The sequence below is a fragment of the Scyliorhinus canicula genome, chromosome 10, assembly GCF_902713615.1.
Source record: "Scyliorhinus canicula chromosome 10, sScyCan1.1, whole genome shotgun sequence".
NCBI lineage: Eukaryota > Metazoa > Chordata > Chondrichthyes > Carcharhiniformes > Scyliorhinidae > Scyliorhinus > Scyliorhinus canicula.
The window spans coordinates 138,820,300-138,892,388 of NC_052155.1; the positions used below are offsets into that span (position 1 = coordinate 138,820,300).

The 72,089-nt window shown below is 49.4% G+C and overlaps 1 protein-coding gene across 1 annotated transcript; it reads right to left on the reverse strand.

Annotated features, from left to right (window-relative positions):
• Window positions 1–7,329: 7,329 nt before the first annotated feature.
• Window positions 7,330–55,927, reverse strand: LOC119972954 (tumor necrosis factor receptor superfamily member 11B-like). Its single transcript, XM_038810484.1, has 3 exons — window positions 55,793–55,927; window positions 15,519–15,734; window positions 7,330–7,635 (listed from the first exon to the last, which is right to left on the reverse strand). Exons 1-3 carry the CDS (start codon window positions 55,830–55,832, stop codon window positions 7,340–7,342), a joined length of 552 nt encoding a protein of 183 aa, XP_038666412.1. The 5' UTR covers window positions 55,833–55,927; the 3' UTR covers window positions 7,330–7,339.
• Between the last annotated feature and the right edge of the window lie 16,162 nt (window positions 55,928–72,089).

Genomic DNA, 72,089 nt, shown 5'->3' on the forward strand with positions numbered 1-72,089 from the left:
GGGGGGACCCTTTCGGTCAACGGTGACCATAGGCGATTCCTGATTCCTTTTTCTTTTCTTGTTTTTTTCTCCTTTGCTTGTCCCATCGTGGGAGGGTTTGTTTCATTTGATGCTTTTTTGTCAGGGGGGTCGTTGTTTGGGGTGGTGGGAGGATGGGATTGTTGTTGTTGATAAGGGGATTGACTTTGTATTTGTGACCATTTACTGCTTGTTGGTGGGGTGTAAATTTTGAAGAAAATGTGAAAATGGGGAATAAAAATATTTTACAAAAAATAATAATAATCTTTATTTTTTTCACAAGTACTGCAATGAAGTTACTGTCCAGTTAGACTGAAGGAGAATCCAGACTGTCCAATTCTACTAACGAGCACAGCTTTCAGGACTTGTGGGAGGAAACCGGAGCACCCGGAGGAAACCCATGCAGACACAGTGAGAATGTGCAGACTCCGCACAGACAGTTACCCAAGCCAGGAATCGAACTTGGGACCCTGGACTTATGAAGTAATAGAGTTTTTTTTTTTTTTTTTTAATTTAGATTAGCCAATTATTTTTTCCAATTAAGGGGCAATTTTGCGTGGCCAATCCACCTACTCTGCACATTTTTGGGTTGTGGGGGCAAAACCCACGCAGACACGGGGAGAACGTGCAAACTCCACACGGACAGTGACCCAGAGCCGGGATCGAACCTGGGACCTCAGCGCCGTGAGGCGGTTGTGCTAACCACTAGGCCACCGTGCTGCCCGATGAAGTAATAGAGTTAACCACTGTGCTGCTGTGCCACCCTATATTTGAATCAATACAGTGAGTGTTGACAAGCTACTTGTAGGAAGAACCATTGGAGAGGCAGATCCTGATCTGGCATTCAAACACTCCTCACTGCAGTTGACAGCGGGAATCCTACCCAATTACTTTAATCTGCCTAACCCAGTAAGATGGTGATCAAAGTGGAGAAGCCTCCCTGTTGTCCCAGTTGATATCGGTTAACTCAGCACAGACCAGGCATTAAATTCAGAACTTTCCTAAGCTACATTATTCAGAGTAATACCATCCTGGTCATTCTAAATCATTTGAGCAACTGTGGTCCCATATTTTGCCAAACTTCCTTTTTGCGCCATAAATGACATCCATAACAATGAGAATACTTTCCCTTTCAAACATTTCAACAGTTATTGCCACAGTATGGAGAATCTGTCTTTCACTCAGAATGGCAGAATTTTACAGGCCCCCGACGGTTCCAGGTTGGCCTTCCTGCCACCCTCACCCCAATTGAGGACCATAAGTGTCCAATAAGTGGATCCTCGACTTTCTGACCCACAGACCACCATCAGTAAAAATAAACAACACCTCCTCCAGCAGAGGGCAGCAGAGCGGAGCTACTGATTGGCTGTTCTGGGTAGATTTGCATACGTGCAGTGCGGTCAGCCTAATTTAAAGGTGTACCAGTGAAAGAGACCCGAGGAGTTCGAGTGCAAGCAAGCATCCAGCAGAGGGCAGCAGAACGGAGCTACTGATTGGCTGTTCCGGGGCGATTTGCATACGTGCAGTGCGGTCAGCCTAATTTGAAGGTGGTTTGTGATGGGGCTATTGTCAAGTTATTTGATACTATATTTGTAATCAGTTAAGGTAAAGGGTAAAAATGGCAGGACATCCCAGACCCATGTTATGCTCCTCGTGCGCAATGTGGGAGTCCAGGGACGCGGCCGATGCCCCTGACTTCTTCATGTGCGGGAAGTGTGTCCAGCTGCAGCTCCTATTAGACAGCATGATGGCTCTTGAGCGTGGATGGACTCACTTTGGAGCATCCGCGATGCTGAGGAGGTCGTGGATAGCACGTTCAGTGAGTTGGTCACATCGCAGATTAGGATTGGTGACGGAGACAGGGAATGGGTGACCAAAAGGCAGAGAAAGAGCAGGAAGGCAGTGCAGGTGTCCCCTGCGGTCATCTCCCTCCAAAACAGGTATACCGTTTTGGATACTGTTGGGGAGATAACTCACCAGGGGAAGGCAGTAGTAGCCAGGCTCATGGCAACGTGGCTAGCTCTGCTGCACAGAAGGGCGGGAAAAAGACTGGCAGGGCTATAGTCATAGGGGATTCAATTGTAAGGGGAGTAGACAGGCGTTTCTGTGGTCGAAAACGAGACTCCCGAATGGTATGTTGCCTCCCGGGTGCTCGGGTCAGGGATGTCTCCGGTCGCTGCAGGACATACTAAAGGGGGAGGGTGAACAGCCAGTTGTCGTGGTGCATATAGGCACCAACAATATAGGTAAAAAAAGGGATGAAGTCCTACAATCAGAATTTAGGGAGTTAGGAGATAAGTTAAAAAGTAGGACCTCAAAGGTAGTAATCTCAGGATTGCTACCAGTGCTACGGGACAGTCAGAGTAGAAATTCAAGAATAGTCAGAATGAATACGTGGCTTGAGAGATGGTGCAGGAGGGAGGGGGGTTGAGTTTTTTGGGACATTGGAACCGGTTCTGGGGGTGGTGGGACCAATACAAACCGGATGGTCTACACCTGGGCAGGACTGGAACCAATGTCCTAGGGGGTGCTTTTGCTAACACTGTTGGGTAGTTTTTAAACCAATGTGACTAAGGGGAAGAGTAGACAGGGAAGAGATGATGAACACAAAGGTGGTCTGAGGTGCATTTGTTTTAATGCAAGATGTGTAGCAGGTAAGGCAGATGAACTTAGGGCTTGGATCAGTACCTGGGAATATGATGCTATTGGTATTGCTGAGACTTGGTTGAGGGAAGGGCAGGATTGGCAACTGAATATTCCAGGGTATAGGTGCTTCAGGAGGGATAGAGAGGGAGGTAGAAGGGGTGGAGGAGTTGCATTACTCGTCAGAGGTGATATCACAGCTGTTATTAAGGAGGGCATGATGGAGGATTCGAGCACTGAGGCAATATGGGTGGAGCTGAGAAATAAGAAGGGTGCAGTAACATTGTTGGGACTTTACTACAGGTCTCCTAAAAGTGAGCACGAAGTAGAGGTACAAATATGCAGACAGATTATAGAAAAATGTAGGAGCAATAGGGTGGTTGTGATGGGAGATTTTAACTTCCCCAACATTAAATGGGATTCGTGTAGTGTTGGAGGTGTAGATGGAGCAGAGTTTGTAAGGAGCATCCAGGAGAGTTTTTTAGAGCAGTATGTAAATAGTCCAACTCGGGAAGGGGCCATACTGGACCTGGTATTGGGGAATGATCCCGGCCAGGTGGTTGAAGTTTCAGTCAGTGATTACTTTGGGAATAGCGATCACAATTCCGTAAGTTTTAGAATACTCATGGACAAGGACAAGAGGGGCCAAAAGGAAGAGTGCTAAATTGGGGCAAGGCAGAGTATAACAAAATTCGGCAGGAGCCAGGGAATGTGGATTGGAAGCAGCGATACATCCACATTTGAAATGTGGGAGTCTTTTAAGGAAAGGTTGATTAGAGTGCAGGACAGACATGTTCCTGTGAAAATGAAAGATAGAAAATGGCAAGATTAGGGAACCATGGATGACGGGTGAATTTGTGAGACTAGCTAAGATGAAAAAGGAAGCATACATAGGATCGAGGCAATTCAAAATTGATGAAGCTTTGGAGGAATATCGGGAAAGTAGGACGAATCTCAAACGCGCAATAAAGTGGGCTAAAAGGAGTCATGAAATATCTTTGGCTAACAGGGTTAAGGAAAATCCCAAAGCATTTTATTCGTATGTAAGGAGCAAGAGGGTAACTAGAGAAAGGATTGGCCCAGTTAAAGAAAAAAGAGGGAATTTATGCATGGACTCAGAGGAAATGGGTGAGATTCTTAATGAGTACTTTGCATCGGTATTCGCAAAGGAGAGGGACAAGACGGATGTTGAGGCTAGGGATGGATGTTTAAATACTCTCGGTCAAGTTGTCATATGGAAGGGGGAAGTTTTGGGTATTCTAAAAGACATTCAGGTGGACAAGTCCCGAGGACCGGATGGGATCTATCCCAGGTTACTGAGGGAAGCGAGGGTCGAAATAGCTGGGGCCTTAACAGATATCTTTGCAGCATCCTTGAGCACGGGTGAGGTCCCGGAGGACTGGAGAATTGCTAATGTTGTCCCTTTGTTTAAGAAGGGTAGGAGGGATAATCCAGGGAATTATAGACCTGTGAGTTTGACGTCAGTGGTAGGCAAACTGTTGGAGAAGATACTGAGGGATAGGATCTATTCACATCTGGAAGAAAATAGACTTATCAGTGATAGGCAGCATGGTTTTGTGCAGGGAAGGTCATGTCTTACAAACCTAATAGAATTCTTTGAGGAAGTGACAAAGTTAATTGATGAGGGAAGGGCTGTAGATGTCATATACATGGACTTTAGTAAGGTGTTTGATAAGGTTTCCCATGGCAGGTTGATGGAAAAAGTGAAGTCGTATGGGGTTCAGGGTGTACTAGCTAGATGGATAAAGAACTGGCTGGGTAACAGGAGACAGAGAGCAGTGGTGGAAGGGAGTGTCTCATAATGGAGAAAGGTGACTAGTGATGTTCCACAGGGATCCGTGCTCGGACCACTGTTGTTTGCGATCTACATAAATGACCTGGAGGAAGGTATAGGTGGTCTGATTAGCAAGTTTGCAGGTGATACTAAGATTGGTGGAGTTGCAGATAGCGAGGAGGACTGTCAGAGAATACAACAAAATATTGATAGATTGGAGAGTTGGGCAGAGAAATGGCAGATGGAGTTCAATCCAGGAAAATGCGAGGTGATGCATTTTGGAAGATCAATTTCAAGAGCGGACTATATGGTCAATGGAAGGGTCTTGGGGAAAATTGATGTGCAGAGAGATCTGGGAGTTCAGGTCCATTGTACCCTGAAGTTGGCAACGCAGGTTGATAGAGTGGTCAAGAAGACATACAGCATGCTTGCCTTCATCGGACGGGGTATTGAGTACAAGAGTTGGCAGGTCATGTTACAGTTGTATAGGACTTTGGTTAGGCCACATTTGGAATACTGCATGCAGTTCTGGTCGCCACATTACCAGAAGGATGTGGATGCCTTGGAGAGGATGCAGAGGAGGTTCACCAGGATGTTGCCTGGTATGGAGGGTGCTAGCTATGAAGAAAGGTTGAGTAGATTAGGATTGTTTTCGTTGGAAAGACGGAGGTTGAGGGGGGACCTGATTGAGGTCTACAAAATTATGAGAGGTATGGACAGGGTGGATAGCAACAAGCTTTTCCCAAGATTGGGGGTGTCAATTACAAGGGGTCACGATTTCAAGGTGAGAGGGGGAAAGTTTAAAGGAGATGTGCGTGGAAAGTTTTTTACGCAGAGGGTGGTGGGTGCCTGGAACGCTTTCCGGAGGTGGTAGAGGCGGGCACGATAGCATCATTTAAGAAGCATCTAGACAGGTATATGAATGGGCGGGAACAGAGGGAAATAGACCTTGGAAAATAGGAGACAGGTTTAGATAAAGGATCTGGATCGGCGCAGGCTGGGAGGGCCGAAGGGCCTGTTCCTGTGCTGTAATTTTCTTTGTTCTTTGTTCCTCCACAGTAGTCTTCAATACCGGGCCCCCGCAAGGCTGCGTACTTAGCCCCCAATTATACTCCCTGTACACACATGACTGCGTGGCAAAATTTGGTTCCAACTCCATTTACAAGTTTGCTGACGGTACGAACATAGTGGGCCAGATTTCAAATAACAACGAGTCAGAATATAGGAGAGAGATAGATAACCTATTGGAGTGGTGTACACACCCCTGTCAGCATCAACGGGGCCGAGATGGAGATGGTTAACAGTTTCAAATTCCTAGGGGTACACATCTCCAAAAATCTGTCCCGGTCCACCCACTGTGGGGCTGTGTTTCCTGTCAACTAGCATACAGGGCTATGGACCAAGTGCTGGTAAAACGGGATTGGACTGGATAGATGCTTGATAGCCAGCACAAGCAAGATGGGCCACAGGGCTTTTCTGCATTGTAAAGCTCTCTGACTCTTCAGGTGGTGTGGGGGGGGTTTGGGAGTTTTGGGGGTGGGGGGTTGTGAGGGGTGTCGCCGGGGGGGGGGGAGGGGGGGGGGGGAGTTGTGGAGAGATATCCCGCCCTTTGTGTTCCACATTGCTAATGGATTTCAGACACTAAAGTCAGTAAATTTAGTTGCCACTTTAGATGTACCTTTTTTTTGTAAATTGCAACTCATTTCCAGGAAAGCACATGAAGTGAGGATTAATTGCCTAACTATCAAGTTTAGCTAGTTCAATGTCCACTTCCCGAGATCTGATGCTGTAGTGATAGAAACTGTTTAAATTGGTGGTGAGTCATCAAGATCAGCAACATTCACCAACACAATGTGAAGATGTATCACCCAGGTCAGCAGATTACATTGCCAATGCATCTTTGAAACTGCATTGAAAATGAAAATGAAATGAAAATCGCTTATTGTCACGAGTAGGCTTCAATGAAGTTACTGTGAAAAGCCCCTAGTCGCTACATTCTGGCGCCTGTCCGGGGAGGCTGGTAGGGGAATCAAACTGTGCTGCTGGCCTGCTTGGTCTGCTTTAAAAGCCAGCGATTTAGCCTTGTGAGCTAAACCAGCCCCTAGCTAAACTAGCCCATTGTGAACACATCAGCAAAATTAATTTGACGGGAATGCAAGAGTCCCGACCCAGCACTTTCCTTTCCAACTATATTTCGGAGTGTTCCCGCATGTGGTTGGCAGCTGATTTTATTCGATGATTAATTTTGACGAGCATATTCAAATGCCTTAAAAGGTTTTTTTTGCCCCTGCCTATGAACTGTTATAAATCAATAGCAAATGGAAGATGATCAAATTTGTGTGCAGAAGGTCAAGCAAAGGTTCAGAGACATGTTGGATTAGGTCTCTGACACCAGTGTTCAGGCAATCAGAATTCCATTTTAATCCTGACTCATTAGGGGCAGCAGGGTAGCATGGTGGTTAACATAAATGCTTCACAGCTCCAGGGTCCCAGGTTCGATTCCCGGCTGGTTCACTGTCTGTGTGGAGTCTGCACGTCCTCCCCCTGTGTGCGTGGGTTTCCTCCGGGTGCTCCGGTTTCCTCCCACAGTCCAAAGATGTGCGGTTTAGGTGGATTGGCCATGCTAAATTGCCCGTAGTGTCCTAATAAAAGTAAGGTTAGGGGGGGGGGGGGGGTTGTTGGGTTACGGGTATAGGGTGGATACGTGGGTTTGAGTAGGGTGATCATGGCTCGGCACAACATTGAGGGCCGAAGGGCCTGTTCTGTGCTGTACTGTTCTATGTTCTATGTTCTATTACACCAAGTGTGCTTCTGATGATGGTTTCAATGCTGCATTGTGTCACAACCTCAGCAAACAATCATGCCAGATTTGATGCTGGTCTGTCACGCTCTATTTATTCGAAGCCGGCGCAAGAGCTTTTTGTAAACATTCCGAATGTTGGCTTCTTTCAGGCCGTGCATTAGGCCTTTCACAGTATCCACGTGAACGTTTACAATTTTCCATTGTTTCAGAAGATGGAAGGTTTGAACATGATCCGCACTCGTCCCCTCAGCCCTTTCCAAATGTCGGGTGTTCATTTTCTTCCCAGGTAAACTCTCCATTAGTATTCTCAGCTGCTCAGAAGTTAGTTTCTGACGAGCAATAAATTTAAAGACGGCCTGATCACAGAGTGCAATTTCTAAGGAGAATAAGAAAGCATATTGAGGATGACTTTATCAATCAGTTCCATATTTGAGATTTTGACCCAACAAAGTTGGGTTCACAACTTTACCATTCCAGCTATGCAACTTCAGCTGACATCAGATTAAAAAGGAATTAAGAAATTAATTCTGAGTTCTTGTTAAAATAACAGTGCTCCAACAATGATATTGTCAGGCCACAAAATGTCCATTTCAGTTAGGCTCCCGAGAAAGGCTGGTGGCATCGATCAAAGTGAAAATTGACAAGGATTGGAATGAAGTGACCATGATTATTAGTAAATTAACTTGTTGAGTTTACTCCCTTCTGTGCATCCACAACAAGGCAGAGAAATTAGCTTTGACTCTATGGAGGAACCCAATTGAATGTTCAAGAATTAAGTGCAACATGTTAAAAACTGGGCTAATGATATTTTCAGTCTTCCTAGACTATTATTCTTTATAATAAAACAAACTTGTGTGTCCTGCTTGGAGTCTCACCTTAGCAGAAATGTAACTTTCCAATCTTTCTGTTAGAAAATCAATATTTGTGCTCAACTGCTCACACAACTTGCATATCCTGTAAGTATTTTGCATCATAATGGACGAGCAAATTTATTCGCTAAAATCAAATGTTGTTGGCTGCGCCACATATTTATGTTGGATGAGTAAGTTTTAAATTAAATGTATGAGTGCGATCGAACCAAATTCTGTCGAAGTGTGGTAGCGAGCGGGAATCGTCAGGTATTTCCCGATGGCCGACTCAGCAAGGCTGTCACCGGTATCTAACGTTAATTAGGCCAGTTAACGGTGCCCCACGGGCTTTATGCTGCAAATGACGGTCCCGCCAGCTGATTTGCCTGGACCGTGCCTGGCAACTCCCCGCTAACGAGAGGGAGCAGCACTTAAACCTATCCCTCAGCGCAAATTCCAGGCAGCCATGCCACCGCACAGACCATCGCCACGATTCAGGGATGCCAGTCTGGCCAAGTACATGGATGCGATGAAGTCCACGAGGGATATGCTTTTCACCCGAGGGCTTCTGAGAGTCAACCACAGGGCAGCCAGTGCTGCCTGGGAGGCAGTGGCAGTGGCCGTCAGCTCGGGGATTGTGACCAGGAGAACAGCCACCATAGAACATAGAACATAGAACGATACAGCGCAGTACAGGCCCTTCGGCCCACGATGTTGCACCGACATGGGAAGTCAAAAACTAAAGGCCATCTAACCTACACTATGCCATTATCATCCATATGCTTATCCAATAAACTTTTAAATGCCCTCAATGTTGGCGAGTTCACTACTGTTGCACGTAGGGCATTCCACGGCCTCACCACTCTTTGCGTAAAAAACCTACCTCTGACGTCTTTCCTATATCTATTACCCCTTGTTGCACGTTTTACTTGAGTGTATTACGCGTTTATTGGAGTGTATTAACACGCCTCCGTTTAAAGGCCGTGTGCTTAACACTGCTACAGCTCTGTGTGTGTATTTTCAGCTCGGAGTCGCCAGGTGCCGTATATAGACACCTCACAAGTATTTCAAGGTCAGGTTCAGAGTAATAAAACTATACACCGATTAGTAAGTTCAAACGATTAATATTTATTATACAAATATAATAAATACGCATGCATACGCTAAAGACTAATACTTATTACTACTATTAAACGACTAAATACTTATCTAAGTAGGAACCAGCAAGGTCAGGGGACAAGGCCTTTGTTCCTTTCTGGGCTGCACCTTCTGTTCACTAATAGTCGAATACTGTATAAGTAATGCCGGGTTCACGTAGCGAGCGTCGTTTTGGCACTTACTGAACGATGGCTGGTGCTCAACGGCTGGTGATGGGAGACAGGATCAACGGCTGGAGTCGGAGTCAGGATACAACAGCAGATCTGGGCCGGAGTCAAAACAGCAGTCCAAGCCGGAGCAACAACAGACAGCGAGGCCAGAGCAAAACAGCAACGGAGCCGGAGCACAACAGACAGAACCATGTGCGGGGTCTATCTTTATAGGGCCCCCAATGTCCGTGCCTTTTCGGGGCGGGCCTTTACCTGCCATGTATCGATTGGGTTATTTCCCAATCGATGTCTTACAAATCCCCCAATCTGAGGGTCTCTTCTCGATGGGTGGGGCGGTCTCTAGGGTCTTTTGTGATGGATACTTCTGGTGCCGTTTCGTCTGGGCGTCCACTCAAAGTATCCATTCAAACCCAAATGTTGCTATTGTGTGTGCCCAGATCTGGATTGCCTCATTACTATGCAAAGCGTTTTGCTATTTACACCTTTGGTTGAGATCTTCCACCTGGCCATAAACTAGTTTCGTTACGTGCAGAATGCTAATTAGCCTTTGCAGACTGCTTGTCCTGGCTAAAACTGTTTTCTCCCTACAGTCTTAGCAGTTCTCCATTTTGTTAGCCCAGTGTCCATCTTAGGTGGCTACACCCTCAATTTAAGGCTATGTCCCCTCGTGCTAGCCACCTCCATCCGCAGGAGAAGGCTCTCACTGTCCACCCTATCTAACCCTCTGATCATTTTGTATGCCTCTATTAAGTCACCTCTTAACCTTCTTCTCTCTAACGAAAACAACCTCAAGTCCATCAGCCTTTCCTCATAAGATTTTCCCTCCATACCAGGCAACATCCTGGTAAATCTCCTCTGCACCCGTTCCAAAGCTACCACGTCCTTCCAATAATGAGGCGACCAGAACTGTACGCAATACTCCAAATGCGGCCGTACAAGAGTTTTGTACAGCTGCAACAATGACCTCATGGCTCCGGAACTCAATCCCTCTACCAATAAAGGCCAACACACCATAGGCCTTCTTCACAACCCTATCAACCTGGGTGGCAACTTTCAGGGATCTATGTACATGGACACCGAGATCCCTCTGCTCATCCACACTGCTAAGAATTTTACCATTAGCCAAATATTCCGCATTCCTGTTATTCTTTCCAAAGTGAATCGCCTCACACTTCTCTACATTAAACTCCATTTGCCACCTCTCAGCCCAGCTCTGCAGCTTATCTATGTCCCTCTGTAACCTGCAACATCCTTCCGCACTGTCTACAACTCCACCGACTTTAGTGTCGTCTGCAAATTTACTCACCCAACCTTCTGTGCCCTCCTCTAGGTCATTTATAAAAGTGACAAACAGCAATGGCCCCAGAACAGATCATTGTGGTACGCCACTCATAACTGAACTCCATTCTGAACATTCGCCATCAAACACCACCCTCTGTCTTCTTTCAACTAGCCAATTTCTGATCCACATCTCTAAATCACCCTAAATCCCCAGCCTCCGTATTTTCTGCAATAGCTGACCGTGGGGAACCTTATCAAACGCTTTACTGAAATCCACATACACCACATCAACTGCTCTACCCTCGTCTACCTGTTCAGTCACCTTCTCAAAGAACTCGATAAGGTTTGTGAGGCATGACCTACCCTTCACAAAACCATGCTGACTATCCCTAATCATATTATTCCTATCTAGATGATTATAAATCGTATCTCTTATAATCCTCTCCAAGACTTTACCCACAACAGACGTGAGACTCACCGGCCTATAGTTACCGGGGTTATCTCTACTCCCCTTCTTGAACAAAGGGACCAGATTTGCTACCCTCCAGTCCTCTGGCACTATTCCTGTAGCCAATGATGACATAAAAATCAAAGCCAAAGGCTGAGCAATCACTTCCCTGGCTTCCCAGAGAATCCTAGGATAAATCCAATCAGGCCCCGGGGACTTATCTATTTTCACCTTGTCCAGAATTGCCAACACTTCTTCCCTACGCACCTCAATGCCATCTATTCTAATAGCCTGGGTCTCAGCATTCTCCTCCACAACATTATCTTTTTCCTGAGTGAATACTGACGAAAAGTATTCATTTAGTATCTCGCTTATCTCCTCAGCCTCCACACACAACTTCCCACCACTGTCCTTGACTGGCCCTACTCTTACCCTAGTCATTCTTTTATTCCTGACATACCTATAGAAAGCTTTTGGGTTTTCCTTGATCCTACCTGCCAAAGACTTCTCATGTCCCCTCCTTGCTCGTCTTAGCTCTCTCTTAGATCCTTCCTCACTTCCTTGTAACTATCAAGCGCCCCAACTGAAACTTCACGCCTCATCTTCACATAGGCTTCCTTCTTCCTCTTAACAAGAGATTCCACTTCTTTGGTAAACCACGGTTCCCTCGCTCGACCCCTTCCTCCCTGCCTGACTGGTATGTACTTATCAAGAACATGCAATAGCTGTTCCTTGAACAAGCTCCACATATCCAGTGTGCTCAACCCTTGCAGCCTACTTCTCCAACCTACACATTCTAAGTCATGTCTAATGGCATCATAATTGCCCTTCCCCCAGCTATAACTCTTGCCCTGCGGGGTATACGTATCCCTTTCCATCACTAACGTAAAGGTCACCGAATTGTGGTCACTGTTTCCAAAGTGCTCACCTACCTCCAGATCTAACACCTGGCCTGGTTCATTACCCAAAACCAAATCCAATGTGGCCTCGCCTCTTGTTGGCCTGTCAACATATTATATCAGGAAACCCTCCTGCACACATTGTACAAAGAACGACCCATCTAATGTACTCGAACTATATCTTTTCCAGTCAATATTTGGAAAGTTAAAGTCTCCCATAACAACTAACCTGTTACTTTCGCTCTTTTCCAGAATCATCTTCGCCATCCTTTCCTCTACATCCCTAGAACTATTAGGTGGCCTATAGAAAACTCCCAACAGGGTGACCTCTCCTTTCCTGTTTCTAACCTCAGCCCATACTACCTCGGAAGAAGAGTCCCCATCTAGCATCCTTTCCGCCACCGTAATACTGTCCTTGACTAGCAACGCCACACCTCCCCCTCTTTTGCCCCCTTCTCTGAGCTTACTAAAACACCTAAACCCCGGAACCTGCAACACCAATTGCGGCAAGAAGCTCAATGACCTCCACCTGGCCGCATGGGTGAGATGACATCTGCCCCCTGACATCGGCCCCACCTGCCATCCCCCTCACCCCCTCCAGGTGACTCTGCGCCTTGCAACGCCCCCCCCCCCCCCCCCCCCCCCCAGTGACTCTGTGCCTGGCACTACCCCACCAGCACAATCGGTGGGGAAAGGGCCCGGATGGGCAGCGGGTTGCCAGATCTCCAGATCCTCACCCCCTACTAGGAATGAGCCCTGGACGTCACGGGGGTGGCCAAGAACAGATCAGTCACTGACATCAAGCTTAGCCTATGCCGCAGGGGTTTTCATCAGCCCTTGGAAAGAGCATCCCACTGAAGCCCATACCTCCACCCTATCCCAGTAACCCCACCTAAACCTTTTGGACACTAAGGATAATTTAGCATTGCCAATCCACCTAACCTCCATATCTTTGGATTGGAACGGAATCATAGAATCACTACTGTGCAGAAGGAGGCCATTCGATCCATTGAGTCTGCACCGACCCTCTACAAGAACACCCTACCTAGGCCTGCAACCCACCCTATCCCGCAACCCAATCTAACCTTTGATCATTAGGGGGTAATTTATCATGGTCAATCCACCTAACCTGCACATCTTTGGACTGTTGGAAGAAACCAGAGCAGGGAGGGATGGCGATGGGGGTGAGGGGAAAGGGAGAGGACATGAGGAGGGGAGTATGGTTGTGAGGGAGTGGTGGGTAGAATGGGGAGAGAAGGTACAATGATGGACAAAGCCACGTCCTATGAGAAGTGGGCAAGGGTGATGTCCTCCCTGGTCCTCTGGCATTGCCAGACCCTTGCCACCTCCACCTGTCCTCCATCCTCCGGCTGGTATCACAGGTACTCCCCGGGAACCTCCTCTAGCCCTTCTTGCTTCAGCTCCTCCTCATCCTCTTCCTCAGCGTGGCCATGTGGTCTTCTTCCTCCACATCCAGCATGTTGCCCCACTGTTATGCCAGGTTGCAGAGGGCACAGCAGACCACCACAAAGTGGGTGACCTTCCAGGAGTGTACTGCAGGGCACCATCAGAGCAGTCAAGGCATCGGAACTGCATTTTCAGCAGTCCGATGCACTGATCAATGACAGACTGTGTGGCCACATGGGCCGTGTTATACTGGGTCTCCACATCAGTCACCAGCCTCCGTACTGGCGTAATTAGCCAGGATCTAAGCACTTATCCCCAAGAGCCAACCGGCCATCCTGGAGTGACCTTTGAAGATCGCTGGGGATCTCTAACTGCCCCAGAATGTAGCTGTCGTGCTCATTCCCTGGGAGTGTGTACACACGGGCATGACCTTCAGGCGGTGGTCATACATAAGCTGGATGTTCAGGAAGTGGAACCCCTTCATGTTGATGAAGGTCACTCCCGGACTGTCCAGTGTGCGCTAGGTGACATGCATGCCATCTATTATCCCCAGAGCAGGGGGATCCGGCAATGGCGGAGAATCCTGCTGCCCGGCATCTTGTTGTGCTTGGTCCAGGTCAAAGTTCATACAGTTTTCTTGCTGGGCAACCAGGGCATCCCTGACTTCACGGATGCACTTGTAGGCTGTTGGTTGGGATATTTCACACAAATCTCCGCAAATGAACCCAAATCATAAAAGTTCAGGGCTGCGGTGACCTTGATAGCCATTGGGAGCGGATATCCTCCTCCTCCACATGGTGTCAAGTCCGCAAAGACATGGCACAGGTGCTGCACCATTGTCTTGTTAAGGCGGAGCCTCCTGCGGCACATGCTGTCTGACATCAGTTCGAAAGATCCTTGACACCTGTTCACCCTGGACCAGCACAACCCCTCCCTCTGGATCCTTCCCTGGCCTGATGGGCATCCGCTGCAAATATTACCTGGACCGGACTCTGGTTCCCTCCCCAGTTCACAAACACACCCTTTGGTTGCGGACATGTTTCCAGTGCTGTGGTCCAGTTCTTGGGTATTAGAATGTTGGCTGCCTCCTCTGGTGTTGCTGCCTCCAGAATTCTGGCAAGGTGACTGGGCCTCACAGTCTCATTGGGATGCTCGGCAGTAACAACCGCCTGCTTTATGGCTCGTCAACCCACGGGAATTCACTTGGGAGCTGTGAAGTGCTCACATTACAAGAATTGTCAATTCCCTATTAGCAATAGCCTTCAGTTGAGTGACCTGCAGCCGCCAGAGTCAGTGGGAGTTAAAGGGACCTTCACCATATTACCATGGACGGTGCACTGTCACAACAGGGGTGGCCAGTGGGACAGTTTGCCAACAGCTGGAGCTTCCTCCATTATGGGTATACTCAATTAGGGAGGTGGCACGGGGGACGTGCAGGCGCTGGACCCCCCCCCCCCCCCCCCCCCCCCCGATCAGCCCAGGTGTGAACCCCCGGGGTGTTCCCCCCCGACTACCTGATTGCCTGGATGCCTGCTCAGCTCCTCAGATCCCCACAGCAGCCATTCTGCTGGCTTCACGTTATTAAATAGGTGTACTGAATGGTTTCTCCGTGACCACTCACTGGGGAGTTGGTTAGATCATGTGTGGCAGTTCGGTAGGCCATCCTTCGGGTTGATGGTATGGAGATTAGATTTAATTGGTGATTATTGGTTTCTCGCCATGCGTGATCCGAGCATCGCCAACGAAAGAAGGCAGGTTAGATGGGAAACCGATCAGCAGCCGGTGTGCTTCCTGATTTCCGCCTCTCCCTCTATTTAACTGGCCCGCTTGTTTCTGCGGCTGGTGCGACGAGGCCGGTAGATCGCACCCGATATTTTAACTTGTTACTCAGCATTTTCAATTGCAGTTAAGTGCGATACCAACTCTTTCATAAGCTTCTTCTGAATTAAATGAAGCTTTTAAAAAAGTTGTCAATGTTTCAAATCATTAAACGATCCAGAAGTTGAAATTTTGTTAAGTGCTATTTTATATAGGAGACAAATATTTACCTTTCTTTATTGGTGGGTCCGAACACTCTAAGCTTAATGCATCTCTGTTGTGACATGGCTTGCACACGTTATCTTGAAATGCATCTCCTTGGAGAACCTGCTTCAAGCCAAGTACAGTGCAATTTGTATGCCTTTGACAGGGCTGGGTGGCAGAACTATTCATTGAGAAGAAACCCTTTGGACACTTCATGCACTCTGTGTTGAAATATGAAGTTCCTGAAGAAAAAAGAGAAAGTTAGAAACATATAGAGAAATATCACAATTTCTTCAATCACTGCCATAAATCTCAGTGTTTAATACAGCACTATAAGTCCAAAGATGTGCGGGTTAGGTGGATTGGCCATGCTAAATTGCCCGTAGTGTCCTAATAAAAGTAAGGTTAAGGGGGGGTTGTTGGGTTACGGGTTATAGGGTGGATACGTGGGTTTGAGTAGGGTGATCATGGCTCGGCACAACATTGAGGGCCGAAGGGCCTGTTCTGTGCTGTACTGTTCTATGTTCTATGTTCTATGTTCTAAATAACCTGTAGCATCAATTAATCCTGGTAATGTTCCCTATAACTTCATAAATCTAATAAGCTATTCTGTGTAAATTTGTTCTGCCTAAGTGGTTAGAATGTGGAACTTGCAACCACAAGGAGTGGCTGACGCGATTAACAAGTTACCCAGGAGCTAGATAACTCCATGAGAGAGTAAGGAATGGAAAGATATACTGACACAGTGGGATGAAATAGGATGTAGGGAAGCTCAGATGGATCAAATTTAGTAAAAGGCAAAGCAAATAAATCTTAATTTCAATGCAACGGAGGTTAACAAAGGAAATAATATTTTTTGCTTGGAATAAATCAATTGCTGATAGAATTAATAATTGAAAAAGCAATGATGAGGTCAGTAGATATTCCATTTGTCAAAATGAATTTCTGGCAGCATTGGGCTCAATCTGCCATCCTCGACCGGGAACACAGCACGGCCCATAGATGTTGGGTGAAGCCTCCCGTGGGCTTCCTGGCAACCAGTACACATCGTGAGATCTTCCCAGATCTCGCGTGGCGTCGAGTTCAGGATCACGCCCACAATGGACGTGACCAAACCACACTCGCTTAATTAAGTTTTAAACCTACTTAGGTGAGCTCACCCGGGATCCATCGGCCTCCCCAGGAAGGCCCCAGCTGGGTGTTCAGTACTGGTCCACACAAAAATGGACAAGGCAGAATGGCACCGGGGTCAGGGAGTGGGGGGGGGGGGGGGGGGGGGGGGGTGTAGGCTCTTTGGGCCATCGGTCAGGGACAGTGCAAGGTAGATGCCTGACCCTTCCCCTGGAACGTGGGCACCTTGGTACTGTCAGGTTGGCACCTTAGCAATGCCACAGTGCCTGGCTGGAAATGCAAGTGTGCCAGGGTGGCACTGTCAAGGACCTGGAGCTGAAGGGGCCATGTCCATGAAAGACGGATGAGAGGGGTATGAAGGGTGGGGTGTGCAGTGCAGGTAAGAAGGGCCTCTGGGATGTTGGGGGGGGTTGAAGGGTGGGGGGCCTGGAAGGGGTGGGCTTATAAGGGAGTGTGGGGGGGCCTGAAGAGGGGAAGCCCCAGGGACCCCACAGTGTGGTGTCATCACCTGGGTGATGTTGAATAATGCCCATAATTGTGAAGGGTGACACTGTCCATGGTTGGGGTAAGTGGGGGACCCACAAGCTCACTTAGAGATCGGAGCACCCTTCCAAAATAGCGGCCCAATCTCTGAGGAGCCGGCCTGGCCGGCTAGTTCAGGTCCCCAGTGATGAAAATAATTCCAAGTGTGGGCTAAACAGGTGAGAAACTCCCCGGGGTCCCAAAAGTGACTTAAGCATGGTTAGATAGCGGTGTGGAACTTCCCAACAGAGCCGGCGGGAAAATCCCAACAAAACCCACCACAAATGACAGATAGAAACATTTGCTTCGATCGCGCCCATTATCTGTTTTCATTAATCATAGAATTTACAGTGCAAAAGGAGGCCATTCAGCCCATCGAGTCTGCACCTGCTCTTGGAAAGAGCACCCTATCCAAGCCCACACCTCCACCCTATCCCCACAACCCAGCAACCCCACCCAACACTAAGGGCAATTTTGGACACTAAGGGCAATTTATCATGGCCAATCCACTTAACCTGCACATCTTTGGACTATGGGAGGAAACCGGAGCACCCGGAGGAAACCCACGCACACACGGGGAGAATGTGCAGACTCCGCACAGAGAGTGACCCAAGCCGGGAATCGAACCTGGGACCCTGGAGCTGTGAAGCAATTGTGCTTAGCTAGCCTATTACATGTTGTAACACATTATAACATTTCCCACCTTCTGCATGTGCCGGTGTTTCTTTCTCTCTTTTGTTTACTCTTTTTGTTTTGATTCTTTTTAATTTTCCCCATATCGTGGTCTTCAAATCGCACAGATTTGAAATAGTTACAGGAATACTAAAACAGTGACAGACAATGGTAATGGATTTCATAGGTTGAGGTGAGGAATGAAAATAATTTTAAAAAGAAGCAGTTTTGATATTGTTCCCAGCGAATGACTGCTTCACCGATCTCTAGCATCAGGCCACATCATTCACAAAGCTTCTTTTTAGAAGCACAATACCCAGTTATATTTAGACATTGAATCCATCCAGAAAGCTGACCTTAATTCTCTTTCTCCAGTAATTGTCATGTATGTGGAGCCCCTTTTATTCAATTTTTAAGAAATGTATGTTATTCAAACACTTTCATCTCATAGCAATCCGTGATCTGGTCTTCATAAATTAAGTCAATATGGCTCTTATTGGCCTGTATGTTTCTCGTGAAAGCATTTATTTTGGCTTGGTTCAGCCATTCTATGTTAAAATCCCGACAAACGAGCATCTCTCCGTTAACACTTCTCCTCGTTTTCCAACGACATACTGATTGAATTTTAAAAAATTTGTTAATGGGATGTGGGCATCACAGGCTGGGCCAGTATTTATTGCCCATCTCACTTTGGAGCATCGGTGATGCTGAGGAGGTCGTGGATAGCACGTTCAGTGAGTTGGTCACACCGCAGATTCGGATTGGTGACGGAGACAGGGAATGGGTGACCAAAAGGCAGAGAAAGAGCAGGAAGGCAGTGCAGGTGTCCCCTGCGGTCATCTCCCTCCAAAACAGGTATACCGTTTTGGATACTGTTGGGGGAGATGACTCACCAGGGGAAGGCAGTAGTAGCCAGGCTCATGGCACCGTGGCTAGCTCTGCTGCACAGAAGGGCGGGAAAAAGACTGGCAGGGCTATAGTCATAGGGGATTCAATTGTAAGGGGAATAGACAGGCGTTCCTGTGGTCGAAAACGAGACTCCCGAATGGTATGTTGCCTCCCGGGTGCTCGGGTCAGGGATGTCTCCGATCGGCTGCAGGACATACTGAAGGGGGAGGGTGAACAGCCAGTTGTCGTGGTGCATATAGGCACCAACGATATAGGTAAATAAAGGGATGAGGTCCTACAATCAGAATTTAGGGAGTTAGGAGATAAGTTAAAATGTAGGACCTCAAAGGTAGTAATCTCAGGATTGCTACCAGTGCCACGGGACAGTCAGAGTAGAAATTCAAGAATAGTCAGAATGAATACGTGGCTTGAGAGATGGTGCAGGAGGGAGGGGTTCAGATTTTTGGGACAATGGAACCGGTTCTGGGGGCGGTGGGACCATTACAAACCGGATGGTCTACACCTGGGCAGGACTGGAACCAATGTCCTAGGGGGTGCTTTTGCTAACACTGTTGGGGAGGTTTTAAACTAATGTGGCAGGGGTGTGGGAACCAGATTAGGAAGTTAGAGGTCAGTAAAGAAGCAGCAACAAAAGCCAGTAAGGTACGAGACAATAAACTCAATGTGACTAAGGGGAAGAGTAGACAGGGAAGAGATGATGAACGCAAAGGTGGTCTGAGGTGCATTTGTTTTAATGCGACAAATGTAGCAGGTAAGGCACATGAACTTAGGGCTTGGATCAGTACCTGAGAATATGATGCTATTGGTATTACTGAGACTTGGTTGAGGGAAGGGCAGGATTGGCAACTGAATATCCCAGGGTATAGATGCTTCAGGAGGGATAGAGAGGGAGGTAGAAGGGGTGGAGGAGTTGCATTACTCATCAGAGATGATATCACAGCTGTGATTAAGGAGGGCATGATGGAGGATTCGAGCACTGAGGCAATATGGATGGAGCTGAGAAATAGGAAGGGTGCAGTAACATTGTTGGGACTTTACTACAGGCCTCCCAAAAGCGAGCATGAAGTAGAGGTACAAATATGCAGACAGATTATAGAAAAATGTAGGAACAATAGGGTGGTTGTGATGGGAGATTTTAACTTCCCCAACATTGAATGGGATTCGTGTAGTGTTGGAGGCATAGATGGAGTAGAGTTTGTAAGGAGCATCCAGGAGAGTTTTTTAGAGCAGTATGTAAATAGTCCAACTCGGGAAGGGGCCATACTGGACCTGGTATTGGGGAATGATCCCGGCCAGGTGGTTGAAGTTTCAGTCGGTGATTACTTTGGGAATAGCGATCACAATTCCGTAAGTTTTAGAATACTCATGGACAAGGACAAGAGGGGTCCGAAAGGAAGAGTACTAAATTGGGGAAAGGCAGAGTATAACAAAATTCGGCAGGAGCTAGGGAATGTGGATTGGGAGCAGCTGTTTAAGGGTAAATCCACATTTGAAATGTGGAAGTCTTTTAAGGAAAGGTTGATTAGAGTGCAGGACAGACATGTTCCTGTGAAAATGAAAGATAGAAATGGCAAGATTAGGGAACCATGGATGACGGGTGAAATTGTGAGACTAGCTAAGATGAAAAAGGAAGCATACATAGGATTGAGGCAATTCAAAACTGATGAAGCTTTGGAGGAATATCGGGAAAGAAAGAATCTCAAACGCGCAATAAAGAGGGCTAAAAGGGGTCATGAAATATCTTTGGCTAACAGGGTTAAGGAAAATCCCAAAGCATTTTATTCGTATGTAAGGAGCAAGAGGGTAACTGGAGAAAGGATTTGCCCACTTAAAGACAAAAGAGGGAATTTATGTGTGGACTCAGAGGAAATGGGTGAGATTCTTAATGAGTAATTCTTTGGTTAGGCCACATTTGGAATACTGCGTGCAGTTCTGGTCGCCACATTACCAGAAGGATGTGGATGCCTTGGAGAGGGTGCAGAGGAGGTTCACCAGGATGTTGCCTGGTATGGAGGGTGCTAGCTATGAAGAAAGGTTGAGTAGATTAGGATTGTTTTCGTTGGAAAGATGGAGGTTGAGGGGGGACCTGATTGAGGTCTACAAAATTATGAGAGGTAGGGATAGGGTGGATAGCAACAAGCTTTTCCCAAGAGTGGGGGTGTCAGTTACAAGGGGTGATGATTTCAAGGTGAGAGGGGGAAAGTTTAAGGGAGATAGAACAGTACAGCACAGAACAGGCCCTTCGGCCCTCAATGTTGTGCCGAGCAATGATCACCCTACTCAAACCCACGTATCCACCCTATACCCGTAACCCAACAACCCCCCCCTTAACCTTACTTTTTAGGACACCACGGGCAATTTAGCATGGCCAATCCACCTAGCCCGCACATCTTTGGACTGTGGGAGGAAACCGGAGCACCCGGAGGAAACCCACACACACACGGGGAGGCCGTGCAGACTCCGCACAGACAGTGACCCAGCCGGGAATCGAACCTGGGACCCTGGAGCTGTGAAGCATTTATGTGGTGGAAAGTTTTTTACGCAGAGGGTGGTGGGTGCCTGGAACGCTTTACCAGCGGAGGTGGTAGAGGCGGGCACGATAGCATCATTTAAGAAGCATCTAAACAGGTATATGAATGGGTGGGAAGAGAGGGAAGTAGACCTTGGAAAATAGGAGACAGGTTTAGATAAAGGATCTGGATTGGCGCAGGTTGGGAGGGCCGAAGGGCCTGTTCCTGTGCTGTAATTTTCTTTGTTCTATCTCTAATTGCCCTTGAAAAATGAAAATCGCTTTATTGTCACAAGTAGACTTCAATGAAGTTACTGTGAAAAGCCCCTAGTCGCCACATTCCAGCACCTGTCCAGGGAGGCTGGTACAGGAATCGAACCGTGCTGCTGGCCTGCTTGGTCTGCTTTCAAAGCCAGTGATTTAGCTGAGTGAGCTAAACTAGCTCCTGTCTAAACCAGCCCCTGTTAAGGGGCACTTAAGAGCACTTAAGGGGCACTTAAGAGGGCACTTAAGAGTCAACCACATTGTTGTGGATCTGGAGTCACATGTAGGCCAGGCCAGGTAAGGACGGCAGTTTTCCTTCCCCAAAGGACATTCGTGAACCAGATGGGTTTTATGACAATCGACAATGGTTTCATGGTCAAGATTTTTATTGAATTCAAATTTCACCATCAGCAGTGGTGGGATTTAACCTGGGTCCCCAGAGCATGACTCTGGGTTGCAGGTTTACTATGCCATCGCCTCCCCTTAAATGTTAAGTTTAATGTTCTGTCAAGGGGCCTTTTTTTTTTTGCCCTGTACCTGTGCTGTTTGTTTTCAAGGTAACAGCTATTTGCTCATTCCATGATTTATTTTGTAATTTTTAGCAGTTTTCTATGAGGAGATCTTCAGATCAACCCATTAACTTCCTCTTTATAACAGGTAAATTTGTTTTTTACTTTGTCAGCTTGTTTTCCTTTCAGTTTTCAGTTCTGGCGAAGGGTTCTACCTGCGACGGCTGCCGTTTCTCTTTACAGTTACTGACTGACCTAATGTGCATTTCTAACATTTTCTGGTGTTTCAGATTTACAACATTGCTAATTCTTCTTTTTTTAATGTTGTCTGAATTAGCCCATCTGTTACAACAGCCAGACTGACAGGAAATGTTCATTGTTTCGATCACATTAAAACAGTGATTGACATTAAGTGACACAAATTACTAAGAAATGGAAAACCCTAAACAAGTTTGATGCCAACTTGGCATCAATAGTGGGAAAACTGATGGAGGTCATAGTACAGGATGAGATAAATATACACTTAGACAAAAATAAGTAAAATCAAGAGCAGGTCATGTCTGACAAATTTTATTCTGTTCTTTGACGAGGTGACACAGGTGCCATAGATGTTGTATATTTGGACTATCAGAAAGCGTTTGATACATTGCTCCATGGCAGGTTGGTTAGAAAATTTAAAATGCTTGGCAATGATGGGTTCTTGGCAGCATGGATTAGAGGTTTGCTGAGATAGGAACCAGAGGGTAGATATAGATGGGAATTTCTCAGGCTGGAGACCAGTTGAAAGAGGTGTTCCATTGGGCTCAGTGTTGGGTCCCTTGATTTTTCTTATTTATATAAATGATTTAGAAGTGGGTGTTAAGAGCAAAATCTCTAAACTTGCAGATTCTACTAAGATAGAGAGAGAGAGAGAGAGAGAGAGAGAAATACAACACAGAACAGGCCCTTCGGCCCACAATGTTGTGCTGAACTTTTATCCTAGGTTAATCATAGAATTTTGGACACTAAGGGCAATTTGTCATGGCCAATCCACCCAACCTGCACATCTTTGGAGAATAATTGTGAAGATGATGCTGAGCAACGTCAGAGGGACATTGACAAGTTGGCCAAAGGGACAGAAACCTGGAAGATGAATTTCAATGCAGCGAAATGTGAGGTAACGCATTTTGGTAGAAGGAACATGGGGAGACAATATCGGCTCAATGGTACAAATTTGAGGGGAGTACAAGAGCAGAGGGACCTTGAGGTTCAAGTGCATAATTCTCTGAAGGTGGCCAGGCAAGTTGAAACAGTTGTTAAGAAGGCTTCGAGGATCTTGGGTTACAAAAAGAGACATAGTGTATAAGAATATGGAACTGATAATCTATAAATCATTTGTCAGACCACATTTGGAGTACTGTGTTCAGTTCTGGGCACCTGATTTAAGGAAGGACGTTAAAACCCTCGTGAGAGTGCAGAGGAGATGTACTAGATTGATGCCAGGAATAATAAAAATAAGCTTTTATTGTCCCAAGTATGAAGTTACTGTGAAAAGCTCCTAGTCGCCACATTCCGGTGCCTGTTCGGGTAAGCTGGTATGGAAATTGAACCCGCGCTGCTGCCTTGTTCTGCATCATAAACCAATTATTTAGTCCACTGAGCTAAACTGAGGGGTGGGATTCTCCGAGCCGGCGCACGGCCGGAAAATAGGTGTCTATGCCGAAACGGCCCACAATGCCGTTCCGACGCTGTTTTTAGAATCTCCACTCCCCTGAAAATTGCGCCGCCAACGACGCGGCGTCCCGAAGGGGCCAAAGTCCCGATGGCATGGTCAGAGGTCCGAGGATGCCAGGGCGTGGGGGCACCCGGGCTGGCGAAACAGTATTCAGTTAAGATTTTGCCCTTAGACGCGGCATTGGAAAATTATTTTTAATGTATGTTTTGCTTGAAGGGTGGGAGGAGGGACATAGATGTGGCGGTAAGGGGCAGCATAGAGGCGATGGCAGGGCGCAGCATAGAGGTGATGGTAGGGGGCAGCATAGAGGTGGCAGTAGGGGGCAGCACAGAGGTGGCAGTAGGGGGCAGCACAGAGGTGATGGTAGGGGGCAGCATAGAGGCGGTGGTAGGGGGCAGCACAGAGGTGACAGTAGGGGGCAGCATAGAGGTGGCAGTAAGGGGCAGCACAGAGGTGACAGTAGGGGGCAGCATAGGGGTGATGGTAGGGGGCAGCATAGAGGTGGCAGTAAGGGGCAGCATAGAGGTGATGGTAGGGGGCAGCATAGAGGTGATGGTAGGGGGCAGCATAGAGGCGGTGGTAGGCGGCAGCATAGAGGCGATGGTAGGGGACAGCATGGAGGTGACAGTAGGGGCAGCATAGAGGCGGTGGTAGGGGGCAGCATAGAGGCGGTGGTGGGGGGCAGCATAGAGGTGATGGTAGGGGCAGCATAGAGGCGGTGGTGGGGGCAGCATAGAGGCGGTGGTGGGGGCAGCATAGAGGTGACAGTAGGGGGCAGCATGGAGGTGATGGTAGGGGGCAGCATAGAGGTGGCAATAGGGGGCAGCATAGAGGCGGTGGTAGGGGGCAGCATAGAGGTGATGGTAGGGGGCAGCATAGAGGCGGTGGTGGGGGCAGCATAGAGGTGACAGTAGGGGGCAGCATAGAGGTGATGGTAGGGGGCAGCATAGAGGAAACAGTAGGGGGCATCATAGAGGCGGTGGTGGGGCAGCATAGTGGTGGTAGGGGGCAGCGTGGTGGTAGGGGGCAGCATAGAGGCGGTGGTGGGGGCAGCATGGAGGTGACAGTAGGGGGCAGCATAGAGGCGGTGGTGGGGGCAGCATAGAGGTGATGGTAGGGGGCAGCATAGAGGCGGTGGTGGGGGCAGCATGAAGGTGACAGTAGGGGGCAGCATAGAGGCGATGGTAGGGGGCAGCATGGAGGTGACAGTAGGGGGCAGCATGGAGGTGACAGTAGGGGGCAGCATAGAGGTGATGGTGGGGGCAGCATGGAGGTGACAGTAGGGGGTAGCATGGAGGCGATGGTAGGTGGCAGCATGGAGGTGATGGTAGGGGGCAGCATAGAGGTGACAGTAGGAGGCATCATAGAGGCGGTGGTGGGGGCAGCATGGAGGTGATGGTAGGGGGCAGCATAGAGGTGACAGTAGGAGGCATCATAGAGGCGGTGGTGGGGGCAGCATAGAGGTGGTGGTAGGGGGCAGCATAGAGGCGGTGGTGGGGGCAGCATAGAGATGGCAGTAGGGGGCAGCATAGAGGCGGTGGTGGGGGCAGCATAGAGGTGGTGGTAGGGGCAGCATAGAGGCGATGGTGGGGGCAGCATGGAGGTGACAGTAGGGGGCAGCATAGAGGCGATGGTAGGGGGCAGCATGGAGGTGACAGTAGGGGGTAGCATGGAGGTGATGGTAGGGGGCAGCATAGAGGTGATGGTAGGGGGCAGCATGGAAGTAGGGGAGAGGAGATTATAACTATAAAGGACAGCTCACCAAATCATTCTTGATCAAATTTTATCTTTGATGGCAGTCAGGGAGATCTGTGTGACTCAAATAATTATTTTTTTGATTTTCCAATTAAGGGGCAACATAGCATGGCCAATCCACCTAATAATAATAACTTTTTATTGTCACAAGTCTGAAGTTACTGTGAAAAGCCCCTAGTTGCACATTCCAGCGACTGTTCAGTTAAGCTGGTATGGGAATTGAAACCACGCTGCTGGCCTTGTTCTGCATTACAAACCAGCTATCTAGCCCACAGAGCTAAACCAGCCCTTACCCTGCACTTCCTTGGGCTGTGGGGGTCAGACCCATGCAGACACTGAGAGAACGCAAATTCCACATGGACAGTGTCCCGGGGCCGGGATCGATCCCAGGTTCTTGGCACCATGAGGCACAGTGCTAACCATGCCTCCCTGGGCGGCACGGTAGCACAGTGATTAGCACAGTTGCTTCACAGCGCTAGGGTCCCAGGTTCGATTCCTGGCTTGGGTCACTATCTGTGTGGAGTCTGCACATTCTTCCCGTGACTGTGTGGGTTTCCTCCGGGTGCTCTGGTTTCCTTCCACAGTCCAAAGATGTGCAGATTAGGTGGATTAGCCATGATAAATTGCCCTTAGTTTGGGTGGGTTTGCTGGGTTATTGGATAGGGTGGAGGTGTATGCTTTTCAAGAGCCGGTGCAGACTTGATGGACCGAATGGCCTCCTTCCTGGTATGGAGGGTGCTAGCTATGAAGAAAGGTTGAATAGATTAGGATTGTGTCCGTTGGAAAGACGGAGGTTGAGGTCTACAAAATTATGAGAGGTATGGACAGGGTGGATAGCAACAAGCTTTTTCCAAGAGTGGGGGTGTCAGTTACAAGGGGTCACGATTTCAAGGTGAGAGGGGGAAAGTTTAAGGGAGATGTGCGTGGAAAGTTTTTTACGCAGAGGGTGGTGGGTGCCTGGAATGCTTTGCCAGCGGAGGTGGTAGAGGCGGGCACGATAGCATCATTTAAGATGCATCTGGACAGATATATGAACGGGTGGGGAACAGAGGGAAGTAGATCCTTGGAAAATAGGCGACAGGTTTAGATAAAAGATTTGGATCGGCGCAGGCTGGGAGGGCCGAAGGGCCTGTTCCTGTGCTGTAATTTTCTTTGTTCTTTGTTCTTGTTCTGAAAAGTGTGAGGTGTTACACTTTGGAAGGTGCAATTTGACAAGGAAATATTCAATGAATGAAATGAAAATTGCTTATTGTCACAAGTAGGCTTCAATGAAGTTACTGTGAAAGGCCCCTAGTCGCCACATTCCGGTGCCTGTTCAGGGAGACTGGTATGGGAATGGGACCACATGGGGAAGTCCTGAGGAATAAAGAGTCCTTGGTGTGTTTGTAAATAGATCGCTGAAGGCAGAAGAGCAGGTTAATAGGCTGGTGAAGAAGGCATATGGTATACTTGCCTTTATCAATCGTGGCATAGATTACAAAATCAAGGAAGCCATATTGGAGTTATACAGAGCATTGGTGAGGCCACAGCTGGGGTACTGTGTGCAGTTCTGGTCGCCACATTATAGCAATGTTGTGAATGCACTAGGACGGGTGCAGAGGCGTTTCACCAGGATGTTGCCTGGGATGGAACAATTTAGTTATGAAGAGAGGTTGGATAGGCCTGGGGTGTTTTTGCTGGAGCAGCGGAGACTGAGGGGTGACCTGATCGAAGTGTACAAGAATATGAGGGGCATGGACAGGGTGGATAGAAACATAGAATCATAGAATTTACAGTGCAGGAAGAGGCAATTTGGCCCATCGGCAACAGTTGTTCCCCTTAGTTGAAGAGTGGGTTACGAGGGGATGCAAGTTCAAGGTGAGAAGTGGAAGGTACAGGGGGGATTTGAAGAGAAGCCTTTTTGCCAGAGGGTGATGACGATGTAAAATGCACTGCCTGGGAGGGTGGTAGAGGCGGGTTGCCTCACATCCTTTAAAAAGTGCCTGGATGAGTACTTGGCAGGTCTTAACATTCAGGGCTATGTGCCAGTGCTGGCAAATGGGATTAGTATTGGCAGATCAAGTGCCTTTCACGCGGCGTGCAGACTTGATGGACCGAAGGGCCTTTTCTGCACTTATTTTTCTGTGATTCTGAGATTGCCCTCCAGCCCCTCCTTGTCCGGTGCCTCCTTGTCCTGCTCCTCCGTGGAGATGGCCACATATTCCTCCTCCTCCACATCCAGCACATCGCCCCGCTGCTGTGCCAGGTTGTGGAGGACACAGCAGTTCACCACAAAGTGGGCGACCCTCTGAAGGGTGGGCTGCAGTGCACCAGCAGAGCGGTCGAGGCGTCGGAACTGCATTTTCAGCAGTCCGATGCAGTGACAGACCAGGTGGCCGCATGGGCCTCATTGTATCAGGTCTCTGCATTGGTCACCAGCCTCCGTACTGGTGTCATTAGCCAGGACCTCAGTGAGTGCCCCATATCCCCCAAAAGCCAACCGGTCATCCCATGGTGGTCCTTGAAGAGGCCGGGGATGCCTGACTGTCCCAGGGTGTAGCTGTCGTGGACATTTCCTGAGAAGTGCCCACACACGTGCATGGTCTTCATGTGGTGGTCACACACAAATTGGATATTCAGGGATTTGAACCCCTTCCTGTTGACGTAGGGCATTCCCAACACGATATGCGTGCAATCTATCAACCCCTGGACTACGGCATCCCATCGGTGGCGGCGAATCCTGCTGACCTCAGCATTCAGGCACAGTGTCCAGGCATCACAGTCTGATTGGGATGCTAGGCAATGACTCCTACATGCTACATGGCCTGCCATCCATGGGAATCCAATTGAGTTGTGTGAAGTGCTCCCTGAACTGTAATTGCCAATTCCCCATTGGCAATAGCCTTCAGCTGCACGGCCAGAGGCCTCCCCAGTCAGTGGGAGATTTTGGTGGTCAGTGGAGCAGACAGGCAGGAGCTACAGGTTCACACGGTCAAGGAGTTGGCATGACTGACCAGCATGCAGTTCTCGTTTTTGGTCTTTCCCAGTATTTAATGCCTAAATCACGCTCTTGCTCAAGGCAATGCGGCCACTGAATCACGCCCTTAAACTTTCTGTGAACTACTTGGTGTGGACTCCTTTGTGGCTTTATAAAACTCCTCTCCTCTCATTTCTTCTGGGATGCTTGATTATAGGTGCTTGTGGGTCATTGACAGTGACTATTCTTTTATTTTAAATTTACAGTACTCAATTCTTTTTTTCCAATTAAGGGGCAATTTAGCGTGTCCAATCCACCTACCCTGCACATCTTTTTGGGTTGTGGGGGTAAAACCCATGCAGACACGGGGAGAATATGCAAACTTCACATGGACAGTGACCCAGGGTCGGTATCAAAGCTAAATCCTTGGCGTTGTGAGGCAGTAGTGCTAACCACTGCGCCATTGTGCCACCCTGACCTTTGTCATAATATACATCTATGTATATGATGGAGTGCAGACAGGCAATGATTGACACACAGGATGACCAGTGAGCATACAGAACACAGCAGCCAATCACCAGACAGGACACGGCCACTATAAAGCCAGAGGGCACCAGTTTTCCCGCTCTCTCGGGATCCAGCCTCTGAGACAGTCAGAGCTCGTGAGCAGCAGCTAGAACAAGGACCATGTGGTAGTCAGTTAGTCTGGTCAGGTTAGCCTCAGGTCTCCAGTCAAGTCAGTATAGTGTCAACCCACAGTTAAGCATGTATTATAGTTAGTTCGTCAATAAAATTGTGTTGCATCTTTTCAAGTGTTGGAAGCCTGTCTCTCTCCACACTGCTTCAAACGCAGTCCACATAGACTCAGCTTACTCAGCACATCATGGTACCAGTGAGTCATGCTGAGTCATCCGGTAACATGGACAGCTTCCGCCCTCCCCCGCAGCTCCGCATCGCCGGCAATCTCGGTGCAAACTGGAAGATATTCAAACAGAGGTTCCAGCTATATCTTGAAGCCACCGACCTTGAGGCCGCATCGGATACCAGGAAGATCGCGCTCTTCCTTTCTACAGCCGGGGACCACGCTATCCACATCTACAACTCCCTCACATTCACTGAAGGCGAGGACAAGATGAAGTTTCAAACAGTCCTGCTGAAGTTCGACAGCCACTGTGTCACGAGGTCAGTGAGAGCTTTGAACGGTATGTTTTTCCAGCAGAGGCTGCAGGGTAAGGATGAACCATTTCAGTCATTTTTAACCCATCTCCGCATCCTCGCGTAGTCATGTAACTATGACTCGACAACTGATTCCGTGATCCGGGATCAGATTGTTTTCGGGGTGCACTCCGATTCCCTTCGCCAGCAGCTCTTAAAAGTTAAGCAGCTCACCCTTACCATCGCTATCGAAACCTGCGTCCTCCATGAGCACGCTAACAACCGGTACTCCCACATCAAGGCTGCAGAAACGGCAAGGCTGAACCCCCACGAGGCAGAACGGGTGCAGGCCATCAAACAAATGCAGGGCCTGAGTCTGGATGAGAGTGGCCATTTTGCACGCTTTTTCCGGGCTCCAGCGCATGCGCGCCACAACTGAGGGGATGACGAGACCGACGACCAGCCTGTGCAAGTGCGCACGTCGTTCAACCGCACTGCTCATGCTCAGTGGCACACGGAATGTGCTGACGTCGGCGTCATGACGTGTTCCAATTGTGGCTCCGCTCATTTAAAGTGGCAATGTCCGGCTAAATCTCGACGCTGTCTCCAGTGTGGTAAGCTTGGCCACTACGCAGCCCTTTGCAGATCTGCTCCACTGCCCAGCATCCAGTGATCCCAGCCACAGCGCAGGAGCGTCCGGTCAGTACAGCAACCCTTGACAGACTGACGGGGTGTCAGTCTACCAGATCCCAATGCTGAGGGCCTCAAATCCCCTTTCTGGGTGGGCATCACTAAGCATGCGCTGCCTCTCTCAACGATGGTGGAACAACTCCCAATCCTGAGCATTGATCTGGACAACGAGTGGTGTGCTACCCTTACGGTTAATAAGGCTCGCATATGTTTCAAGCTGGACACAGGTGCTTCAACAAATCTTATTTCAAAGTCTGACCTCGACAGCATCCGCGTCAAACCAAGCATTCTTCCACCGGCCTGCCAGCTCCTTGACTACAATGGCAATGCCATTGCTGCCAGTGGCTCATGCCAGCTTGCTGTGTCCAATTGGTCATTAACAGCAACGCTGCGATTTGAAATCGTAGGAACCAAGAGAGCTTCCCTGCTCAGTGCTCGGGTCTGCAAACCCCTGAACCTAGTACAGCGGGTTCACACCATGTCGTGCGCACAGGCACCAGCCTCGCCAGATGATAGCTTCCGGGCTCAACTCGATGACATCATAGCACAAAACCATAGCGTGTTCGTAGGTATGGGCACACTCCCATACCGATACAAAATCCTACTGAAGCCAAACCCTGTGGTTCACGCACTGCGTCGGGTGCCGGCATCCCTCAAGGATCGCCTCAAGCAGCAGCTGCAAGACCTCCAGGACCAGGGCGTCATTTCAAAGGTCACGGAACCCACGGACTGGGTTAGCTCCATGGTTTGCGTCAAGAAGCCGTCAGGGGAACTTCGAATCTGTATTGACCCCAAAGATTTGAACCGCAACATCATGAGGGAACACTACCCAATACCTAAACGAGAAGAACTAACCAGCGAGATGGCGCATACCAAGTTCTTCACGAAGCTGGACGCCTCGAAGGGGTTTTGGCAAATACAGCTGGACGTGTCCAGTCACAAGCTGTGCACATTCAACACCCCGTTCAGTCGCTACTGTTACAACCGAATGGTCTTTGGCATCATCTCCGCCTCAGAGGTGTTCCACCGCATAATGGAAGAAATGATGGAGGGCATTGAAGGGGTGGGAGTGTACGTCGATGACGTCATAATATGGTCCACAACTTCCGAAGAGCACATCAATCGCCTCAAACGGGTGTTCCACAGGATCCACGAGCATGGCCTCCGACTCAAAAGAGCCAAATGCTTGTTCGGTCAACCAGGATTCATCGCCCGCCACAGAGACTGCATTTATAGACTGAATGTTGCATTACCTTGTTATCTCATTGTTTTCACATCAGTACATATCGTTTTTTATCATGTGTTATCTGCCTCTATCTGCACTCGACACCTTCCCATGTATGTAAGTTAGCATATTCTGTATATAGTCAGCTTTTTGTGCACATATTAATTATTTATTAACCTGTACACATATTTCTTTTTAAAAAGGGGGGAGATGTCATAATATACATCCATGTATATGATGGAGTGCAGACAGGTAGTGATTGACACACAGGATGACCAGTGAGCACACAGAACACAGCAGCCAATCACCAGACAGGACAGGGCCACTATAAAACCAGAGGGCACCAGTTTTCCCGCTCTCTCGGGATCCAGCCTCTGAGACAGACAGAGCTCGTGAGCAGCAGCTAGAACATACACCATGTGGTAGTCAGTTAGTCTGGTCAGGTTAGCCTCAGGTCTCCAGTCAAGTCAGCATAGTGTCAACCCACAGTTAAGCATGTATTATAGTTAGTTGTTCAATAAAGTCATGTTGCATCTTTTCGAGTGTTGGAAGCCTGTCTCTCTCTCTACACTGCATCAAATGCAGTCCACATAGACCCAGCTTATCCAACACATCAACCTTGACTGTTCATAATTGAGTATGGTCACACAACAGCCACACACACACATTTTCAATGGAGAATCAGAGTACGTCAGGATTGGGAACATTGGCTGATTTCCCCTCCCTAACCCAGAGGCCAATTGTAGTGCATCGTCCACTTTCACAGTTGAGAACGATGATCTGATATCCTCAAGGCATAATCCTGGGATGTTTGTGGTGAATATTGCTCCAGCGTTAGGCAATATGCTGCATCAGATTATTATTTACATAACCTTTCCTGGAAATTCATTTGGGTTGTCTTTATCTGTTGACAATTTAGCCCTGCACACCTTTTTGGGTTGTGGGGGTGAGACCCACGCAAACACGGGGAGACTGTGCAAACTCCACATGGAGGGGCCTCACGGTAGCATGGTGGTTAGCATCAATGCTTCACAGCTCCAGGGTCCCAGGTTCGATTCCCGGCTGGATCACTGTCTGTGCGGAGTCTGCACGTCCTCCCCGTGTGTGCGTGGGTTTCCTCCGGGTGCTCCGGTTTCCTCCCACAGTCCAAAGATGTGCGGGTTAGGTGGATTGGCCATGCTAAATTGCCCGTAGTGTTAATGGGGGGATTGTTTGGATACGGGTTACGTGGGTTTAAGTAGGGTGATCATTGCTCGGCACAACATCGAGGGCTGAAGGGCCTGTTCTGTGCTGGACTGTTCTATGACAGTGACCCAGAGCCAGGATCGAATCAGGGTCCTCAGCACCATGAGGCAGCAGTGCTAACCACTGCACCACTGTCCTGCCCCTTATTTGTCTTTGGGAGGGGGTGTGTTTGCACTCTGCTGTGATGACTGCACAGTGGACAGGTTAGAGCAACTAGCTGCTGATATTTGCATAACGATATGAAGATTTTGGCTGTTTGGCTGAATTACAAAAAGCTGTGCTGTTTTCCATGGAAATAAACAAGGAAAGGTGAAAATTATTACAGAAAGGAAATGAGTTCCAGCATGTCCACGGCATTGATTGAACATCCCTGTTTCAAATAAAAGTGGGATCCATTCGCGCGTGCAAACTACGATTCCACGTAGTATTAAATGTCCTGACCCAGATATATCAGGAGCTTCATACAAATGATCTAGCTCAACGGGTGGGATTCTCCGTGAGCCAACGCCAAAATCAAGAAAGGCGACTGGAAGAGAATCGGTCGTGAAGCCAAAATCGAAGCGGACGCCGGGCGCATGCCAAGTTGCAACGCTCCGGTTCCTCGATAGCGGCGTCAATGCGTCCTACTCCGTAAGTACAGTAAATGCCATTTGCAAATCAATATTGTCCAGGGCCTCTGCAATGTTCCTACATGAGGGGATGTCGGCAACCATCCAGCGCCTGCAGGTGCAGTTGGAGGAGTCCAACCGAGTGCAGGAGCAGGAGATGGTGCTGCCCATATGTGCCACTCAGGCCAACACCGCGCATCCGCAGTGGTGGAGGCCTTGGGGCGAAGGTTTTGGCCATGGATCAAAATGTCCGCAGCCTTGGTCACTTTGTGCGGGCGGTGGCCGAGGCCCACAACATGGCTGCCGTGTCACAGGTAGCATGTACCAGGGCCACCTGGACATTGAAGCGGTGCCTCCACCAGGGGGAATTACTGACGGCGAGTGTCACTTGTGGTTTTAAAAATCGGGAAACAGGCGCCGTGTGAGAAAGAGGAGGTAGGACATGCAGAGGCTGCTGGTCCTGCTGCTGGCAGGGCTGGTGGTGGAGGAGGGTGCATCTGCCAGGCCCGGGGGGGGGGGGGGGGGGGGGGGGGGGCAGCATAGGGTGTTGGAGGTAACCAAGGGATGGGCCTGAAGTCTTGTGTGTACCAGCAGCACTTGTCATTTGTGGACCTGCCAACCAAGGTTGCCACCGAAGACTCCGGCTGAGCAGAGGGTCAATGCAACTTAACTGCCAGAGAATGATGCATCTGGCACTGCTAGAGAATGGGGCAGATACCTACTCCCAGTGGCCGTCAAGGTCAGAGTCGCCCTGAACCTTTAAGCAATTTAGTCCATGGGACAGATGTTCAAGTGGAGCTAAACCCTGAGGCTCCCCTGCCACCTGGCACTGCCAGGCCTGGAGGCCCACACCCACCAAACCAGGGTCTCAATGTTCGCGGCCATGGAGCACAGGGAGTGGACCACCTCCCTCTGGGACTGCCCCACATCACGCTGCGAAGTGCCACCACCTTCTCGGTCTGTGCCCCATCAGCCACCACCTGGCCATCACCACCTTCAGCCATAGCCCGCTGTGACTGGGCCATGTTCCGAAGCACCGCTACCTGTGACAGGGCAGTCATGTCAGACAGGGCCCTGGCAAACGCCCGCACAAAGTGACCAAGGCCGCGGACATTTTTATCCATGACCAAAACCTTCGCCCCAAGGCCTCCACCGCGGATGCGCAGTTTTGGCCTGAGTGGCACACATGGGCAGCACCATCTCCTGCTCCTGCACACGGTTGGACCCCTCCAACTGCACCTGCAGGCGCTGGATGGTTGCCACCACCCCCTCATGTAGTACCTGGCTTTGAGACTGCATCTCCACTGTAAATGGGACTGGCCATCCCAGAAGCCCAAAACCCATCTTGATGGCAGCTAGTCCCCGGGTTCGGGCAGCCTTCCAACCGTCCACTCCCATGGGTTGTACGACGTCATTTAGAATAGAATTTACAATGCAGAAGGAGGCCATTAGGCCCATCGAGTCTGCACCGGCTCTTGGAAAGAGCACCCCACCCAAGGACCACACCTCTACTGTAACCCCATAACCCAGTAACCCCACCCAATACTAAGGGCAATTTTGGAAACTAAGGGCAATTTAGCATGGCCAATCCACCTAACCTGCACATCTTTGGACTGTGGGAGGAAACCGGAGCCCCCGGAGGAAACCCACGCAGACACAGGGAGAATGTGCAGACTCCACACAGACAGTGACCCAAGCCGGAATCGAACCTGGGACCCTGGAGCCGTGAAGCAATTGTGTGATCCACAATGTGACCGTGCTGCCCGTGGTGCGTATCAGATAGCGCCACAGGAGCCTCTTCAATAAATTGTCCAACCGTGCTGAGTGACTCTAGGATGGTGGAGGAGTTGGAGACAGCTGTGATGGGAAATCTGTGTTATCCCCGGATTGATGTTCCAGGGTGTCTCTGGCTGCGGGCTGAGGGCTCCCGTTTGTGTCCTTGCCCTCCTCTTCCTCACTGCTCTCCTCCTGGGATTGGGATTGTGGTTGGGGGCGGGGACACCAGATGGGCCCGTGTCAGAGCCAGGTAATCCTGCGAGGTATAAGACAAAACGTAGGATTGGACTGCGGGTTGGGTTGGTGGGAGGATTTGAAGGGGGAAATGTCGGGGGGGGGGGGGGGGGGGGGGGTGATGGAGGGGGGGGTGGAGTGGCGGGGTTGTGCTGGGTATGGGAGTAGGGTTGGTGACACATGTCACTCGGGGCGGACTCATTTGCTTACCCGATGGCGACTTCGCCTTGGCAACTGCCCTCTCCTGGGCCCGCTGTTCAGATCCAGGGCCCGCCGCTCTGTTGCGGTGAGGGGCCACAGGTCCAACGGTCCCTTCCGGTTTTTGCCCACTCCTGGCGGTTGTGCGCCGCCTTCTCTTGGGGGTCGGGGCGAAAATGTACATTGTTAAACACTGCAGCTTGGAGCATAGGGGTGGCCTTTATGACCAGGACACCTAGCCATGAAGGCCGGTATGGGTACTGGCAGGTGGGGCAGAGGTTCCGTCGCCCCTCCAGAAGGGGGGGGGGGGGCTACGAGTGTGTGACAGTGGGTAATGCCATGGGCACAGTGCTGCCAACTCACCCTGGCTGCTCTGAGGAGGTTGTGTAGTTTCTTCCTGCACTGCTGGCCTGTCCTGGCTGTGTTACCCATAGACTCTCCCACCGGTGCCCAGGCCTGGTGCACGGCAGCGGTGGCAACCATTTTCCCACTTTAGGGTACAGGGTGGTCCACCTCTCTTTCACTGCGTTGAGTAGGGTCCCCAGCTTGGCGTTGGTGAACCGCGGTGCCGCTCTCCTTGCTGCCATTTTGTTGGCTGGAATGAGTGCGTGTGGGGAGTGGAGTGCTTATGTACGGCTGCAGCTTGTCAGCCTCTCAAGTGCCAATCCCAACTCCGGCAAATCAGACGTCGGTTTTCATTGGAATCGGTCGTGTTCCACGTGGCGCCGGTACGAGTCCATTAACGGTCGGTGGATTAATCTGGGAAGGGCGCAAATTTTCCGGTTGTAGAACACCACTGATTCAGTCCCGACGTTCCCATTTAGTTTCTGGCATGGCCTCATGGTAGAGATATTTAAACACATAATAGAAAAAATCTCTAAAATATTGTGGTGCACATTAAGTATCAAGACAATACAAGATGCTCAGAGTGGGTGCATGGGTGATAAATAAATCTCAATATAGTTAGGTGCAGGGAGGTACATTTTGGTAGCAGGAATAAGGAAGCCACATACATTTTGGAAGACAAGAATCTGAATGGGGTAACAGTTCAGGGGATTAACAAGGCCATGAAAAACACTGAGCTCATTTCTGGACAAATGCATTTGAAAACTTGAGAAGTTGGACTTGCGGTGGTGACAGATAGGTGGAGGTCGCATGCTTGGTGGCTCCTGCTAAAGCTTTGTTTTTTGTCCCTTTGTACCCAGTTTTCAGGGAGAATTTCATATGATCTTTCATGGGAAAGCTTAAGGCAACTAATGGATGTCAAAATCCTGGAAAAAGAGTGTAGGGAAAAAGGGGGGTGAGCGAAAATCCACTGGCGAGTTTGGTGGGGAGTTCAGTGGAAGGAAAGATGGCGGGAGCAAGCTCGCGTTGTGGGGCGCCGCCCAATACAGTGGATAAGCTGGCTGAAGTGATGGCGGGAGAGTTTGAGCGGCGGTTTTCGAAACAGTTTGATAAGCATCGAATGGGGATAATGACGTCGCTGAAGAAGTAGGTGGGTGGTGGATGAGATCCTTGCCCCAGTAAAGGAAGCTTTGGCAGATGTAGGTGGCGGTGCGGGAGCAAGGAGAAGTGTTGAAGGGGGTGGAGGAGGCATTGTCTCAGTACAGCGACCAGTTCACCTCAATGGGAGAAGAGATGCGGAGGGTGGTGGAAAGTAACAGAGGTCTGAGAGCCAAAGGATGTACATGTAAACCACCGTTTCTGGAAGGAGAGTTTGGAGCCTTAGAGGAGGTAAAAGAACACTGAGTGACAGACTGCAACTTCAGCATTTCTGCTAATCGGCACATCCCTGACATCCTGACGTTGTGGAAAGATTCAGAGGGCAATGACAGTGAACACTAACAATTCATTGTCAACATCTCCTGAAAAATCTGGCTCAATTCATACATAATATGATAACTTTGTTAATTTTCCATACAATCTTCATTCAGCTCCTGCTCCCCGCACAAACACTTTGGCTTGAGGCACAAAATATTCCCTATTAATGTGCACTTCTGGACTATTTTACAAAGGAAACTGCCCTTGAGAATAAATAACGTAATAAAATGTCACTATGAGGAAATCTAAAGATACCAATTGAATTTATAAATACTCTTTTTAAACAGTGGCTCACTCACACAGGAATTGTAATCATTTTGTTCCTTTTTATTCTTCCTCAAAACACGCAACGTTTTTTCTCCCACTACCTCCCCCCACACTCTGGGATTCATTTTCAAATGAATGGGACCAATTCTGCTGTTGTGAAAGCTCTGCTGATGAACTCTCGGCTTCCTCCGGAAAATCCATATAAAACAAATACAGCAGCTGGATTATGTTTACATGTTCCCATAAAAGAGGACGCTAATGCATCTCTGTGAAATGTGTTGTAACTCATCGGGTCATGCCATAGAGTTGTGTATGACGGCCCCGCAGAAAGGTTGGAAGACAAACCTCAGTCGGGGTGAGAGGAAGTGGGGGAGGAGGGCTGTCATCGGTCTTGAGGCAGTCAAAACCAACTAGGATTCTGCTCCCTTTGGGGGTGCTGGTGGTTCTTTCCTAAAGTCCTGCCACGCCTAACCAACAGGTCACGACCCCATTGATCTGATGGCAAGTCAGATGGGTTCGCGAGAGAGCAGAGACAGAGAAAATCATAATTATTCAGCAGCCGCTCTACCACGGGACATTTGTGGATGATGGGTGGGGACGGAACTGCACATGTCTCTGGTGACTCCAGTGGTTGAACATGGAACATAGAACATAGAACGATACAGCGCAGCACAGGCCCTTCGGCCCTCAATGTTGCACCGACATGGAAAAAACTAAAGGCCATCTAACCTACACTATGCCCTTATCATCCATATGCTTATCCAATAAGCTTTTAAATGCCCTCAATGTTGGAGAGTTCACTACTGTTGCAGGTAAGGCATTCCACGGCCCCACCACTCTTTGCGTAAAAAACCCACCTCTGACCTCTGTCCTATATCTATTACCCCTCAATTTAAGGCTATGTCCCCTCGTGCTAGCCACCTCCATCCGCGGGAGAAGGCTCTCGCTGTCCACCCTATCTAACCCTCTGATCATTTTGTATGCCTCTATTAAGTCACCTCTTAACCTTCTTCTCTCTAACAAAAACAACCTCAAGTCCATCAGCCTTTCCTCATAAGATATTCCCTCCATTCCAGGCAACATCCTGGTAAATCTCCTCTGCACCCGTTCCAAAGCTTCCACGTCCTTCCTATAATGAGGCGACCAGAACTGTACGCAATACTCCAAATGCGGCCGTACTAGAGTTTTGTACAACTGCAACATGACCTCATGGCTCCGGAACTCAATCCCTCTACCAATAAAGGCCAACACACCATAGGCCTTCTTCACAACCCTATCAACCTGGGTGGCAACTTTCAGGGATCTATGTACATGGACACCGAGATCCCTCGGCTCATCCACACTACCAAGAATTTTACCATTAGCCAAATATTCCGCATTCCTGTTATTCTTTCCAAAGTGAATCACCTCACACTTAGAACAGTACAGCACAGAACAGGCCCTTCGGCCCTCAATGTTGTGCCGAGCAATGATCATCGTACTCAAACCCACGTATCCACCCTATACCCGTAACCCAACAACCCCCCCCTTAACCTTACTTTTAGGACACTACGGGCAATTTAGCATGGCCAATCCACCTAACCCGCACATCTTTGGACTGTGGGAGGAAACCGGAGCACCCGGAGGAAACCCACGCACACACGGGGAGGACGTGCAGACTCCGCACAGACAGTGACCCAGCCGGGAATCGAACCAGGGACCCTGGAGCTGTGAAGCATTTATGCTAACCACCATGCTACCATGCTGCCCCTTCTCCACATTAAACTCCATTTGCCACCTCTCAGCCCAGCTCTGCAGCTTATCTATGTCCCTCTGTAACCTGCAACATCCTTCCGCACTGTCTACAACTCCACCGACTTTAGTGTCGTCTGCAAATTTACTCACCCATCCTTCTGCGCCCTCCTCTAGGTCATTTATAAAAATGACAAACAGCAACGGCCCCAGAACAGATCCTTGTGGTACGCCACTCGTAACTGAACTCCATTCTGAACATTTCCCAACAACTACCACTCTCTGTCTTCTTTCAACTAGCCAATTTCTGATCCACATCTCTAAATCACCCTAAATCCCCAGCCTCCGTATTTTCTGCAATAGCCGACCATGGGGAACCTTATCAAACGCTTTACTGAAATCCATATACACCATATCAACTGCTCTACCCTCGTCTACCTGTTCAGTCACCTTCTCATAGAACTCGATAAGGTTTGTGAGGCATGACCTACCCTTCACAAAACCATGCTGACTATCCCTAATCATATTATTCCTATCTAGATGATTATAAATTGTATCTTTTATAATCCTCTCCAAGACTTTACCCACCACAGACGTTAGGCTCACTGGCCTATAGTTACCGGGGTTATCTCTACTCCCCTTCTTGAACAAAGGGACCACATTTGCTATCCTCCAGTCCTCTGGCACTATTCCTGTAGACAATGATGACCTAAAAATCAAAGCCAAAGGCTCAGCAATCTCTTCCCTGGCTTCCCAGAAAATCCTTGGATAAATCCCATCAGGGCCCGGGGACTTATCTATTTTCACCTTGTCCAGAATTGCCAACACTTCTTCCCTACGCACCTCAATGCCATCTATTCCAATAGCCTGGGTCTCAGCATTCTCCTCCACAATATTATCTTTTTCCTGAGTGAATACTGACGAAAAGTATTCATTTAGTATCTCGCTTATCTCCTCAGCCTCCACACACAACTTCCCACCACTGTCCTTGACTGGCCCTACTCTTACCCTAGTCATTCTTTTATTCCTGACATACCTATAGAAAGCTTTTGGGTTTTCCTTGATCCTACCTGCCAAAGACTTCTCATGTCCCCTCCTTGCTCGTCTTAGCTCTCTCTTTAGATCCTTCCTCGCTTCCTTGTAACTATCAAGCGCCCCAACTGAAACTTCACGCCTCATCTTCACATAGGCCTCCTTCTTCCTCTTAACAAGAGATTCCACTTCTTTGGTAAACCACGGTTCCCTCGCTCGACCCCTTCCTCCCTGCCTGACTGGTACGTACTTATCAAGAACATGCAATAGCTGTTCCTTGAACAAGCTCCACATATCCAGTGTGCCCAACCCTTGCAGCCTACTTCTCCAGCCTACACATCCTAAGTCATGTCTAATGGCATCATGATTGCCCTTCCCCCAGCTATAACTCTTGCCCTGCGGGGTATACTTATCCCTTTCCATCACTAACGTAAAGGTCACCGAATTGTGGTCACTGTTTCCAAAGTGCTCGCCTACCTCCAGATCTAACACCTGGCCTGGTTCATTACCCAAAACCAAATCCAATGTGGCCTCGCCTCTTGTTGGCCTGTCAACATATTGTGTCAGGAAACCCTCCTGCACACATTGTACAAAGAACGACCCATCTAATGTACTCGAACTATATCTTTTCCAGTCAATATTTGGAAAGTTAAAGTCTCCCATAACAACTACTTGGCCCAGATTGGTTGATTGGCCCATAAATCCTACTTTGAGGCTGCTGACGGATGCCAAGAAAGGCAAGTGACTCATTTCTGGAGGAGGTATTGCAGCAAGAATTAGGCCTTAAAAAGAGGAGTCCGGCAAAAATAGGAGTGGGTACAACACCTGCTCAGACTGGGATTAGGCCATCCCACCGCTAACTCGGGATGCTTTGCACTCATTGTATGCCAGAAACAAAGCACAATATGTACTCATTTCTACCCTGGATGTCTGAAATGGTACAATATTCCGTTCCGTGGCACCGAGGAAAGTCTTGTTTCACTCGAGCTTCCCATGCCCCTTTCCTGCTCACTTCACAGCCTCAGTTTCAGCGAACAGTCCGCAATCTTTCATCATCTCAATTATTTCTGGTTTGCTTCTTAAATTATCATTTTTCTTCCCTCACCACAATAGAACCACATCCTATGTTACTGGAAAGTGAGCTACAATCTTCTCTTTCGTTGGCATTTACCATCAAGGCAAAACTGAAATTGCATAATGTTGCGGATTAACTGAGCAAAACGTAACAACCACAGGAGCTGGATTGGTTACAGGGACTAAATGATGAAGAAACGCAAAACGTATTACAGAGTCAAGGACAATAAAACCCATTCATCCAATCGAATGAAATCATGAACGCTTGAAAATTTAAAGCTCCAAAGACAGCGGGTGGGATTCTCCGGTCTCTGATGCCAAAATCTCATTCGGCAATCGGCCTGAGAATCCCGGTTGGCGCCGAAATCAGGGGGGGGGGGGGGGGGGGGGGGGGGCACCGCAGCTTTTGCGATGCTCCGCCCCCTCCGAAACGGCATACTTGCAGAGTACGCCGTCGGGAGGCCCTCCCACCCCCGATGCTCCGCCCCGATGGGCCGAATTCCCGATGGCGTAGGACACTCGTGCTATTTGTTTTCGTGAACCCGGCGTGGCGTCTGCAGACTGAGTCCAGCGCCGCCGCAGTCAGGTGGGAGCCATCTGGTGGGGGGGGGGTGAGGGGGGATTCGGTAGGGGCTGGGGGCACTGGTGGGGGTGGTCCAAGCCTGGACAAAGGGGGGGGCACTATTTGGCAGGCCGGATCCACGTGCAGCGGGTGCCATGTTGTACGGCCGCAGACCCGGCAATTCTCCGGCCATATCCACAGCTGGAGCCGGGGGCTCTACGCTGCGTGCCTGCCCCCACCAAATGGAGGATTGGTCGCCGCTTTGTGGGGTTTTTTCGTCGTATAATGCCACTGTTCCCACTCTGGCATCAAAATCGGAGAATCTAGCCTTCTGTCTGTCCAGGAAGCCATTATGATCCTTGCTGTCATCCAATGCATCGCAAGGCTTTACATTGAAGCCTTGGGGCATCAAAGGCCACTGGACGAGGGAAGCAGCTGGCTTCCTCCACCTCAGATATGCATCCTGGGGACACATATACACATAGTGATAGAGCTAGGAAGGTGAAGCACGTAGAGGATCACTGAAGGCACTGGGGTTGGGGGGGGGGGGGTGTAGGTAGAGGATGAGGGGGTGATGTGGAAAATGGGGCAGCACCATCAAGAGTGGGGAATTGCACGATACCTGAGGCACATTAAAAACCTTTGAGCAGAGACTTCCGTTGGCATTCGCAAGCGGAGCGGCCGCATTGAGGTGAAGCTCCTGCTGGTCCGTGATATCGCGGTCTTTTTCGTGGGGGTTCCGCGCTGTTTTTTAAAAAATTAAACTTCTCCGGGGTCGGCCCTGCCTCCCTCGCCCAAGCGTTAAAGCTCTGTTTCACGGAGCTGGTCCCGGTGGCTTTGGCGGAGAGGCTGCACGTGGAGGAGGAGCAGGGCAGCCTGAAAGCCGGACCTGAAAAGTCAAAGAAGGAAAAAAGGGTGGAAAAAAAAGGAAAAATAATAAGCCGTTAAAGGATGCGAAAAGCAGCGCTGATAAAAGGAGGAAACGTGGGCTCACCATTAAATGAGAAGACGAACAAAAGTGCTGACAAGATGGCGGATGCCGGACCGCGTGGTGGGGTCGTACTACTTACGGTGGAGAAGATGACCGAGGTGATGGCTGTGGAGCTGGAAAAGCAGTTTGGGAGGCACATGGAGGCTTTGAGGAAGGAGATGGCAGTTGCATTGAAGTCATTGGTGGAGGAGGCAATCGCCCCGGTGAGGGTAACTGTGGCAAAGACATCGGCCGAGGTGAGAGAGCTGGGCGAGAAGATGAAGGAAGTGGAGGAGGCCGTGTCGCAGCACAGCGACCAGGTCACCTCGATGGGGTATGAGCTGAGGAGGGTGGTGGAGGTCAACAGAGGACCCCGAGCAAAGCTCGAGGATTTGGAGAATCGCTCGAGGCAGCACAATCTGAGAATGGTGGGCTTGCCCGAAGGGACAGAGAGTCCAAGACCAACAAGAAGTACTTTGCCAAGAAGTTGGCGGAGCTGATGGGGGAGGGTGAGAACCCCTCCAAGTACGAGCTGGACCGAGCTCATCGGTCATTAAGGCCGAAGCTTAAAGTGAATGAGCCGCCAAGAGGAGTAGTTATCTGCTTCAATAAGTACTGCATGAAGGAAAATGTGTTAAGCTGGGCAAAGCAGAAGCGCAAGGTGCAGTGGGATAGTGCTGGAGTTCGGATCTACCAGGACTTGACATTGGAGCTGGCAAAAAGACGAGCGTTGTTCGGGCGAGTGAAGGCAGCACTGTACAAAAAGGGGGTGTGATTTGGTATGGTGTACCTGGCGAAGCTGAGGATGACATATGAGGCCAAAGACTTTTATTTCGAAACAGCGGAGCCGGCTGAGGCGTTCGTGAGAGCAGAGGGCTTGGGACAGACATGAGGAGCGGAGCTGGAAGAGAGACTGAGGACTGTCATTGGGGAGCTGGAAAATGTATAAATGCGATAACTTTCTTTTTACTGACGTGTATTGTAATTTACTTCACGTTGTTACAGAGTTCAAGTTATTGGTTGAGTTGATTGGTATTCTGTGTTGCGACGGTTATATCTTAGTTCAGTGAAATGTATGGGTTGGATTGTTGTTTTTGTTTTTTCTTTCTCTGGGACTGGGCGGGAGGGGACGCTATATCTTTGCGGGGGGGAGCCACCCGCGCTAGCTAACTAAAGTCGGCTGGTGAACGGAGGTGAGGTGAGAGGAGGGCTGCGGACATTGGAGCCTGGTTAGCAGGCTTCAATGGGCCTAGGATGCGAGCGAGGGGGTGGGAAGGGATTGATGCTGGGAGATGTTTTTTTGAGAGGAAATGTAGGGAGGATTTCTGGGAGGGGGATGGGGTTCGATGTTAACAATGGACAGGGGCAGGTCAGGCTCATGGGGCAGGGCCCGGTGGTATGATGATGGTGGATCAGAAGGGTGGGGGGGAGGGTGAGAGACCCAAGTTAGGATAGTTACGTGGAACGTGAGGGGGTTAGGAGGTCCGGTCAAGAGGTCAAGGGTGCTTGCGCATCTTAAAAGTTTGAAAGCCGATGTAGCAATGCTGCAGGTGACTCAATTGAGGGCGAAGGACCAGGTGAGACTTAAGAAGGGCTGGTTTAGTCAAGTGTTTCACTCTGGATTTGACGGAAGAGCTCGAGGGGTAGCGGTAATAGTCAGCAAAAGAGTACGCTTCCAGATGGAGAAGGTGGTTGCAGATCAGGGGAGTAGATATGTGATTGTGACAGGGGGGAGGTAGTGGCGCTGTTAAGTGTATACAATCCCAATTGGGATGCTGTGGGATTCGCAAAGAAGGTGTTTGGGGCCATCCCCGACTTGGCCACACACGAACTGATAGTGGGGGGGGGACTGGAACTTGGTGCAGGAGTCAAGGTTGGACAGGTCACGGCCGCGCCCACTGGTCCCATCGGGGGGGGCGGGGGGGGGGGGCGAATGAGTTGGCTGGGCTAATGGTGGAAATGGAAGGGGTGGACCCTTGGAGGTTCCTGCACCCAAGGGAGCGGGAGTACTCGTTTTTCTCAGCAGTCCATGAGGTATATTCGCGGATCAACTTTTTTGTGGTGGGGAAGGCTTTGCTGGCTGGGGTTAAGGGGTCGGAATACTCAGCAATTGCAGTGTCAGATCATGCTCCGCATTGGGTGGATATGGTACTAGAGAAGGGGATAGCGCAGAGGCCGGGGTGGAAGCTGGATGTAGGGCTTTTGGGGAACCAAGTATTCTGTGACAAAATTGAAAAGGTAATCAAGGAATATGTAGGTTTCAACTGTGCGGGTGAGGTGTCGAAGGCAGTTGTCTGGGAGGCTCCAAAGGCGGTGGTGAGGGGGGAGATGATTTTGTTTAAGGCCAAGGTGGAAAAACAGGAGAGGTTGGAGCGGGAGAGGGTAATAGATGAGAAGTTGGAGGTAGATAGGGGTTATGCAGAAGATGGGGACCCAACGAAGTTGGAAAAGAGGAAGGAACTGTAGGCGAGCTTTGACCGACTATCTACCAGGAAGGCAGTGCGCCAACTGAGGAGAGCAAGGGGGCAGTTTACGAACATGGAGATAAGGCGGGGCCGTATGTTGCAGGTCAGCTCCGGAGGGAAGCAGCAGAAAGGGAAATTGTTCAGGTGAGGGATAAGGCAGGCAAGTTGGTGATGGCTCCAGATCTGATTAACAAGGTTTTTGAGGAACTTTATGAGAGGTTGTACAGGTCAGAGCCACCTGGGGGAGCCAGGAGATGCAGGAATTTCTAGATGGGTTGGAGTACACGAGGTTAGGGGAGGGGGACAGGGCTACATTAGAAGGAGCGATAGTGGAGCAGGAGATAAAGGATGTGATTAGGAGGATGGAGTCGGGAAGGTGGCAGGGCCGGATGGGTTTCCGGTGGAATATTATGAAAAATTCAAGGACAAGCTGGCACCCCGATGGTGGGGATGTTTGAGGATGATAGGGAAGGGAGTGTTACCACAAACATTGGGGCAGGCGTCGATTTCCCTGTTGCTTAAAGAAGATTAGGATCCGACGGCGTGTGGCTTATCACTACTGAATGTGGACACAAAAGTATTGGCAAAGGCGCTGGCGGGTAGGCTGGAGGACTGCCTCCCAAAGGTGATAGGTGAAGATCAGACGGGGTTTGTGAAAGGGAGGCAGCTCTTTTCAAACGTTAGAAGGGTATTGAATGTCGTTATGGCACCAGCAGAGGGGAAGGAAACAGAGGTGGTTGTGGCATTGGATGCTGAGAAGGCGTTTGACGGGGTAGAATGGGGGTGCATGATGGCAGTTCTGGAGCGGTTTGGGATTGGACCAAGATTTGTGAACTGGGTAAAGCTACTATATAAGGAGCCGAGGGCGAGTGTCCGCACAAACAACGTCAGCTCAAGATACTTTTCTCTCCACTAGGCAGTGTGGTGATATGCATCACTGTAAATACACAAGGGGTTCATGTAAATACACGTAGACTAGATAGACACTAGAGGGAGCACCAGAGACATGACACACAGACATTCAACCAATAGGCCAGTAAGATAGGACACGACCAATGGGCATTCAAGACACACACACAGGTGACACAGAGGTACCACAAGAGGGCATTGCACCAACCCATATATAAGGACACAGCACACATGATCTTCCTCTTTTCCAGTGGATACACTTAGTGTGTACACAGGGTTGATTGAAACACATCACACCCACCACGTGGCTTGTAGCAGACTGGTTAGGTAGTCTGAGTAGCCATAGCAGGATGAACAGGAGAGTCGAATCGAAGTAGGAGAATCGTTAACAGTTTAATAAATGTGTTAAAGCTATCTCTAAGTCTGAACCTTCCTTTGTCAGAGTGGACATCAAGGAAGCAGCTTATGCTACGTCAAGAGCATAACAAAACAGGCAGGGATGTCCCATGTCCCCCTGCTGTTTGCACTCGCAATTGAGCCGTTGGCCATCACATTAAGAAGTTCGGGGGTATGGAAAAGAATCGTGTGGGGGGTGGGATAGAGCATAGGATTTCCTTCTATGCCGATGACTTACTGTTATACGTAACGGAACCGAGTGTGTCGATAGGAGGAATATTGGAGCTGCTTCGAGTGTTTGGGTCTTTCTCGGGGTACAAACTAAATCTAGACAAGAGTGAGTATTTTGTGGTGTCTCGGCTGGGGTTGGGGGCAGGGGTGGGGGGGGGGGGGGTTGCCATTCCGTAGGGCAGGAACTCACTTTAGGTACCTGGGAGTGCAGGTTGCCTGGGAGTGGGGGGGGGGGGGGGGGGGGGGGGGTTGGGGGCTCCGCAGATATAACATTTCTAGTTTGGTGGGGAGAGTGAAAGCTGATTTGGCAAGGTGGGATGGTCTCCCTCTGTCACTGGCGGGCCGGGTGCAGGCAGTTAAAATGAACATGTTGCTGTGATTTCTGTTAATCTTTCAATGCCTGCCGAATTTCCTGCCAAAGGCTTTTTTCAGAGAGATTGAGGGAAGGATTACGTCGTTCATATGGGGCGGGAAGGTGGCCAGAGTGAGAAAGGTGCAGAGGGGAAGGCAGGCAGGGGGTTTGGGTCTCCCAAACCTCATGTACTACTACTGGGCGGCGAATTGGAGAAGGTGCGGTGCTGGGTCAGAGGGGTTGATTCCCAGTGGGTCAGAATGGAGGAGAGTTTGTGCAGGGAGTCGGGATTGAAAGCACTAGCAACAGCACTGCTCCCGATAGCGCCGGGGAAATACTCAGGGAGTCCCGGTAATAATAGCTTCATTGAGAATTTGGAGGCAGTTCCGCCAACACTTCGGGTTGGGGGCAGGGTCAAGGGAAATGTCGATTCAGGGGAACCACAGATTTGAGCCAGGGAAGTGGGATGGAAGATTTCGGAAATGAGAGGAGAAGGGGATTAAGACACTAAAAGATTTCTTTCTTAGGGATCGATTTGCAGGACTAAAGGAGCTGGAAGAGAAGTATGGGCTGGAGCAGCGGGAAATGTTCAGATACATGCAGGTTCGAGATTTTGCCAGAAAGGAGATACCGAATTTCCCGGAGGAGCCAGCCTCCACATTGCTGGAGGAGGTGCTGACGACAGGGGGACTGGAGAAGGGCGTAGTGTCTGCGGTTTACAAGGCTATTTTGGAAGAGGAGAAGGCACCACTGGAAGGGATCAAAGCAAAGTGGGAAAAGAGTTGGGAGAGGATATGAAGGAGGGGTTCTGGTGTGAGGTGCTCCGGAGAGTGAATACCTCCACCTCGTGCGCGAGGTTGGGGCTAATACAGCTGAAGGTGGTATACAGAGCACACCTCATGAGGGTGAGGATGAGCCAATTCTTTAAGGGAGTGGAAGATGTGTGTGAGCGTTGCAGGGGGCGTTGGGGGGGGGGGGGGGGGGGGGGCGTTGCTAATCACGTTCATATGTTTTGGTTCTGTCCAAAGCTAGAGGAATACTGGAAGGAGGTTTTTGGGGTAATTTCAAAAGTGGTGCACGTGAGACTGGGCCCGGGCCCTCAGGAGGCCATATTTTGGGTGTCGGACCAGCCAGGGTTGGAACGGTTGCGGAGGCAGATGTTGTAGCCTTTGCCTCGTTGATCGCCTGAAGGCAGCTCCCGATGGGATGGAGAGCAACCTCTCCACCCTGTGCCCTGGCGTGGTGGGGGGACCTGTTGGAATTCTTGACTCTTGAAAAGGTTACGTTTGAACTGAGGGGGAGGATGGAGAGGTTCTACAATTAATGGGCATTATTCATTATGCACTTTCAAGAACTGGATAACATTTAACATTACTTGGGGGGAGGGGGTGTAGGAGGGTCGGGGGGAGGGGGGCGGTGTTTGTTAATGGTGGCTATGGGTGATTCCAGATTCCTTTTTGTCATTTGTTTATGTGAACATGTGGGCTAATGTTTGGGGTTTGGTGGGAGGATGGGATCATTGTTATTGATATGGGGATTAGCATATTTGTTACTGATTATTGTTTATTGTTGGTGGGTGTAAATTTGGGAGAAAATGTGAAAAAGGAGGAGAATAAAAAATATTTTAAAAAAAACCTTTGAGCACAACCAATAGGGGCTGTTTAGCACAACGCTAAATTGCTGGCTTTGAAAGCAGACCAAGCAGGCCAGCAGCACGGTTCGATTCCCGTAACAGCCTCCCCGAACAGGCGCCGGAATGTGGCGACTAGGGGCTTTTCACAGTAACTTCATTTGAAGCCTACTCGTGACAATAAGCGATTTTCATTTCATTTTCATTTCAATATAGGCCTCTGTCACTTTCTTCCGCAATGCAGTCCGATTTGTGAACTCTTGGCCCATCTTTCCCGGCCTCCCCCCACTCTGGCCGTGGACATGTCCCCGGAGCTGTGCCGCATCCCTGAGTGTCCAGATGTTGGTTGCTGTGTGTATGGTTGTGATGAATGGTATTAATAACTGCCGTAAACGGTACCTGACCTTTAATACCTTGCCCCTTTAAGAGGCTTGGAACTCTGGGGGACTCCGCCTCTGGCTACGCCCCCAGGAAACAGTATACAGGATAAGGCTCCATGTGGCGAGCACACTTCTCTCGAATGCTGTCCTGTTCTCTGTATATTAAAGCCTTTGATTACCGACCTCGCTCTCGCGTCGTAATTGAGGGTGCCTCAATTTAATCTACAGACACATCAAGATGGACAGCGCTCTAAAACTGGAGAAACTCAACCTGGACGCCAGGTCGCCGGAAGCCCCGGGAATGTTTAAATATTGGCTCATGTGTTTCGAGGACTATCTGGACTCCTCAATGACTGATGTCGACAGCACTCGCAAGTTGCGCTTACTACATGGCCGCGTGGGCCACCGACTCTCCACCGTGATCGAAACCGCTACGACCTATGAGGCGGCGGTCGAAATATTGAAGAAATGTTTCATAAAACCTACTAACGAGGTACACGCCAGACATTTACTCTCAACCTGCAGCCAGCGTTCCGGGGAAACGCTGGACGAGTTCGTGGAAAGACTCAATGCGCTCGTGAGGAACTGCGACCACAAAGCAGTGACGGCAGAAGACCACAGGAACTTACATATTCGCGACGCCCTTGTGTCTGGTATCAGGTCCTCGTACATCCGGCAGCGGCTCCTAGAAGACGGGGCAAAGGATCTCCAGGGCACGGTAACGCTCGCCTCTTCTCTCGAAACGGCCCACCGTAACCTCCATACGTACTCCGCGGACCTTGCAAACCCCTCTCGATCCCCTCCAGACTCGGCCACTCTACAGGCCTGTGCCGCGCGACGATCCACTCACTCCGGGGGTTCCCCATGCTATTTCTGTGGGCAAGGCCAGCACCCACGTCAGCGTTGCCCGGCCCGATCCGTGATCTGCAACGACTGCGGGAAGAAAGGGCACTTCGCGAAAGTCTGCCTCGCTGGGCCCAAAGGCCACAAACAAAACCCTCATCAGGCCCAGAAATCAAGCTCCCGGTCTCACAGACCCCGCAACGCGGCTGCACGGCGGCCGGACACACCCACTTCCGATGCGTCATCGATCTCGTGCGAGTCATGGGAGCGGCCATCTTGGCGGCGTCCATCTTCGAAACCCGACACGTTCGACCGGTGGCGGCGGCCATTTTGTGACTCCGGGCGGCCATTTTGTGAGTTCGAATCTGACGGCCCGCAACTATGAGCGATCACACTCGATCAATCGTGGCTGAAACACCTGCGAAACTCAATGATGCGGGTGCAAATCAACGGCCACGACACTCCCTGCCTATTCGACTCCGGGAGCATGGAGAGCTTTATACATCCAGACACGGTAAGGCGCTGCTCCCTGCGCACCCACCCCGCCTCCCAAACTATTGCCCTCGCCTCAGGGTCCCATTTGGTTCAAATCACGGGGTATTGTGTCGCTGTCCTCGCAATTCAAGGCGCTAAATACTCCCGTTTTAAACTTTACATCTTTCCTCAACTCTGTGCCCCCCTGCTGCTCGGTCTGGACTTTCAGTGCAGCCACCGGAGCCTGACACTGAAGTTCGGTGGACCCCTCCCCCCACTCACGGTCTGCAGCCTGGCGACACTCAAAGTTGCGCCACCCCGCCTCTTCGCGAACCTCACTCCCGACTGTAAGCCCGTCGCCACCAGGAGTCGCCGGTACAGTACCCAAGACATGACTTTTATCAAGTTAGAGGTTCAGCGGCTACTAAAAGAAGGGGTCATAGAGGCCAGCAACAGCCCTTGGAGGGCTCAAGTATTGGTAGTCCTCTCCGGGGAAAAGCAACGAATGGTAGTGGATTATAGCCAGACCATAAACCGCTTTACACAACTCGATGCTTACCCACTTCCCCGCATAGCTGAAATGGTCACTCACATCGCCCAGTATCGGGTATTCTCCATGGTTGACCTAAAATCGGCCTATCATCAACTCCCTATCCGCCCAGAGGACTGCCCCTACACGGCCTTCGAAGCTGCCGGTCGGCTGTTTCACTTCCTCAGGGTCCCCTTTGGTGTTACAAACGGAGTCTCCGTTTTCCAGAGGGCGATGGATGAAATGGTGGGCCAGTACGGCTTACGGGCTACCTTCCCATACTTGGACAACGTCACCATCTGCGGCCATGACCAGCAGGACCACGACGCAAACCTGAGGAAGTTCCTCCAGACTGCCCAGGCCCTCAACCTCACGTACAACAAAGAGAAATGCGTGTTCCACACAACCCGGCTCGCCATCCTCGGCTACGTCGTGAAAAACGGGGTCCTAGACCCGGACCCTGATCACATGCGTCCTCTTAAGGAACTCCCCCTTCCCCATAGCCTCAAGGCACTCAAACGGTGCTTGGGGCTTTTCTCCTATTACGCCCAGTGGGTCCCCAGATATGCGGACAAAGCCCGGCCACTCATTAAGTCCACGGTTTTTCCCCTGACGGATGAGGCCCAGTCGGCTTTCGACCGTATCAAGGCCGGCATCATCAAGGCCGCCATGCACGCGGTGGACGAAGCCATTCCCTTCCAATTAGAAAGCGACGCATCAGACGTCGCTCTGGCTGCTACCCTCAACCAGGCGGGCAGACCAGTAGCGTTCTTCTCCCGAACCCTCACCGCCTCGGAAATTCGGCACTCTGCAGTCGAGAAGGAGGCACAAGCCATAGTGGAGGCCGTGCGACACTGGAGGCACTACCTAGCTGGTAGGAGGTTCACTCTCGTCACCGACCAAAACGGGGCAAAATAAAGTACAAGATTCTGAGGTGGAGAACAGAGCTCTCCACCTATACGTATGATATTAAATATCGCCCGGGGAAGCTCAACGAGTCCCCAGATGCCCTGTCTCGCGGCACGTGCGCCAACGTGCAATTGGACCGCCTGAGATCCATCCACGATGACCTCTGCCACCCGCGGGTCACCCGGCTTGCCCACTTCATCAAGTCCCGCAACCTGCCCTACTCCACAGGGGAGGTCAAGGCCATGACTAAGGCATGCCAGATCTGTGCGGAATGCAAACCGCAATTCTATCGACCAGACAAGGCCTGCCTGATAAAGGCCTCTGGACCCTTTGAGCGACTAAGCGTGGACTTCAAAGGGCCCCTCCCGTCCACCAACCGCAACATCTATTTCCTCACCGTCTTCGACGAATTCTCCCGCTTCCCTTTTGCTGTCCCCTGCCCCGATACTACCTCAGCCTCCGTGATCAAGGCACTGCGCAGCATCTTCACACTGTTTGGTTTCCCCACTTATATCCACAGCAACCGGGGTACATCGTTCATGAGCGATGACCTGCGTCGGTACCTGCTCAGCAAGGGCATCGCCTCGAGCAGAACGACGAGCTATAACCAGCGGGGAAACGGGCAAGTGGAGAGGGAGAACGCGACAGTTTGGAAGGCTGACCTCCTAGCCCTATGGACAAGGAGTCTCCCAATTGCCCCCTGGCAGGAGGTCCTACCCGATGCCCTGCACTCCATTAGGTCGCTCCTCTGTACAGCCACGAACGAGACCCCTCACAATCGTTTGTTTGTCTTCCCCAGGAAGTCCACCTCTGGGGTCTCGCTTCCACCCTGGCTGATGACTCTGGGTCCAGTCCTACTCCGGAGGCATGTGAGGAGCCATAAAACGGATCCAATAGTCAAGAGGGTCCACCTGCTGCACGCAAACCCTCAATATGCCTACGTCGAGCACCCTAACGGCAGGCAGGATACTGTCTCCCTGAGAGACCTGGCACCTGCTGGCTCTCCCACCGACACCACCGACTCTCCCACCGACCCCGACATTTTCCCCACTGATCCCCTCCCTTCTACCGACGCTCCCCGCCCCGCACCGACCGCCGACTCCGACAGCGCCCCCCCATAGTGCCCCCTGCCCCCCAGCCGGCGCCGGCACTGACCGCCCCAATCACCCCTGATACCCCCCTCTCCAAGGAGGGCAAAGGCTCAGTCAACCGTGCTCCCGGATAGACCACCATTGAAACCGACCGCATCCATGGCGCCACCACCGGAGCAGCGAAAGTCAGCATGGACGATCAGACCACCACAAAGACTGAACTTATAATTTAAAACACTTCACTATATGTTTTTTTTAAACAGGGGGTGAATGTGATGAACGGTATTAATAACTGACCTTTAATACCTTGCCCCTTTAAGAGACTTGGAACCTCTGGCTACACCCCCAGGAAACAGTATATAGGATAAGGCTCCATGTGGCGAGCACACTTCTCTCGAATTCTGTCCTGTTCTCTGTATATTAAAGCCTTTGATTACCAACCTCGCTCTCGCATCGTAATTGAGAGTGCCTCAGTGGTGTTGCCTCCCGCAGTGTTCAAGCACTGTCAATGCATCAAGGTGTGATAGGGATGCTGGGCAATGACTGCCATGTGCTACATGGCTCGGCACTCTTGTGTTCCACTTGGGTTGTGTGAAGTGCTCACTTAGTCATGATTGCCAATTCCCCATTAGCAATTGCCTTCAGCCACACGGTCAGAGGCCTTGGCAGTCGGTGGGGGTTATGGGTGGTTGGTGGGGTAGATGGGCAGGGATCTAGGGTTGCCCCCAGAACAGGATGACTCAAACCAGGAGTTGGCTGTACCGCGCCCCCCCCCGCCAGCGCCTTCCCTCTCTCTCCCACCCCTTCCCCCCCCCCCATGGCGGCCCACCCCTCCAGAGGGTGCCCCCACCCTGCACCCAGCCGAGGGCCCCAACTTCCGCCGAGCATTGGGGTGCAAGCCCAGCAGCCTCGGGCTCTTCGCCTGTGAGCAAAGATGGCTATTCACCTCCTCGGCTCCCCACTGAAGCCCTTCCCCCAGGTTCACATTTTCCAAAAGGAGTACTAATTGGCGCCAGTGTGACCACTTGCTGGGGAGGCCGATGAATCATGGGAGGCCCTTGGATATGGGGTGGCTCCTGTTAATTGTATGGAAATAGTGTTCAAGTGGTGATAATTGGTTTCGTGTCATGCTACAGCGAGATTCTGATTTTGCCTGTGGGAGTGGGCTGCGAGCTTCTCAAACTGTTTGGCACCTGGCACAGTTCTCGTTTCCGGCCTCTCGCTTGAGCGAGAGCACAACGATGCCGGAGATTCGAGCCCTAAACATCACATTAATGAATGGTATAAATTGCAATGTGGTTGTAATTAAATTTTTGTAAAACAGGTCGATGGGTACAATCCACTTCTACTCTGTCCACAATGAGAACACATAAAGACTCACTCAACTAAAATCCAACCAGAAAATAGAACAATTCATTGTTTCTGGTCAGACAATTTATGAAGGTGTAAAGAACTGGAAAAATGATTTAACTGATTAGAAAACTGGAAAATACTGCAAAAGATCAGGGATGAGGAAAGATCTTCTGACTTATCAAACCGACACAGTGACACAGTGGTTAGCACTGCTGCCTCACAGCTCCAGGGACCCAGGTTCAATTCTGGCCCCCAATGACTGCCTGTGTGCAGTTTGTACTTTCTCACTCAGGTTCTCCAGTTTCCTCCCCCAGTCCAAAAATGTACAGGTTAGGTGGATTTGCCATGCTAATTTGCCCCATAGTGTCCACAAATGTACAGGTTAGGTGGATTTGCCATGCTAATTTGCCCCATAGTGTCCAAAATGTACAGGTTAGGTGGACTTGCCATGCTAATTTGCCCCATAGTGTCCAAAGATGTGCAGGTTAGTTGGCGTTATGTCGATGGATTGGGCCTAGGATTGTGCTCTTTCAGATGGTCGATGCAGACTTGATGGGCCAAATGGCCTCCTTCTGCGCTGTAGGAATTTGATGAGCGTGCGGAGTCTGCACGTTCTCCCCGTGGCTGCGTGGGTTTCCTCCGGGTGCTCCAGTTTCCACCCACAAGTCCCAAAATACATGCTTTTAGGTGACTTGGACGTTCTGAATTCTTCCTCTGTGTACCCGAACAGGCGCCGGAATGTGCCGACTAGAGGAGTTTCACAGTAACTTTGTTGCACTGTTAATGTAAGCCTACTTGTGACAATAATAAAGATACTTATTAAAAAAATAAATTCTGTGAACTTCATCCCTTGATAGGGAGACACACTCTGTCAACTCCTTAGTATTTAACTCCACATTCTCCAATAGATTCGTACATTTGACTAGCATTTGAGTAAAGACATTTTTTACCAATATCTGTTTGAAATTTATTTGACTACATAATGCACAAATGACAGTAGATCCAGTTTTTGGCGTTAATACTTTCGTCCTGCTTTCCAACTCAATACATATTCATCAACATAATAACTGAACATTTTTGGTGGCTTTTTCTGAAAAACATTACCAATAAAGTATATTAAAACAGTGATGGAAATAAATATTCATTAACCTTGCCATATGGTCCTATTAAAATAAATGCTGATGAACAGAAATGGTATGTAGTACTTACCATTAAGGTGCAGAGGGAAATTTGAATCATTTCTGTGCATTGAGCAAACAGTTGAATGCAAATTCACTGTGAAAACTTCTGAAAACTTCTCCTTTTATATAGTCGCACCAGTTGAATTCCTGCCAATCCTTATGACAGAAAAAAAATGATGAAGTAAATTAGATTTATCACTCTTTTTGCTTTGAAGTTTGGACCTTAATTTACAGAATAACACAACTCCAGTTTAACATTGCACTCAACTCAAGCTTATAAAAAGAGGTAAATGAGAAATTTGAGCAAAAATGATAAAAGCACTAACACCAGTACTTTAGAATATGAAATTTTAAATCTGAGCCTAAATAGGGAATACACTGCTGAAGTAAAATAATTTAGATTTGCTCAATTTCTAAGTGCAACTTAGACCATTCACTTTTACTCAGAATCTTTTTCTCTGCAATCGTATTTACCATCCAAGTTTGAAGCTCATGAATAATAAATGCATTCCAATCTGTTTGAACTGAACAAGAAAGTATTTTGCTTCTTTCATGGGATGTAGATGTCACTGGCAATGCCAACATTTGGTGTCCATGCCTGTTTGCCATGGTTGAGGCATTGGTGAAAAATGTTAGCCAGATGTGGGATGGAGGTGCAGGCATTCTGATGACCTAATTTGGTCCTGGAGTCCGTCAGCCAGACACCTGCCACAAACAGATGCAAGTTGAGGTGGGGGTTAATAAATAAATGGGAATAGGGGATTCAAATATTGCAGGACTCTCAAGCCAGCTTCATCTCAACATATTGTGGGTTTCCTCCGGGTGCTCCGGTTTCCTCCCACAGTCCAAAGATGTGCAGGTTAGGTGGATTGGCCATGATAAAATGAAACCTTAGTGTCCAAAGAAGGTCAGGTGGGGTTACAGGAATAGGGTGGAGGTGTAGGCTTAAGTGGGATGCTCTTTCCAAGGGCCAGTGCAGACTCGATTGGCTGAATGGCCTCCTTCTGCACTGTAGATTCTATGAATACTTGAATATTTGGCAACTGTAACATTACCTCCTCAACCTATATCAGTTAGAAGCTAATCAGTTCCAGCATATTTAAAGGGATCCTCAACTTCTCTCAATTGTGGCATTGCGAAAGCTGGAAGACATTCTTTTGGAATTATGCAGTAGCGTTTGTTTAGTTAGATTACATTAAAGATCATGGGCGGGACTCTCTGACCCCCCACCGGGTCAGAGAATCACTGGGGGGGGGGGGGGGGGGGGCGTGAATCCCGCCCCCGCCGGCTGCTGAATTCTCCCGCGCCGGGGATTTGGCGGGGGCAGGAATCGCACCGTGCCGGGCGGCGGCCGCTGGTAGCAGTCCCCCCGGTGATTCTCTGGCCCGCGATGTGCTGCGAGACCGCCCATTTTCGGCGGGTCCCGCCGGTGTAAATTACAACAGGTACTTGCCGGCGGGACCTGGCTCCGCGGGTGGCCTCCGGGATCCTCGGTGGGGCGCAGGGGTTCTGGCCTTGGGAAGTGCCCCCACGGTGGCCTGGCCCGTGATCAGAGCCCACTGATCCGCGGGCGGCCTGTCCCGTGAGGGCACTCTATTCCTCCGCGTCGGCTGCTGTAACTGTCCGCGATGGCCGACGTGGAGATGAGCCCCCCCGCGCGAATGCGCTGGGATGACGCCAGCACACGCTGGCGCTCCTGCGCATGCGCCAACCCACGTTGGTCGGCGGAGGCCCTTTGCCGCCGGTTGGAATGGCGCCAAGCCCTTCCACGCCAGCCGGCGCGGCGCAAACCACTCCGCTGCCGGCCTAGCCCCTGAAGGTGCGGAGGGTTCCGCACCTTCAGCGCGGCCCAATGCCACTCCTTCATGCCGGAGTTGTCCGCCCCGCCGTTTTTCGCAGAATCCCGCTCCTTGCACCTACATCTTGTGTGGAATTCTCCAATGCAGGTCCAATGGTGGGCAGGGGGATGAATTTGGCAGGAAGCCCAGAAGTTAGTTTTACGCCAGTGTGAATTTTCTGTAGCATCTTCCATTGGTGCCATGGTAGATCATGAAACTTACTGGTGGCTAGCTTGAAGCTGATTTGCATCTGCTATTGGTGAAGTCCTGATCAGAATACTCCCTGAAGCCCAATTCTCAGTAGTGCCAGCGGCAAAACCTGCCAATCCAGAACATGTCAGTAACAATGAGGCATGCAAAAGCCAGGACTTATCTGTAAAATGCCAGGGCTGCCTCTGGAGGTTGGGATGGAGACAGCCAGTGACCCTGGATCCTGGAACACCATAGCAGTGGCTGGGCGGAGGATCTATCAGAAGGATCTTCCAGCTTCAGTGTCATTGAGGAGCTCCATCTTCCAGCCTCAGCGTGTTCCTGGAGATCCATTTTAAGGAAGTCCATCTTATTTTACAACAGTGAGTCACTGATGTTGGCGCCTTTTCAATATGGCACCCAGATATGACAGCGATCATGTACAATCAAGTCCACCCCATCATGGAATGTGACGCTAAATCCCCATATGCATAATTCGTAAGGTCAGGGCTGGAAGATATGGCGGGAAACACTCCCTGTTCCCACTAGAGGACTTAGTCCCAGATGAAAGAATTCCACCCCAAGGACATTTTTCTAAAGTGGGAATTCTTTTGGCAATTGCAGTCTCATTAGAGGAAGAGGAGTAGCATCATGGGGAGGCAAGAACGGACATAACTGCAGTTGCCTGGAGATGAGATAGATTGAGGCATGCTCATTGTGAACTTTACATAGGCACATAAGACTTAATGCACCACACCTTAGGAAGAATGTTTTGGCCTTGGAGGGAGTGCAACATAGGTTTACAAAAATGATACCTGGGCTGCAAGGGTTAGGTTACAAGGAGAGATTACTCAGATTAGACCTGTTTTCACTCGAATTTATATGGTGTTCTTATTTGCTCATGGAATGTGAGCCAGCATTTGTTGCCCATCTCTGAGGGCATTTAAGAGTCAACCACATTGATGTGGATCTGAAGTCACATGTAGGCCAGACAGGTGAGGACAATAGATTTTGTTCCCTAAAGGACATAAGTGAACCATATGATTTTGTATGACAACCAACAATGGCTTCATGGGCGCATTTTAGAGTTTTAATTCCTGTTTTTATTGAATTCACATTTTACCATTTGCCATTGTGGGATTCAAACCCAGGTCCCAGAGCATGACTATGGGCCTCTGGATTACTAATAGCAGTGATAATACCACTATGCCACTCCCTCCCAGGTTAACAGATGATCTGATCAAGGTATTCAAGCTATTAACAGGGAAAGACAAGTTAGATAAAGATAAATTATTCCCACAGGATGGAAATTCTAAAACTAGGGGCATAGTTTATAAATTAGAGCAAGACTATACAGCAGAAATGCTGGGAAGCACTTTTTAAAAAAAATTCATTTATGGGATGTGGGCATCTCTGGTAAGGCCAGTATTTATTGCCCGTCCCTAATTGCCCATCAGAAGGTGGTGATGTTGCGGCGGTCCTTCAGGTGTACATACATCCACTGTACTGTTACAGAGGATGTTCCAGGATTTTGCCCCAGTGCCAGTGAAGGAACGCCGATCTATTTCCAAGTCAGAGTGGTGAATTCCTTGGAGGGGAACATCCAGGTGGTGGGGTTCTCAGACATCTGACCCTTGACAAAGGGTCATCTGGATTCGAAACATTAGCTCTTTTCTCTCCCTACAGATGCTGACGGACCTACTGAGATTTTCCAGCATTTTCTCTTTTAATCTTGTTGAGTTACTGCAGTGCATTTTGTAGATGGTACACAAGGCTGCCACTGTTCATCGGTGGTGGAGAGTTTGAAAGTTTGTGGAAGGGGGAGCAATCAAGCAGGCTGCTTTGTCCTGAATGGTGTCGAGCTTCTTGAGTGTTTTTGGAGCTGCACTCATCGAGGCAAGTGGAGAGTAGTCCATTACACTCCTGTCTTGTGCATTGCAGATGGTGGACAGGCTTTGGGGGGTCAGGAGGTGAGTTACTCACCGTAGGATTCCTAGCCTCTGACCTGCCCTGGTAGCCATAGTATTAATGTGGCTAGTCCAGCTCAGTTTCTGATCAATAGTAACCCTCACTCAAAGAGTCCCACAACAGCAGTTGAAGCGGCTTTTCACAGTAACTTCATTTGAAGCGTACTCGTGACAATAAGCGATTTTCATTTCATTTCATTTCAGATAGATTTTGTTAAGCAAAGATATTTAGGGACATGGGCCAAAGCCAGTTATACATAGATGCATAGAAGATAGGAGCAGGAGGAGGCCTTTTGGCCCTTCGAGCCTGCTCCACCATTCATCACGATCATGGCTGATCATCCAACTCAATGTCCTAATCCTGCTTTCTCCCCATAGCCTTTGATCCCATTCTCCCCAAGTGCTATATCCAGCCGCATCTTGAATATATTCAAAGTTTTAGCATCAACTACTTCCTGTGGCAATGAATTCCACAGGCTCACCACTCTTTGTGTGAAGAAATATCTCCTCATCTCTGTCCGAAATGATTTAGCCTGAATGCTCAAACTGTGGCCCCTGATTCTGGACACACCCATCATTGGCAACATCTTCCCTGCAGCTACCCTGTCTAGTCATGTTAGCATTTTATAAGTCTCTCTAAGATCCCCATCATTCTTCTGAACTCCAGCGAGAAAAATCCCAACCTAGTCAATCTCTCCTCATATGACAGTCCCGCCATCCCTGGAATCAGTCTGGTAAACCTTTGCTGCACTCCCTCAAGAGCAAGAACATGCTTCCTCAGAGAAGGAGACCATAACTGCACACAATATTCTAGGTGTGGCCTCACAAAGGCCTTGTACAATTGTAGCAACACATCCCTGCTTCTATACTCGAAACCTCTCATAATGAAGACCTCCATACCATTAGCCTAGGTATTGGAGTTAGGTCACAGATCAGCCATGATCTCATTAAATGGTGGGACAGGGTCGAGGGGTTGAATGGCCTAATCCTATTCTTATGTTCCAATGTTCCGATGCCTTATCTGGTTGTGGCCTCAGCTCCACTTCCTGCCTGCTCTAACCTTTGACTCCTCTGTCAATCAAAAATCTAATTCAGCCGTGAATAAAATTTGAAGAATCACCCTCTGCCAGCTGAGGAAAAGAATTCCACAGATTAACGATGCTCTGATGGAAAAGAATTCTCCTCATCTCCATCTTAAAAGGGATCCCATAAGCCCCCTAGTTTGGTCTCCCACACCAGATGAAACAATCGTTAGGTATCCACTCTTGGGCAGCACGGTGGCCTAGTGGTTAGCACAACCGCCTCACGGCGCTGAGGTCCCAGGTTCGATCCCGGCTCTGGGTCACTGTCCGTGTGGAGTTTGCACATTCTCCCCGTGTCTGCGTGGGTTTCGCCCCCACAACCCAAAAAAATGTGCAGAGTAGGTGGATTGGCCACGCTAAATTGCCCCTTAATTAGAAAAAATAATTGGCTAATCTAAATTTATAAAAAAAAAGAAAAAACAAAAAGGTATCCACTCTTTAAAGTCCCCTCAGGATCATATGGGCGGGATTCTCCAATCCCCGCCGGGTCGGAGAATCCCCAGGAGGCGGCGTGAATCCCGCCCTGCCACTCCGACGCCGGCTGCCATATTCTCCGGCGCGGTTTCTGGGCGGGGGTGGGGTTTACGCCACGCCTGTCAGGGGCCATTGACAGCTGCTCCCCCCAGCAATTCTCCGGGCCCCGATGGGCCGAGCGGCCGTCAGTTCCTGGCCAGTTCCACCGGCATGAAATGGACATGGTCCCACACGGCGGAGCCTGGCTGGTAGGCCGGCTGGTGCGGTCCTCAGGGGGGGTGCGGAGGGATCCGGCCCCGGGGGGGGCCCCCAACGGTGGCCTGGCCCGCGATCGGGGCTCACCGATCTGCAGGCGGGCCTGTGTCGTGGGGGTACTCCTTACTTCCGCGCCGGCCTCTGTAGGGCTCCACCATGGATGGCGCGGAGAAGAACCCCCCTGCGAATGCGCAGGAACACACGGGGCCAGTCTGCGTATGCGCGGAACTACGCTGGTGGTACTGCACATGCGGCAACTCATGCCGGCCCTTTGGCGCCGGTTGTCACGGCGCCAACCCCTCCGGCACCGGCACAGGATTCCGCAACTTCCAGTTTGCCCAATGCCGGAGTGGTTCTTGGCACTGCCGTCGGGCCATCCCGCCAATTGCGGGAGAATCCCGCCCATGTTTCAATAAGATCATCTCTCATTCTTCTAAACTGCAATGCACCCTTTTTTCATAAATTACCAACAGCTGAACTCTGAAGTGCAGAGCGATCATGAACAACAAAACGTTACTATGCAGACACAGCAAGTGATCAGGGAGACAATTGGAATGTTGGCAATTTGTGCAAGTGGACTGAAAAGTAGGAGGAATTTACTGCAGCTGTACAAGGTATTGGTGAAACCGCATCGACAATACAGTGTTCAGTTTTGATTTCCTTATCTAAAAGAAGATACAGGATGAGATTCTCTGGCCTTCCCGCACCGTGTTTCTCAGGGGGCAGCACACCCACCGTTTCCTGATGGTGTGGGGTGACCACAATGGGAAACTCCATTGGCCGCCTGTGGAAAAGGAGAATCCCGCTGACAGCGGGGAGGTGGCCATGCCGGAAAATGGGCTGGCAGGATGGAGAATCCCAAGGGGTGGGATTCTCTGATTGTGAGGCTATGTTCGGCGCAAGATGGCCACCGATCATCCGTTTGGCTGAGTGCTAGCAGCCGAGCACCCTGATCTAGCTGCCGATGGGGCCCGGAGAATTGCCGGGTCTGTGGCCGCGTATGCGCACGGTGGCAGCCTGCAGCGGCCACGCCATGCAACGTGCCGCCAGTCAGACGTGGACCCAGCCAGCCCCCAACAGTACCCCCAGCCCCTGACAAAGTCACCCCTGCCCATGGATCGCCCCCCGACCCCCGCAACTGTGGCGGCACTGGACTGAGTCTGCAGGTGCCACGCTGGGTTGCCGACGGGTGAGACCAGGAGAGGCCCACACCATCGGGAACTCGGCCAGTTGGAGATGAAGCTTCGGGGGAAGGCTTCAGGCAACGTCCTGAGGCCGTCGACATGCCACTTTGGAGGGGTGGAGCATCGCGAAAGCGGTGCCGCCCCCAATTTAGTCGGGATCGGGTTTTCTCCGGCCAATCGCTGAATGCGATTTCGCCGTCGGCGACCGGAGAATCCCACCCAAGCCCTCTTTTGAAACGGAGATGAAGAGAACTTTAATTTCCTAGAGCATCTTTAGTCTGTGGAATTCTCTTCCCCAGAAAGTAGTGAAGGTCGGGTCATTGAATTTATTCCAGGCTGAGTTAGGTAGATTTTTTGATTGACAAGGATTATGGGTGGGTGGGTGGGGGAGCAGACAATTCCCACCTTGTGTGCGTGGGTTTCCTCTGGGTGCGCTGGTTCCCTCTCACAGTTTAGCACAGTGGGCTAAACAGCTGACTTGTAATGCCGAACAATAGAACATAGAACATAGAACGATACAGCGCAGTACAGGCCCTTCGGCCCTCAATGTTGTACCGACATGGAAAAAACTAAAGGCCATCTAACCTACACTATGCCCTTATCATCCATATGCTTATCCAATAAACTTTTAAATGCCCTCAATGTTGGCGAGTTCACTACTGTTGCAGGTAGAGCATTCCACGGCCTCACCACTCTTTGCGTAAAAAACCCACCTCTGACCTCTGTCCTATATCTATTACCCCTCAATTTAAGGCTATGTCCCCTCGTGCTAGCCACCTCCATCCGCGGGAGAAGGCTCTCGTTGTCCACCCTATCTAACCCTCTGATCATTTTGTATGCCTCTATTACATCACCTCTTAACCTTCTTCTCTCTAACGAAAACAACCTCAAGTCCATCAGCCTTTCCTCATAAGATTTTCCCTCCATACCAGGCAACATCCTGGTAAATCTCCTCTGCACCCGTTCCAAAGCTTCCACGTCCTTCCTATAATGAGGCGACCAGAACTGTACGCAATACTCCAAATGCGGCCGTACTAGAGTTTTGTACAACTGCAACATGACCTCATGGCTCCGGAACTCAATCCCTCTACCAATAAAGGCCATCACACCATAGGCCTTCTTCACAACCCTATCAACCTGGGTGGCAACTTTCAGGGATCTATGTACATGGACACCGAGATCCCTCTGCTCATCCACACTACCAAGTATTTTACCATTAGCCAAATATTCCGCATTCCTGTTATTCTTTCCAAAGTGAATCACCTCACACTTCTCCACATTAAACTCCATTTGCCACCTCTCAGCCCAGCTCTGCAGCTTATCTATGTCCCTCTGTAACCTGCAACATCCTTCCGCACTGTCTACAACTCCACCGACTTTAGTGTCGTCTGCAAATTTACTTACCCATCCTTCTGCGCCCTCCTCTAGGTCATTTATAAAAATGACAAACAGCAACGGCCCCAGAACAGATCCTTGTGGTACGCCACTCGTAACTGAACTCCATTCTGAACATTACCCATCGACCACCACTCTCTGTCTTCTTTCAACTAGCCAATTTCTGATCCACATCTCTAAATCACCCTCAATCCCTAGCCTCTGTATTTTCTGCAATAGCCGACCGTGGGGAACCTTATCAAACGCTTTACTGAAATCCATATACACCACATCAACTGCTTTACCCTCGTCCACCTGTTCAGTCACCTTCTCAAAGAACTCGATAAGGTTTGTGAGGCATGACCTACCCTTCACAAAACCATGCTGACTATCCCTAATCATATTATTCCTATCTAGATGATTATAAATCGTATCTTTTATAATCCTCTCCAAGACTTTACCCACCACAGATGTTAGGCTCACCGGCCTATAGTTACCGGGGTTATCTCTACTCCCCTTCTTGAACAAAGGGACCACATTTGCTATCCTCCAGTCCTCTGGCACTATTCCTGTAGACAATGATGACCTAAAAATCAAAGCCAAAGGCTCAGCAATCTCTTCCCTGGCTTCCCAGAGAATCCTAGGATAAATCCCATCAGGCCCCGGGGACGTATCTATTTTCACCTTGTCCAGAATTGCCAACACTTCTTCCCTACGCACCTCAATGCCATCTATTCTAATAGCCTGGGTCTCAGCATTCTCCTCCACAATATTATCTTTTTCCTGAGTGAATACTGACGAAAAGTATTCATTTAGTATCTCGCTTATCTCCTCAGCCTCCACACACAACTTCCCACCACTGTCCTTGACTGGCCCTTCTCTTACCCTAGTCATTCTTTTATTCCTGACATACCTGTAGAAAGCTTTTGGGTTTTCCTTGATCCTACCTGCCAAAGACTTCTCATGTCCCCTCCTTGCTCGTCTTAGCTCTCTCTTTAGATCCTTCCTCGCTTCCCTGTAACTATCAAGCGCCCCAACTGAGACTTCACGCCTCATCTTCACATAGGCCTCCTTTTTCCTCTTAACAAGAGATTCCACTTCTTTGGTAAACCACGGTTCCCTCGCTCTACCCTTTCCTCCCTGTCTGACTGGTACGTACTGATCAAGAACACGCAATAGCTGTTCCTTGAACAAGCTCCACATATCCAGTGTGCCCAACCCTTGCAGCCTACTTCTCCAACCTACACATCCTAAGTCATGTCTAATGGCATCATAATTGCCCTTCCCCCAGCTATAACTCTTGCCCTGCGGGGTATACTTATCCCTTTCCATCACTAATGTAAATGTCACCGAATTGTGGTCACTGTCTCCAAAGTGTTCACCTACCTCCAGATCTAACACCTGGCCTGGTTCATTACCCAAAACCAAATCCAAAGTGGCCTCACCTCTTGTTGGCCTGTCAACATATTGTGTTAGAAACCCCTCCTGCACACATTGTACAAAGAACGACCCATCCAATGTACTCGAACTATATCTTTTCCAATCAATATTAGGAAAGTTAAAGTCTCCCATAACAACTACCCTGTTACTTTCGCTCTTTTCCGGAATCATCTTCGCCATCCTTTCCTCTACATCTCTAGAACTATTAGGTGGCCTATAGAAAACTCCCAGCAGTGTGACCTCTCCTTTCCTGTTTCTAACCTCAGCCCATACTACCTCGGAAGAAGAGTCCCCATCTTGCATCCTTTCTGCCACTGTAATACTGTCCTTGACTAGCAGCGCCACACCTCCCCCTCTTTTGCCCCCTTCTCTGACCTTACTAAAGCACCTAAACCCCGGAACCTGCAACAACCATTCCTGTCCCTGCTCTATCCATGTCTCTGAAATGGCCACAACATCGAAGTCCCAGGTACCAACCCATGCTGCCAGTTCCCCTACCTTATTTCGTATACTCCTGGCATTGAAGTAGACACACTTCAAACCACCGACCTGAACACTGCCGCCCTCCTGCGAAGTCAAATCTGTGCTCCTGACCTCTCTACTCTCAATCTCTCGCACCCCAAAACTACAATGCCAGCAGTGCGGGTTCAATTCCAGTACCTGTGTCCCCGAACAGGTGCCGGAATGTGGCGACTAGGGGCTTTTCACAGTAACTTCACTGAAGGCTACTTGTGACAATAAGCGATTATCGTTATCAAGTTCCAAGAGATGTGCTGTTAGGTGAATTGGAAATTCTCAATTCTTCCTCGGTGTACCCAAACAGGCACCCAAGTGTGGCGACTAGGAGATTTTCACAGTAACTTCATTGCAGTGTTAATGCAAGCCTACGTGTGATACTAATAAGGATTATTATTATTATTCAAGAAGTCAGTTCACCACCACCTTGTCAAGAGAATTAGAGATGGGCAATAACTGCTGGCCTAGCCAGCAATACCCACATCCAATGAATGAACAGAAACAGTTCCGCACCATGCTAAACCTAACTTAGGAATGTTTGAGGCCGATAGCGAATGTCTATTAAATTCCCACACCACTTGATAATACTATACTACACAGCAATAGCAGAAGAGAATCAGTCTGACATATAAACAAGAGTTTCTGAACTTGGTGTCAAAACCTCCTGAAGGCATTTGCCTTCCAGCCATGTTTACATCGGCAAAATAAAATCACTCTGCTGGGCCCCATATATCACTCCATTCATTTACACAGAGCAGATTCCGATTCAAAAATTCACAGCCTCCAATACAGCTGAAACGCAGTTCTGCCATTATCGTTCCCAACTCTTAGATATGATACCAGTCAGAATCATCCCATGCTCATCCAGCACTGATCCCAAATCCAATCAGAAATGGCAACGTCTATACAAAGTCGATGTTTTAGAGGCTGTGTTGGATTTAAACTGACCAGTCCTTCCTGGACTGGAGTCCAACACTGAATTTACTTCAAAGGGGCATTAGTGGAATGTAAAACAAAACTTTATTTAATTAGGTGAATTGGAAATTCTTTTTGTTCTGTAACTTTAGGGCTTTTTCTAAACCTAAATTCCTCCCTGTTGCTACTCAAACTGTGGTTGAGGTAAATGCCATGAATGAACCTCTTCCCTGAAGTTGTTAACCTTTGACCAAGCAGAGTAAGGTGGATTCGAGTCATGCAGGCAAAAAAGATGAAAGAATTGCTCTCGAACTCAGAGGGTCATAGTTTCTGCATCAATGCAAGTGGACAATGAGTCTGGGCTAAGCCGACAGGCGGCAATAAACAACGGGCCTGTCGCTTGTAACAACATTCAGATAAAAATCAATTGTAAGCAAAACACATGAGATGAGGGAAAGAACAGTCACTACCAGAAGTGGATGACAAAGGCAAGTTCGGATTGAGTATGAGGAAAGTCAAATAGGGAAATAAAAATACAGAACTGAGAAAATGAGCACAGGAGGAAATAATTCAGTTCTGCAGGTGTTGTTTGCATGAATCAGCAGTCGGAGGCACAAAGTTCTGGAAAATGGATCATTATTGAGGGTTTGTTTCGAATCTAAGAACTTTCCTCTTGACAGTGACATTGCAAAATTTGTACAATTCAGCTGATAACTAGACCCAACCCTGAGTCAGGAGTACAACTGTTGACTTTACATGATGTGAAGGCAAGATTGGTCACAGACACAGGGAACTGCCTGCCATAGCTGAAACTACAATGATCCTGGTGATTTAGGGACAGCAATCTGTGAGACTGCCATTGATTGTGGTAAAAGGACAAGGCCCACGACTGTTAGGCTGCAATTGGCTGCAACGCCTTGGCCTAGGTTGGCAGCGGATTTTTCAGTTGTGTAATGGAGGCCTCTGTGAGATGTTTGGGAAATACCCCAACGTTTCCCAAACCGAGCCGGGGAAAATCAAAACTTCATGACGAATCTGAAGCACAGCCTAAATATTTTCAGGCCCGCCCAGTCCCCTGTGCATTACTGGCGAAGGTTGAGGCAGAGATCAGCCGACTAGAGGGCCTGGGATTACTCGGCCGGTAAAATGTGTTGATTGCGCAGCAAGGTCCTCAAACTGGAGAAAACTGTTGAGGGCTATTGTGGAGGAGGTGCTGTTACCTACCCTACCAGTATCATACCAACAGCAGTCAGCCTAGCATTCCTTAATCATAGTGAAAGGACAAAGGTCAAGTCTCATGTGGCGTGATTGGCTGAAGAATATCAAGTTAAATTATTTTGCGTCTTATGCTCTGTACCAAAACGTGGAGGCGGAGCTGAAGCATCTGGAAGACGTGGGAGTAAATATTCGAGTACAATTTTCGTGGGAGTAAATACTCCAGTCCAGTTTTCAGAATGTGTTGAAGCCGCACCGCACAGCCTGAATCTACGATGATTACAAGATGACTGTGAATAGGGCAGCTAAAGTAAATAACTATCCTATTACCAGGGTATGTCAGGAGGTCTCAAGTACATTAAATGGATTTAAGCCATGCATACCAGAAGCTTGAGCTAGACGATGAATCAAGAACGTTTGTCACCATAAATGCCCACAAAGTCTTGTTCCAATACATGAGGTTGCCCCTCGGTATCTCATTTGCCAGAGCTTTATTTCAATGCACAATGCAGAGTCTATTACTGGGCATTCCAAAGGTCGTCGTGTATCTGGTTGATGTCCTAGTGATGGAAGCAACGCCAAATAAACGCAGAACAAATTTGGAAGAAGTCCTCAAGAGGTTTAAAGAAGCCGATATCTGGTTAATGCGAGAGCAGTGCAGGTTCCAGGCTGATGATGTCACGTGTTTAGGTTTCAGCGTTGATGCTGAGGGATTGCACCCACATGAAGATAAGATAACGGCAAGAAAAGGGGCCCAAGACCAAGGAATACGTCGGAATTGAAGTCCATTTTAGGGATGGTCAATTATTACGGCCGCTTTTCACCCAACCTGTCTGCCATTTTGGCAGCCCTACATTAACTGTTGAAGAAGCACCAATGTTGGAAGTGGAAAGATTCCCAGAGGAGGCCTTTCGATCAGGTCAAACACACCCAACATTTATTGGCCTTGCTGATCCATTTCAACCCAGATAAATCCATCGTAGTCACGTGTGATGCATTACCTTATGGCATTGGTGCAGTATTCTCACACAGGATGGAAGGTGGTGTGGAAAGTCCTGTCTCCTTCACATCCAGAACACTGTTGGATGCTGAAAGGAAATATTTCCAGATGGAAAAAGAATGTCTGGCCATCATTTACGTTGTAAAAGAAATTCCATCAATATGTTTATAGCTAACACTTCGCCATCATCTTGGACTGTAAACCATTGCTTGCCACTTTTAGTGAAGATAAATCAGTCCCTCCAATAGCATTGGCCAGAATGCAATGATGGGCGTTACTGTTGTTTGTATATTCTTATACCTTTCAACATAGACTGGGTATCCAGATCTCAAATGCTGATGCTTTGAGCAGGCTTCCACTTCCACAGACAATATCTGAGCCTCCCATTCCACAGGAGATCGTCCTGGCTCTGAATTCTTTTCTCACTCCACCTATTCCGTCTGTCCATCTCAAGACCTGACCCAACAGAGACCCATTGCTGTGAAGGGTAAAAAGCATGGTTCTCACTGGCTGGCCCTAATTAGAACAGATCAGGCCCTATATTTCACGTAGGGATGAAATCTCCTATGAGGATGGGGCTCAGTTGTGGGGTTGCAGAGTGATAGTGCCACCCCTGAGGCAACAACTGGTAGCACAGTGGTTAGCACAGTTGCTTCACAGCTCCAGGGTCCCAGGTTCGATTCCCGGCTTGGCTCACTGTCTGTGTGGAGTCCAGTAAGAAGTCTTACAACACCAGGTTAAAGTCCAACAGGTTTGTTTCAAACACTAGCTTTCAAAGCACTGCTCCTTCCTCAGTCCTTTTCATTCACCTGAGGAAGGAGCAGTGCTCCGAAAGCTAGTGTTTGAAACAAAGCTGTTGGACTTTAACCTGGTGTTGTAAGACTTCTTCCTGCTTGATGTGTGGGTAGCCACTGGAATGCAGTGGATTTCTTCACCAGATGCCTGAGAGCCATGGTGTGTGAGGCCATGTTGGGAATGAATTTTCCCAAGACGTTCACCATTCCGAGGAAGCGTAGTACCCCGTCTTGTCTTCCGTGGTCTTCCTGGCGTTAATTGACCTGACCTTTTCCGAATCTGGTCGCACACCCTGCTGGGATATCTGGTTGCCCAAGAACTTGATGGATGACTTGCCAAAGGAGCACTTGGCCTTGATCAGCTTGAGGCCGTTTGCATGGACACGTCGAAAGACTTTTTTGAGACAAGATATGTGTTCCTCGGGGAACGTGGACCATATGATTACATCATCTACGTAGACATGCACACCCTCAATGCCCTTCATCATCTGCTCCATGATCCTGTGGAAGATTTCAGAGGCTAAGACAATGCCGAACGGCATACGGTTATAACAGTACCTGCCAAATGGTCTGTTGAACTTCCTGCTGGACTTGTCCAGTTGTATCTGCCAGAAACCACACGATGCATCAAGCCTCGTGAAGAATTTGGTGTGTGCCATCTCACTGGTCAGTTCCTCCCGCTTCAGGATCGGGTAGTGTTCCCACATTACGTTCTGGTTAAGATCTTTGGGATCTATGCATATCTGCAACTCTCCTGAGGGCTTCTTCACACAGACCATCGAGCTGACCCAGCCAGTCGGTTCCGTCACTTTAGAGACTATGCCCTGGTCTTGGAGCTCCTGCAGCTGTGCCTTTAAACTTCCTTCAGAGGAGCCGGCACCCGGCGTGGTGCATGGATTACAGGCGTGGCATCAGGCCTGAGTAGGATCTTGCAGCAGAATGGCAGAGTGCCCATTCCATCAAACACATCCGGATATTGAGCAAGGATGTCATCAATGTCAGCCTGAAGATCCACATTGGAAGAAGACATGGCATGGACATGCTCTACAAGATTGAGTAGCTTGAATGCATGGGCACCAAGCAGGGATGCCTTATCAGGCTTGACGATTTCGAATCACAGTGTGATTGGTCTTGTTGGAGACGAATAGATGACAAGATCCTAGTGCAGTTATGGCATTGCCATTATAATCGAGGAGCTGGCAGGCCGGCGGAAGAATTTTGGGTTGCTTTTTAATGCGGTCAAAATCTGCTTGAGATATGAGATTAGCTGAAGCACCAGTGTCCAGCTTGAACCGGATGCTGCATTGGTTAACGTGTATGACAGCATGCCATTCGTCTGTGGAATCCACGTTGAGGATAGATAGGCATCTTGCTGAATTTGAGGAGGCATATTCACATGTAGTGATGATGCCCACACGATAGGGAGACTCCAGGCAGTCGTCCACTGGATCCGTAGTGCTACCCGGATCAGAATCCAGTAGTCCTTGCTGTACACAGCGAACGCGCTTGCGTTGGAATTGGGATCGCTGGCCCTTGACGAGTTGCACAAGGCTGCATAATGTCCAGGTTTACCACAATTTAAACAATGCTTGCCTTTTGCAGGGCATTGCTGCTTTAAATGGGCGGTGCAGCAGTTCGGGCACGTCATGACGTTGACATTGTTACACTTCGTGCGTCGTCGCACATGCGCAGTGTGGTCGGCCGATGTTCGCACCTGCGCATTCTGGCTTTCAGCCGCTTTGTTCTCCCGTTCATGTTGCGCATGCGTGGGGCCCCGGGACAAGCACGCAAAGTGGCCGCTTTCATCGATACTGAAGACCCGCATTCAGGTGATGGCCTGTATACTCTCTGCCTCGTGGGAGGCAAGTTTTTAGTATTCTGCCGATTTGAGACAGGAGTACCGATTTCTCGCCTGTTCATGCACTTTACACATCTCGATTGCGACTGGCAGGGTCATGTGCTTACTTTTGAGGCGGTGCTCCTGCAAGGAATCGGAGTGCACCCCAAACCCGATCTGATCCCTGATCATAGAATCAGCGGTTGCACCATAATTGCAGGACTGCGCTAATATATGGACAGTAA

Excerpts from the sequence above, each read along its gene's own strand:
- LOC119972954 (XM_038810484.1), bottom strand. The coding sequence starts at position 55,832 with ATGCACAGAAATGATTCAAATTTCCCTCTGCACCTTAATG. Across the intron at positions 15,735-55,792 it reads TTTCCCTCTGCACCTTAATG|GAACTTCATATTTCAACACA; the intron begins GTAAGTACTACA and ends TTTTTTCTTCAG. Across the intron at positions 7,636-15,518 it reads GGACCCACCAATAAAGAAAG|AAATTGCACTCTGTGATCAG; the intron begins GTAAATATTTGT and ends TATTCTCCTTAG.